Here is a 72,089-nt window from a genome sequence, read left to right as displayed (position 1 = left end):
GCATTACTTGATTGCTACTGAAATAAGTGATAGTGTGACCTTTTGTTTAGCTCCCAAATCTAAATATTATATATGCCCTATATAAATCTGACTCATTACAATGAATGCATGCATTGCTTCTGAAGGTATGTTGTTTCCTAAAACTAACTAAAATGAAATATACTTCAGAAAAAGGAATGTTTTCACTGTACAGCCATTTTCTTGGATTTGAATACCTTAGACTGCTTTGCTTGGCCTGGTGCTCCATATTCATCTAAAACTAGGGAGACTTTGGGTTTTATCCAATGGGCTGTAACCAGTCTTGAGTTCTGTCCATTAGCTGTATCCAGTGTTAGTCTTAAGTCTGATTTATATCAGCAGATCTCCCATAAGTAGGACTAGCAATGGATAAAAGCTTTTCTTGATCACATGACCCTGTCATACCATTTGGTGAAATCATAACCATCATTACCATCCTTTAGCTCTTCTCTTTTAGGGATATTCCAGGATATGGTGAACTATGACTAGATGAAACATTCAGCAGTCCAGCCTTTCATAGGGATCTAATCTTTGCAGCAAAGTTGCTTGGGATTCTTTACTACTGGGCAAACAATGGTGGCACAAGGGGCAAAATGGCCTTCTTAGTTTAGAAAAATGGCAGAGTGGGCAGTTGACATGATAAAGGCATGCATATAATCATGCAGGGTGAAGAAAATGGCTACTAGTATTTAATGTCATCTAATAGAGCTGAATTGTGGGATACCAAGGAGAGACAAAAGGAAGGCAATCTTCACATAGGGCACAATGAAATAGGTATGTTCCTGGGTGATATGGTTATTAACAGCCACTCATGATGGCTATAAATTACCTCCAGTAACAGAAGCAGCATGTTTCTGAACTGCAGTTGCTGGGAGAGCACAACTGCAGGAGGGTGTTGTTGAGTTCATGCTTTGCTTGCAGGCTTCTTGTTGGGGCATCTGATTGGCCACTGGGCAAGCAGCTGGCTGAACAAGGCAGGTTTTTAGGCAGGCTGCTACAGCGAGAAATCGATCAGGTTCTTGCCCATTGCAGTCTGCTCAGGTAGAGCCATCCAGTTCAGGAGAGGAGGTGGAGGGGCGGCGGGGGGGGGGGCAGAGCATGAAAACCGAGTGAAGATTCTCAGGCAGAGCTTCAGAACCGGCCTGCCTTGGAAAGGGAGGAACACATTTCCCAGCTGGGCAAGCAGGCAATGGAGAAAGTGCTCTTTGACTCAGTCAGGAGATGATGGGCAAAGCGAGCAGAGCAATTATGATGACTTTGGTGTTCCCACCATCTTGCTGCAAAGCCAGTTTGAGGGTGGAGTCAGAATCTTTTCAGAAAAAGTGGAAAGGAGGAGCAGCTTCAGTTTAGGTTCAGCTCTTTGCATGGGCAGAACATGGACAAGGGTAGTTTGATTAATATCATTCTGTAATCTGTTAGGTTTTCATAAAAGGATTGTGCTTCTATTGTTTCCTCTGAGGCTGCAGGAGATAAAAGAGAGAGGGAGAGACTGCTTATGACAGTTAAATTGTTTTTCTCAGTTCTTGCTTTTGACCTGTATTTCTTATTTTTTAAAATGTTGAACATTTACAGACACACCATTCACAGCTGGGAGTGGTACAGTCCACTTGTTCATCTCATTCTGCTGCATATGCAGATGTAGCAGGCCATCCACTCAGGTATTTGCCTCTGTGGCGAAAGCAGCATAATCCATGTTGATTATTGAGGATAAAATTTTCTCACAGCCTGTAGGCCTACCATTAACAGAAAGCAATGCAGCTGTCAGGGGCTCAATACTAGCAAATTTTAGTTTAGATTTCTTGCAGCCAATAATGATGGCCTGGAAGAGGTATTTCTACCTGTTCAGAATAGGGGAAAAGTTCAAGAAACGACCAAATGATTGGCAATTAAGAAAGGTAACAGAATTGGTCCCCCAGAGAGATAGATTTGTTTGGGATTTCTATAGAAAACATGGGATTAAAGGGGGGAAAGTCAAGGTTGCTTGCTTTATAAAATGCAACAGAGTAACTGCAATCCTAATTATAATTACTTAGAGGTAACTTCTCATTGAAATCAAGATGTGTTACCTGGGAAACTAGATTGCATTACACATCTGCTTTCCATCCTACATTTCTGCAGGAGGGAAAGTGAAAGGGGTGGGGTTTTTTAGCTTAATGTACTTGCTGTAACAACCAAGCTGTAGGAGAGGCATTTCAAACTTTTGGAATGGTGGGCTATAGAAAAAGCTGTGCAAAAGCCAGAAAATCAGCACATTATTCATGACTGTGGAAAGAGGGTGTGGTTGGAACAAAGGGGCATGGCCGTTTGTGGACCCCAGGACCAGCCCTGGGGCCTGAGGTTCTGCACCACCACCTTAATTTAAAATAAATTAATTTGCATAAAGAGTCAGCGTTCTTTTTAGTTCTTTAGAGTGGTCCACAAAAATATATTTACCTGTTGCTTTGGTAAATATATTTTTGTGGACCACTCTAGAGAACTGAGTCACTGCTAAGAATTCAAAAGGTAGTCATCTCTGTTCTCAGCCATTCCATGTATTTTCCAAATCCTATTGAAATCTGTCACTTATTTTTTCCACAAGCTGTGTTAGATGCAGCCTGTGGGGATGTACTTTTAAATTTTTGTATTGGCTTTATTCTTATCTCAACTGACTGGGTTCGGGGCACATTTCTGAATAACAAATTCCCCTAGAACTGTCTTTTTGTGTATGTACTCATGTCTTGGGAAAGCTGGACTCTCACTCTTTCTCTTCCTCCACACCTTTCTGGAGATGACATTGTAGGATGCTATTCCATCCCTGCCCCTAAGGATGACACTTTCTGCATACAATGCACTGAAACTCACAATATTGTGAGTCCTGCAGTCCCTCCTTGCTTGGTTAATGTGCTCAATATCCACGGGGCATCTATGCAGGGACTCTACATCTTCATGAAACAAGGACAAATGATTAACAGTGAAGAGTCAACATTCAGTCAGCTAATGCTTTTCAGAGCAGCTGGATTAGTTTCATCGTAAAACTGGTGTCATTATTAGCTACACATAGATTAGAACTTTCAGCCGTTCTACATGTTGGCATAGACTGTGTACACTGTTATTAACTATGTACTGTATACTAGGGAGAACCATTCAAGATCTCTGCTTTATAAAGGAGAGGGAGGATCTTCAAAAAGCAATCCACTCCACCTACCAGACCAGTTTTACATGTGTGCAGCTATAAGGCTTCAATCACATCTGTTGCCTAACTGATGTCAGAGAACAATGTAAGAACGCTTGAATCAACAGAGTCCAGAATGCTTCAGGATGGGGAAGAGGGTGACTTTTAGGGCTGCACAGTGATTGCTTTTCCACTCTAAGCTTTTCATCTGACTTTCTCCCAGGGATGTAGAGAAACCAGAGCTCACTTGGTTGAAGTGTCAGGATATTTCCATTAGCAGCATGATGATATCTGTCACGCCACTCAGGGCTTCCCTTGTTCCTTCTGGACTTAGCTGATATTTTCATAGTAGCTTGGAGATAAATGGATTTTCCTGTTGTAATGTGAAGTATTTGGGGGTGCTTGGTCTTGAATGGGTAATTAAGACCCTTTAGCTTTACAAAAAAACAGAGAATAGAGAAACACAGAGAAGAATCCACCTAGACTTACCTAAGTATTTTGAAAATACTGGACCTTTCTTTCCTTTTCCTTTTACCTTTCCTGTTTTTGCTACATTGCACTGATACCCTGCTTTTTTCCTCTTGTAAGGAACCCAGAGTGGCTTACATAACTCCATTTTATCCTCACAACAGTAACTCTGTGAAGTAGCTTGGGCTGAGAGTCTGACTGGCCCCAAGTTACCCAGCGAGCTTCATGACCAAGTGGGGACTAGTTCCCAGATCTCCTGGATTGCCAGTCCATCACATTAACCCCCACACCACACTGGCTCTCTTTCCCCAAGGGTCTGCAACACTCATTATGCTTCTCTGCCTCTTCCATTTCCCTTAGCATTTTGCAAAAGCTTCTCATTGTAGAGGGTAATTTGACAGTTCGTGCCAGTTGTTCTAGACACTTAAAATGATTACACTTTCCATAAGGGCAGGTGGTTCATGTTTGTGGAGGATTATTGTTGTTGGATGATTGCTCATTTTATTCTGTTTATCCCAGAGAGGATTCTGGTTAGACTTAGTCTCTGTATACATCAGACACACTGATCAGAGATAACAGTTGAAATTCCCTGTGCAGCTGCTTCAGAAAGGCCAGCTATAGCAGATATATTGATCAGCGATCAGAGCTGTGGAGCAAGCTGAAGGAGCAGAGCTTTGCCAAAGAACTGCTGAGCCAAACAGCCATGCCTGCAGGTTGCAATGGGCCTAGAGACTGGAAGCCCCTAGAATACAAGAGCAAAAATCAAGGGTGCTAAGGAAACAATACCTCTGATATTTAACTCTTTCTTGTGGGGAGGGCAATCCTCTTATGTATATCTTTCAGAAAGGTACATCAGGAGATCTTTAAAAAGAAATTCCCAACAGGTTAAACACAGTCATTGGTTGGAGGAACTTACAGGAGGTGCCACCAGAGTCAGTAGAGTGCAGGTAGGCAAGGGAGAACCTATGAGCACCAGTGCACCCCTGGGCATCTTCTGAGTGCTCACTGAGGTGTGCTACCCCTTCCACTTCTTTATAAGCTAACATGTTTTCTGACTGGCCCATCAGATTGCTTTAGAAAGAACTGAGAAGACTGGATGCGAAAGAGATGAGGAGGGATGAGTAGACTGATGGAGTGAGGGGAAGGAAAAGAATTTTCCTTCTGCGGGTTGGTGCTCAAATCCTAACTCTGCCTTGTACTAATGGCTTTTGGGTAGATTACTACTGTGTTACGACTAGCCACACTTCCCATGACGACCATTTTGTGGTGGAGCCCAGGACCTTTTCTCATATTGCCAGATCTGCCCATGGGCCCCAACAGTTGTCTGTCCTTGTGGAAGAGCAGACCTTACTGCATCCCCATCTCTTCCTGAACCTCTCCATGCAGAATTTGCAGAGGAGGGATGGAGAACAACTTTGGTTATTCACACCTCTGTACAAAAGCAACAGAGGAAGAGAGAGACAGAGGTGGCCAATTCAATCCTGAGTTAAGGTCAGTCTACCATCTTTAACAGCCAGAAACTCAATACCTCCCTACCTAAGACCACGAGCAATCAATGGAAACGTCTTTCTGACCAGGTGACATTGGTAAGCCATGTGGGCTGATGCACACAGGTAGATCAGATTAGTGTGTTGTCTAAACCTGGAAATGCTTCCTGAACCTGGGAACTAGGCTTTAAGCCTAACTGCTGGCCTTGTAGGCCACCCCGGCTCTTAATGTGTCCTCTGAACTCAAACTACTACACAGTGGGGGACACCAAAACCACACACAGATGCGAGCTGCCCCGTGCACCCAAGCAGGACATGGTGGCAGCTGTCCCATGGGCGGGGCCTGGCTGCCTCACTGCTGACGGACAACCGTGGCAAAACAGGCTTGCTTGCGAATTCTTCCCCACTGGCTCCACCTGCCTTTTCTGGCTGGCAGTGCCAGACAGGGGTCATTCTGCTCAGCATCCTCCAAAAGAGGCCCAGCACAGCAGGGCTCATCCCCTGGCTTGGTGCTTCTCCCCAGTGAGGGCTGTTAGCAATTCCTGGTCCCCTCTCCTGTGATGGCCCCTGGGATCACGCTGGGATGACAAGCAGGGAAGAGGGAGGAGGAGGTGTCTCAGGAGCCCCACTGTCCTCCATCATTTGTCAGCAATATCAACTGCCTAGGATGACTTCAAAGGCATGGTAGGCTTAAACCCATCCTCCTCATCCAACCCATCCTCTGTGAATCGGTGTAGATGAGGCATCTAGGCAGTTGTTATGAAAGCTGTCTTGTGCTCTTTAATTCAGCAAAGCTGAGTGTGGTCCTGTTAGTTTATAGGAGAGCAAACTCACGAACATCTTTGAAAGGCTCGGTTTCCAAACTGTTTATACCAAGTGCATGTTATTCCTTTAGCTGCTTCTTGAGATTTCAAAACAGGTTTGACTTTCAAGTATACATGGTATTAATCTGCCTGGAAGTTCTGTGTTGTTGTTATTTCCTTTTTTAAGTGATGCGTGATTTTACCATTTTAGCCTTTTGTGCAATCCCTGCATATTTACTTTATCATTATTTGTTATTCCTTTGGATCTTGGTAAATAAACTTATGATGGAAAGATCTATCCTATTCTATACGCTCTGAATTCCTTAATAATAAATCTGGGTTAACCCCAGCACCACCACCTAGGAATAGACGGTGGGTGAGATTTCTCCTGCTGACCTGCACAAGCCTCCCTGTAATGAGTGGAATATGCAAGAACACCACTGATCACTGATTTTCCAGCATTCACTGTAACAAGATTTGTGTGCATGTTTGTAGAGTAGTGGAGCGCAGGATTGTGTCTACTATGTGCATATTATTTGTTAGGAAAGAGTTGTAACGATCATTGAAGCAAACAGGGAGTTTGAAAGCCTTTCTTACTTCCCACTCCAGATTCCGATCCTTAATAGTATATTTACTTCGACGGTAGGAGTGGGGAAAGTAAAAGGGGAAGTCCAAGTGTTATCCTGTTAGCAATGCACCCTGTCCAATTTGCTGGAAATGTTATGAAATACTGGAGGGGTTGTTTCCCATCAGAGCTATTATTAGTAATGAGATCCCTCTGATCCAATACTGTTTTATTGGGTTACCTGAAGAGATTACAAAGAGGAAATATACAATATTATTGGCCAGCGTATTAATTACAGGAAGGATCCTCTTGGTAAGAGCATAGATGTAGGTTGAATTGCCACCAACAGAAGTATGGACCTGCAGAATCTGGAATATAATGCCAACAAACAACTGACAGACCTTTTCGGGGAGGCAAATCCGACTCAAATTTGGAAGTGTTTTCATCAGCATTGGAACTAGACTACACCCAAAGAAAATGTAAAGCAGGCCTTTTCCCCTGATTTCTGTTTCACTGATATGAACTTTGAATTTTGATGCTTTTAACATAATGACTGTGCAATGTTCTTTTTGTTTTCTTCTGATCTGAATTATGTGTTTATTCATGTTTAAAATGAAATACATTAGAAAACAAGTCAGAACTGTGTACTGGGCAAATGAGGAGGGAGTATCATCCAAAGAAACAGTAGCCAGAAGGAAGATTTCTAGATGTTGTGGACTTCAGCTTATAGCATCCCTGACCAATGGCCATGCCATTGGCAGGGATGTGTATGTGAGCTGAAAAACATATGGAGATCTATCTTCTGCCCAATGCTGTTCTAAAGCAGTTATTTTTAAGGACTTTTACTGCTGGGAAACTTTTTTCCCTCTGTGTATTGTAGAAATATCTCAAGCATTTGCTAAGACAAATTGGACAGAAGATAAATACATATCTACTTCTAGATTTCTGTGTGATTTGCAACAAAGCAACAAGCATTTCTGACTTCAAAATGTAAACGGTAGCAGCAAGAATATGACTCTCCTTGCTCCTAAATTCTGCTGTGACATGAGGAAAGCTTGAGGTAACTGAGGGCTTCTATACATGAGACTTTTAACCTGCCACATATTTGATTCCTTTACATATTTTTTCTGCCTGGCGTTTTTTTTCCTTTTTCCTTTTTTCTTTTTCCCTCTGTCTTTCCATTATGCAACCATTACAAGGTGCTGCAATATAGTGGAGTTTCATGCTGCCATTCATGGATTTCCACATCAGAAAAAATAAAATGGCCACAAAGCACAGGAGGAGCCTGGAGGAATGGCAGCATTGTGTAATGAACTCAGAAACTACCCTGAGTGGGGAATTGCAAGTACACAATAAATAACTCTTCTAGAAAGGCCAAGAGTGGGCTTCTGTGTGCATGGACTGTGAACTCCATGGATTTCTAGAACTCAAAACAAATTCATGGGCCCCACACCCTTTCATTCTAAGTGAATGTACTGGACCCTGGTTGATGAATGAGGGGTTCAGGTTGAAAGCTACATAGAGTCTCCATGTCCTACACAGAGACAGCCACTGCTATCCTATGGCATTTACTCAGTTCTTCACGTGGAGTCCTCCTTACGGCTCCAACTTTGCTCTAGGCTGTGGTAGCTGGGCATGAGGGGGGTTGCTGCCCAATACATCTGTCATGTGCTGGTGAGCATGTTGTGAGCGGAGCTGGCTGGTGCCGGAGGTCAGACTAGATGGCCCAGGAGGCCCCCTTCTGACTCGCTCTGTTTCTCTGTTTCTATCTGGAACACAGCTGACTGGAGATGGCCAACATGCATTAAAGAACATTCAGCTTTCTCCTGTGACTGGGTGCTGCCAGGAAGACCAGCACAGAGGGGCAAGCTGCCTTTCAGGAAAGTTTATCTGCCACTACTGATCTTATCACAGGAAAATCCCCCATAAGCTCTGGCAGAATTCCAGGGTTGTCCAGACAATTGTTTGAACACTTCTGAATGAGTTATCCCAGCCCCACCCTAAGTAAAGGATGGACATATTCTGTTTTTTTTAATAACTCTTCATTTTATTTTCCCTCCCTATTTTAATCATATTGAGCAATGTGGAAAGATTTTAATAATAATAGGTTTTACTGTACTTTAACTCCAGCTAAAACATTTCTTAAATTTGACTTGGTGCTTGATACAGAATACCCAGACCAGCCTTCCTCAAGCTGATAGCCATGCTAAGTGCAGATGTTGGGAATTGTTGTTCAGGACATTTGGAGAGCACCAGGTTGGGCAGCTGTTTATTTCTAGACAGAAAAATAAGAATGGGGCAACAACCAACTGATTAAAATGAGCTACTTGTCCATCAGTTCTGTTCCATTCTTGGCCACTAGATGTCTCTGTCAGCTTGAGCAATGAATTGAGAAACATCATATTTGGTTTCTCATCTCCCAAACACGTTAAACAGTATTCATTTTGCATAGAATTACACATTGATCACAAGCTGTGGGACCATTCATACCTTTTCCCCCTAAATTTATTTTTATTGTGGATTTCACCAAAATAAGACAAAAGCTAAATAAAACACGGAAAAGAGGGGGGAAATAATTATATGTACATAGGTATCCCATAAAACTGCATAAATTTAAATCTGTCAACTATATGAAAGCTTCAAGGACGTTCAAGGACAATTCTCCCATGATGATATGCTCCCCCATGCAGTTTGGGAGTGTGCAGGCTGGAATCATGGCTGGACATGTTCTACTTCTCTCCTCAGCTCCCACGTGCTCAAAGAACTCAGAATCTCCATAGCCATTGAGTGGAAACCATGCAATGGTGTCCTACATGCTTTCTCTTTCTAACCCTCTGTGTGCGTGATGGATCACTGGCACCAGGTTTATTTTAGAGACACTGCTGCCAAAAACAACCTTCCCATATCTAGCTTTCTCCTCCAACCACCCTAATACATAGGAGAAATGATCTCCTGACGTTGCAGCCAACAAGTGGCACAGTGGCTGTTTTCCTCCACCTGTCTTGCATTTGCCATCACATCCAGTCATGTGAGTGGCACATGTGTTGGCACCTCAACTTACAAGTTATAGCAGGGTTATAGCAAGGGTGTTGAACCTCTTTCTGCCTGAGAGCTAAATTCAACTTGGGGAAAGCTCTTGGGGACTGCTTTCTAGAGGTCAGGGCCTGAAGGAAAAGTGGGAGGGCCAAAGGCAAATAGTGTGGGGAGAAAATACAAGAAAATAGATGAAGCTATTAAGCACCAGATTGGTTTTTTGATGATGCTCTTAAATGCCAGGTTGGGGCACAGCAAGACTTCCCTCATTCGTGAGTAATAGAGGACGAGGCAGCCAATCTGCTATGTAAAGCCGAGTCCTGTGTGGGTGAACAGGGGGCACATAAGCTCCCCCAGCTCCAGGGTACTTGGTATAGCACCAGAGAAGACTGGAGGGCAGGGGAGTGGGGATTTCCACGGTCTATAGGAACTCTCTCTCTCAGCTCCCTCTCATGATGACTCCTGCATTAGAGTGTTTGCACCTTGTGCTGGGCCAGTGAGACAGACGGTGGGTTCTGTGCTGCAGTGCCCACCCCGCAACCCACCAGTCCCCCTATCTGAGCTGGCAGAGGTTGTTTTCTCTGTGATGCTGAGGTCCCTCAGGTCCTGGGGAACGTCAACATCCATGCTGAGGGCTCAGGGTTTCATGGACTCCATGACAAGCATGGGGTAATACCAACATGTCCAGCCCATGTTGCAGGGCACACTCTAGATTTGGTTTTCAAACTGGGCCTGGGGATAGTGATCTGAAGGTGGGAGGCTTGAATTGGGGGTCCCTTTGTCATGGTGAGATCACTGCTGGCTGAGATTCAGACTAACCATTATTTTTCTTCTCTGCTGGGGTGGAAGACCCATTAATATGATACTCCCCCAGAGGCTGACGGATCCAGATGGTTTCCAGAGGGCTCTGGGGGACCCCCCATCTGATATGGCTGAGGGTTCTGTTGAATTGCTGGTTGATCTCTGGAATGCAGAGATGACCCAGGCAGTGAACACGATTGTTCTTGAGTGCCCTTTCTGTAGCAGAGCTTGCATGGCTCCATGGTATACTCCATGGTGGATCTGAGTGTGATGAAATGAGGAGAGCACAAATAGAGGAACACTCCTAATGGATACAATCAAGGCCTCTTAGATGCTGTAGCTGAACATGTTTGGAGGCAGCAAGAGTGGCAGAGAAACAATAAATTAGTTTTATTTATTAAATAATAATAACAATAAATTAGCTAAGCAGCTTTGTTGGCTGCTTAGTCGGGTCTTAAGAGTTACTTTGTTTAAGTCATTGTAATTTTTAATATGTGTTTTCAATTCAGTTTTTCATTTTTGTATGGAGCTTTAACTCATTATTAACACAAGGGACTCCAAACAATGGAGTGTTGGAAAGGCATTAACTCTTGGCATTACTGCCTGACATCTGAATCCTGCTCCAGAGAACAGAGAAAGTTCCCCATGCCTTGGCAGTTCCACACAATATAAGCCTGTAATGTATAAGTGTGTTAATATAAAGCAAGCAAGGGCACAATGTGTAATATGATTATCGTTCTAATTTCTGATGTGTGAAGGGCACCATAAGATGATTTTTCCCTATTTGGCACCTGTTTTTTGTTGTTTGCCATCTTGAAGGATCAAGAGTTTGGGAGAACTTGAAAGGGTGCACACTGTTTGTGACCTTCAATTGGCAGTTAATAAAGGTATAAATGCCTCAATAAGCATTTTGGATTCCCCCCCCCCCTTCAGACTATTCTTTTCAAGGTCTTTTTCCAGTGCTATCGATGTAAAAATGTACTATCGAGTCATCCCTTCTGAAGCAGCAAATGCCAAACCAGGTTATGTGAAGGCGCATGCAATTTATTCAATTTGTCTCTCACCTTTCTGCCAGAAATGGCACTCAAGCCAGGACAGAGAAGATGAAACAGCAAATCAGATCTGGAATGTGAAGGACTCTTAACCGGGGACTGGAATGTAAAACTTTAGGATAGGATATCCACTGTGCACACCCCCGGGGTGACTCACAGTGGCAGGCCATTTTCCCAAGCTCCTCTGCTACACACGTCTTTCAACACCTGGTGGAACACACAAGTGGTGCAGCTGATGATGTGCTTTGTGAGACTAGCTGTTAGCAGGACAGGCTGAAGAGGTTTTGTGGCATCATTTTTAAAGAAGAGATACTGCGTTCCAACTTGCTACCAAGAACTATTCAAAATACCTCTACTAAAGCTTAAGTTCTGTAGACATTAGAACTGTGGGTTCTAAAGACCACTTTATCCAATGGGAACAACCCTTACAACCTGCAATAGGGGCCTTTCTCTGGCTTGCCCCAGCTTTAGAGGTGAGCTGTGTGGTGCCTGAGAAGAGGCCTTTATAGTGGTGGCAACCCACCTGTGGAATGCCCTTTCCAACAAGTGAGAGAGATGCCTACATTAGCACCCTATGCAGATCAGTTTTATGAAGGCTGACTTAGGTCACGGGTTGGTCTTACTCCTTTGTCAGTGTGTTTAGGACATCAGGTGGGCTTGGACATGTCAAAACCAGAAAAAGCAGGCACACTGGGGGTGTACAACAAAAGAAATTACACTTTATTCAGACATACAGGATACATGCATGTAGGCAGTCTTCAAAAGGCGACAAAGAATTTAACTGTACAAGATGGATTTATAAGCCTTCAGTCATGTAAACAGTTGCGTGAGTCATGTAACATTCAAATGTTTATTAAATAAAAAAGAGCAGAGCAGAGCAGAGAAGCGGATTCACAACAGAACAGCATCTGCATATGAAAATGTACCTAGAACAAGGAAACCTGATTTGCAACATTGTTGCCTCTTTAACAAGGTGTCATTCAGGGAACTGGTCTGTCAAGGTTGTTGTCATCTTAGCAAGATGTCATCAGGAAGTCAAACAGGCAACATTGTTGTTTCCATAAGAAGAGTGGAATGTTAGGGCATGCTAGTTTCAGGCTGTGCTTGTCAGTTTCAGGTTTGCCACAGCAATCAGGTGGCACTTTAGTTGAGTTAGCTGCGACAGACACCAGGTTAAATCTTTTTTGTTCTTCCTGGTGTTTAGTGCCCAAGCTTGTTTACTCAGAATTAAATCCAACTATGTTTAGTAGGCATCCACTTACTTATAACATGTTTAGACCCCCTGAAACCAAAGTTCTTTAATGGTGTACAGATAAACAATTTATTTAACTTAATTTTAATTAATTAATTTAAACTTTGTTTAACTAGAAATAAACATTTCTAGTTTATTTTCTATGCTTTGGCTATTAATCCCAGGTTTATATACCAGTTGATGGATGGTGGTGCTTCTTATTGCTGCTGTTTCTAATGTTTTCAATTTTCTTTCTTTGAAAATTTTAAGACTGCATTAATAGCTTTCCATTTTTTTAAAAAATGTTCTATTTTGCATAGTTGTAGCCTCTGCAGATTATAAAGTACAAATTCTTGAAGTAAAATAATTGATGAAAGGCTAGTAAATTATTACCTATTTATTACTACCCAGATAATTGTCACCTTGGGGGTATTTTTCTGAAAATTCCTCAGAAACTGTTGACAACCATGACTTTATACTCCCTTCCACTTAAGAGTATCTATTCATCCTGTAGTTTACTGTACCCTTCTCCAAACCGTTCTCCTCAGGTATTCTGAACATCAAACCCCATCAGCCTCAGCTAGAATACCAATGATCAGAAATGTTGTGTTTTGTAATCCAAAGCATATGGATGATGCTAGGTTGGAGAAGGCTGGTTTAGTGTTTCAGGGAGAATGACTTGTGGACGGGAGATTGTATAACTGGAAGGTCAATCTAAATGACTCTCAAGTAATGCAGGCAGATCTAGAAGGTGGAAAATATGGTGAGGTAGAAATTTCCCAGTTCAGAATCAGACAGAAGGAGAGGAAGTTTGCTTGACATTTGTTGCTTGGATAAACAATATGGGAGGAAGGGCATAGTCATTCTTTGACAGCTGTTGGAGAACAATCACACAGAGATCAGTGGTACCCAATGTGGTTTTGGACTGTAGGTATCTTCCTGCAAGATGCTATCGCTTCACTGTAAACATTCATTCTGTAAAGTATGCCTTTGTTGATCCGAATATATGCTTTAACATATGACCTTTTCTGCCCTGTACCCATGGCAATCTCAGCCCTTTGAGTTATAAGGGGAGCATGAATTTGATGCTACAGATCTCCATAGACAGGGATATTTGGGTAAAAGGTATTACTATTCCTAAAGAAGTGCTTACACTAACCTTCAGCAATTAATGCACAAGTCATGCAATGTATGATTTGGCTCAAAGTACTGCATGAGATTAAAAAGGAATCTAGCCTGCTGCATCGATCAGAGTGACCTGTTTAATATTCATATTTACCTGATTATGTGTTTGCTCACATAGGGTGTTATTACTTATGTGAGGCTATCAGTGTGTACATGGTAAATTCACTAGATGGAAGTTTTAGATATCCTAGGTTTAATTATGGTGGCTCCACTGATGCAGCAATGACAAGCTGTTAATATATCATGAATCAGAATGCAGGCTTCACTGATTCACATTGTGAGAACTGAAGAAACAAAGCTAAATGCCATTTGGTTGCTATGCAACTTTGCAATAACTTCTGGGCAGCACTGATGAAATTGCCAGGGAAAGGATAGTGGGTGTATTATTTACATTTGCCTTTCAGAATGAATTCAACTAAAAAAAAAGTCTACTTCTGTCAGTCTAGCATAAGATGTATGACATGTTCTTTCAGATATGTTGGGACATGTTCTTTTTGAACTAAGCCATGGTTGAAGAACTCATTGGCTGATTTGTTTTGCTAGGAGTTGAGGTTCCCAGATTACTGGAAGAAAAAGAAGAGGCGGGTGTATTTCTTAAACGTTTTTATTTGTTGCTTGTGTGGTCTTTGTGGATGTTTGGTGAATGCATTGGAAGGGTTGAACCAGGGTCACACTACCTGCCACCTCTGCTAATTACTATGCATTTGTCCAAAATGCTCCTTTCACAGAGTTCCTGAATGCATAAAGAGAAACTCTTAGCTCACAACTTGCAAAATGGTGCAAACACATAGCTTGAAGGTGACACCATTCAACATTCTTTCATTGATGGATGCTCAACAGTCCAGAACACAGTCCCTCTTACATACACATGTCCACATGCACACACTTTTTTTCAAAACATCTGAAAAGAACCAAAGAATGAATTGAACCACAATAGATGGATGACTTCTTGATGTCCAGATTTGCATCCAGCCACTGTCTCCACACATCTATTAACTTCTGGGTGTTGTTAAGAAAAACAAATGACAAGGATGTTTTTTTCCCAACTAGTTAACCTCCAAGGGTAGTTTCATTTGTTAGAATTGCATATAACATTCTCTGTCTTTCCTCTATAAGTCATTGAGCAGGTCCCAATGCAATGGCAATCCATTGTGATAAATCACTGCAATGGGTTGCCATTTAGTGACAAGCAGCCACAATGAGATGGACAGAGAAGCAGCTCATTGTGCTTATTGTGCTTCCTCCCCCACCTCTCATTCCTCCAGGGACATCTCAGAGATGCCATGAGGGAATGTGGCTCCTCTCTTTGATAGCCATGACCATGAGCCTGCACTGACTTGCAGCACCTATCAAAGAATCTCTTTGAATTACATCCTGGGCCTACATCCTGAAATGCAGTGGAAAGTACAGAGCAGCTGATCAGGCACCCTAACCTTCCACTCCAGGACTGGGGGCATAACTGATTACTGTGTTCTAACTCAGGCTAGATGAGGCTGCTGACCTCTCAGCATGACCCCACCTATGGGATGTCTGGATTAGGCTGTCATGTGCCAAGAATGGAACATAGCTGCTTAGTCCAGTTCCTCCCTTTCGTGCTGTTGTGTGAGAAGCTTTCTCACCCGCAGAAGCAGAGAAGGGGCAAGGAGGGATTGCTCCCTTCTCAGAGAGAAGCCCTCTCCGGCAAGAGCACGAGGCGGGGAACAATCAGCTGGATGGTGCTGTTGAAATCTGGGCAGCTGTCAGCCACTTTTTCTGGAAAGCTGCTTGGCAAGAGCAGCAACTGTTGCCCTTGCCAAGTGGCTCTCTTGTTCTGGTGATTTGCCCTCCATTGGTTGTGTTGTCTGAGTTTGGGTGACAACACACAGAAGTGGAGAAACCCTTTTGTTGTTGTTGTTGTTAGTCGCAAAGTCGTGTCCGACCCATCGTGACCCCATGGACAACATTCCTCCAGGCCTTCCTGTCCTCCACCATCTCCCGGAGTCCACCCAAGCTCACACCAACTGCTTGAATGACTCCATCTAGCCACCTCATCCTCTGCCGTCCCCTCCTTCTTTTGCCATCTATTGTTCCCAGCATTAGGCTCTTCTCCAGGGAGTTCTTCCTTCTCATTAGATGACCAAAGTATTTGAGTTTCATCTTCAGGATCTGACCTTCTAAAGAGCAGTCAGCGTTGATCTCCTCTAGGACTGACCAGTTTGATCGCCTTGTGGTCCAAGGAACTCGCAGGAGTCTCCTCCAGACCACAATTCAAAGGCCTCAATCCTTTGGTGCTCAGCCTTCCTTATGATCCAGCTTTCACAGCCATACATTGCAACTGGGAAAACCAAAGCCTTGACTATACGCACTTTTGATGGCAGGGTGATGTCTCTGCTTTTTAGTATGCTGTCTAGATTTGCCATAGCTTTCCTCTCCAGGAGCAAGTGTCTTTTAATTTCTTGGCTGCAGTCCCCGTCTGTGGTGATCTTGGAGCCCAGGAAAATAAAATCTGCCACTACCTCCATTTCTTCCCCATCTATTTGCCAGGTGAGAGGACCAGAGGCCATTATCTTAGTTTTCTTACTGTTGAGTTTCAGGCCAACTTTTGCGCTCTCCTCCTTCACCCACATCAAGAGGCTCTTTAGTTCCTCTTAACTTTCTGCGATGAGAGTGGTATCATCGCATATCTGAGGTTGTTGATATTTCTCCCAGCAATCTTAATTCCAACTGGTGATTCATCTAGCCCTGCCTTTCTCATGATGTGCTCTGCATATAAGTTAAATAGACAGGGCGACAGTATACAGCCTTGCCGAACTCCTTTCTCCATTTTGAACCAATCAGTGGTTCCGGGTCCAGTTCTCACTGTTGCTTCTTGACCTGCATGTAGGTTTCTCAAGAGACAAATAAGATGGTCTGGTACTCCCATCTCTTTAAGAACTTGCCACAATTTGTTATGATCCACACAATCAAAGGCTTTAGCATAGTTAATGAAGCAGAAGTAGATGTTTTTCTTGAACTCCCTAGCTTTCTCCATGATCCAGTGTATGTTGGCAATTTGATCTCTAGTTCCCCTCCCTCTACGAAATCCTGCCTGTACTTCTGGTAGTTCTTGGTCCACATACTGCTGGAGCCTAGCTAGTAGGATTTTGAGCATAACTTTGCTAGCATGTGAAATGAGTGCAATGGTGCGGTAGTTTGAACATTCCTTGGCATTGCCCTTCTTTGGGATCGGAATGTAAACTGACCTTTTCCAATCCTGTGGCCACTGTTGAGTTTTCCAAATTTGCTGGCATATTGAGTGTAGCACTTTTACTGCATTTTCTTTTAGGATTTTGAATAGTTCAACTGGAATACTGTCGCCTCCACTAGCTTTGTTGTTGCTCAGACTTTCTAAGGCCCATTTGACTTCACATTCCAGGGTGTCTGGCTTGAGGTCAGTGACCACCCCATTGTGGTTATCAGGGACGTTAAGCTCTTACTTGTATAGTTCTTCTGTGTAATCTTGCCACCTCTTCTTAATCTCTTCTGCCTCTGTTAGGTCCCTGCCATTTTGGTCCTTTATCATGCCCATCTTTGCCTGAAATGTTCCCTTCATAGCTCCAATTTTCTTGGAAAGATTTCTGGTCCTCCCTATTCTGTTGTTTTCTTCTATTTCTTTGCACTGTTCATTTAAGAAGGCATTCTTATCTCTTCTAACTGTTCTCTGGAATTCTGCATCCAATTGTTTATATCTTTCTCTTTCTCCCTTGCCTTTCGCTTCCCTTCTTTTCTCAGCTATTTGTAAGGTTCCTCAGACAGCCATTTTGCTTTCTTGCATTTCTTTTTCTTTGGGATGGCTTTAGTTGCTGCCTCTTGTACAATGTTGCAAACCTCTGTCCATAGTTCTTCAGGTACTCTGTCTATCAGATGTAATTCCTTAAGTCTATTTGTCACCTCTACTGTATATTCATCAGGGATGTGATTTAGGTCATACCTGAGTGGCCTAGTGCTTTTCCCTACTTTCTTCAACTTAAGCCTAAATTTTGCAACAAGAAGCTCATGATCTGAGCCACAGCCAGCTCCTGGTCTAGTTTTTACTGACTGTATAGAGCTTCTCCATCTTTGGCTGCAGAGCAGATCGTCAATCTGATTTCTGTGTTGATCGTCTGGTGATGTCCATGTGTAGAGTCGTCTCTTGGGTTGTTGGAAAAGAGTGTTTGCTATGACCATCGTATTCTCTTGACAAAATTCTACCAGCCTGTGCCCTGCTTCATTTTGTAGTTCAAGGCCAAACTTGCCTGTTATTCCAGTTATCTTTTGCCTTCCTACATTAGCATTCCAATCCCCCATGATGATATCATTTTTTGGAGTTAATTCTAGAAGGTGTTGTAGGCCTTCATAGAACTGGTCAACTTCAGCCTCTTCAGCACCAGTGGTTGGGGCATAGACTTGGACTATTGTGATGTTGAATGGATTTCCTTGTATTCGAACTGAAATCATTCTGTCATTTTGGAGGTTGCATCCCAGTACTGCTTTTCCTATTCTTTTATTGACTATGAAGGCTACTCCATTTCTTCTGAGGGATTCTTGCCCGCAGTAGTATATCTGATGGTCATCTGAAGTAAATTCACCCATTCCTGTCCATTTTAGTTCACTGATTCCGAAGGTGTCGATGTTCAGTCTTGTCATCTCTTGTTTGACCACATCCAGCTTGTCTTGATTCATGGATCTTACATTCCAGGTTCCCATGGAGTATAGATCTTTGCAGCATCGGACTCTCCTTTCACCACCAGATACATTGGCAACTGAGTGTCCTTTTGACTTTGACCCAGTCGCTTCATTCTTTCTGGCACTACTAGTACTAGCCCTCTGCTCTTCCTCAGTAGCATATTGGACACCTTGCGACCTGAGGGGCTCATCTTCCAGTGTCATATCTTTTTGCCTTTTGGTACTGTCCATGGGGTTTTCATGGCAAAGTTACTGGAGTGGGTTGCCATTTCCTTCTCCAGTGGCTCACATTTGTCTTATTGTGGTTCTCACCCATAAGGTTATAATGTAGTCATGAGCAGGCTTGAACAGCATGACAAGCATTGATAGCATCATGTGTCATCCTAAGTCCTTCCCCCTCCCCATTTTAAGTGTTTTGTGCAAATTCTTGGGTTATCGTTGGTTATCTTTTTAACCAAAGAATCAGGATTGTATCCTCTGGAGTGATTTATGTTATGCACATAAGACAGCAATCCTATGGACTCTAGACAGGTTCCAGGAGGCAAGGAAAAACTGGTCAGAGGCTCTGGATCAGAGTTACAAAAACAGTTTGGGTTTCAGGAGACTTGATTCCCTCCCCCCACCCCGAGCCCTCCAGGTGCCATATGATAGCAAGTGGGTCCATGGCCACAGGCCTTATATGAGTGGGCAGGGCCAGGCTCACCTGATGGAGTTACCCTTTCACCAAGCACAATTTGGATCTTCCACCCGGTGCTTGGAGCAGGAACCAGTTTTTGCTGTGTGCTCTTTCCTAGTAGTTGAACCATTGTGTACATTGCAGCTGAGTTAGGATAGACCTTCTCACTCCTTACAACTGGCTGCTCTAGCTATATATGGCTCTTTTTCCCTTCTCCAATGGGAAAAAAATGTCCAAGGTTATTGTATATTGATAAGTATTAGAAGACAATTTGCTGCTATTACATACATGTGTAAAAATCACATAATTTGAGACCTCTTTGAAAATTGATTTCTGTACACCATAAATGTTGCCTGCATGGAATCCTTGAATGTTATGCAAATTTAGTTGCTATGATAATGTCAGACCTTGTGTAGGGGAGCTGAGCTAATAAGTCATCTTTCTTGTCCAGTGTGTCTCAGCTTGCTGCCTAAACTTTCTTGTCTAGGCTTGCTGCCTAAACTCGGTCCAAGCTTTTCTGAAAGGCTTCATGAAGGACCTATTCCCACCCTTAGCAGTTTGTTATGTAGTAAGAAGAAGAACACATAATTATCTGATTTAAAAAAATGTCTCCAGATCTTCAGAGAAATACTGATGGTAGGTAGGGGTGGGGTTAGCACAGAGTATGTCTAGGACAATTACATATATGCTGGAGCAATGCTTTTTCTCCAACACATCTTCAAAGTTGTGTTGTACGATGAGCTTGTCTAGTTTTCCTAATGTTGTTGTGTAGCCACATCAATTACCTTACTCCTTGCAACAAGGAGATTGCTATTTCTGCCACTTTATACCATATCAAACTAAGATCTGGATCACTGCCTCAGTTGAGACTGACAAATGTTAACTGTGATGGATGAATGCAAATGATGCCTCGCTTTTAAACTCGGCAGAAGAGGGTACGTCCTGTTGTGTTTTCCGGACACATTTTTCTCTGTACGCCAGTGAACTGAAAGTGACTAAGAAGAAGGAGTAACAAGCATTTCCAAACTGAAAAATAGAAGCTTTGGCTCTAAATTGATAAAATAACTGGGGGGAAGGGGCACATGCAGATCAGCCTGCCAGTATCCATGTCAGCTGCTTAATGACAGTGTTAAGCATTGCACTGAAGCAATGCACTGAGGTTTAAAACTCTCCAAGATATCTGCATTGGGTCATGGCTTTGAGGCAAAGGAGCCCAATGACAGACTATGCATGTCTACCTATAGGAGTTCATTGAAACTTACTCATAGATAAGTGTGTATAAGGTTGCAGTCATCCTACACAGAATGGGAGAAGCAGCAGTAGAGATCATCATTTCCTGTTCCTCCAGTCCTGAATATTTTGCTAAATGGTTTCCTCACCCCCACATCTAGATGGAGCATTTTGGCGGGTGGGGGGGGGGGGAGCCAGATTCAGGATACTTGGTATTCTGGCTGCCCTTGTCTCTTTCCCTGTTTCCTTTTACTCTTCTCCAAGATTTTCTGATGTTAGAGTAGCCAACTTGGTTCTTTCCGCACTTGCTGTGAAAAGGATGGTGGTGTGTGTGTGTGTGTGTGTGTGTGTGTGTGTGTGGTGGGGTGGGGAGTGGAACTCTGATTCCCATCTTAAGGGTCTGAGTCTCCAGCTTAGATCTAGGAATCCAAAACTGCCTGTGGCCCCTCAGATAGTGTGTAGGGGCCATAGGATCACTCCTTTATTCTGATTCTTCTACTGACGTTCTGTTACATGCCATTTTTCATGAGTTGCTCCTGATCCTTTTTATTTAGAAAAACATTTCAGGTTAGTATTTTTATATTCAGATACATAAAGTTACTATTTAAGCTAGTTTTTGTTCATTTTCCCATATAGGTTTTTACAAAAGAAATAGTTATTTTCATAAATTGCTGCTTACAGATGTTCAATATGAACAAAATCAATCCATGCAGGAGTGAGATGGTTCTAGCTGGCCATCTACCCAACAATCATGTGTGTATTTTAAGATATAAAATATCTTATATAAGTATACATGAATAGGATTGCTTCATACCTAAAAATGTTGTTAGTACTTTCACCTTCTAACCAAGGGTGCTTGTAGGTGTTGCTCTTCCTGCCCTATGAATCAGAAGATGTTGTACAACCATTCCGTCTTTTCATCCTGGAATAGAAAGCCTAGGAGCCCTGGGTGAGCATCCAGTGTCCATAAATAGTGTTCTAAACTTGGAAAGTATATTCAGAGATCTCCTACTTCTTGCAGCTGGTGCTGAAAGAACTTCACAGGCTACCCTCCAACAATGATAAGGCAACTTCAGAGGGAGAAGAAAGGAGGTGTTCCAGTGGGTAGAGAGGGAAGGAGAGCAGAGATGTCAGAACACCATTCCATCTGAGCTTCTTACAGCATCCTTCCCTCTCTCTTTGAAAAACCTTCATTTGATGGACTAAAACACCCCTGTAACAAAAGACACCCAAGATGGAGGATGGGGAGGCAAAGACCACCTCTTCTGCTTTTCATGCTCTGCCAGCTTCAGCATGGCAGAGCATAGGAAAATCAAGTCTCTGAGTCTGGGGATGTCCAAGCAGTGAGGCTGTAGTCAATAGGACTACTCTCTTAATGGATTTTCTGCAGTAAGAAAAAAATATGTAAACATGTGGTGAGAAGGGTTACAAGTGCAAGATAACAATTCGGCTTCCTGTAAGGAAAGCTACAGAAAGGAGACAAGGTGATGGCACAATAAAAGCCTCATCTGGAAGCCACTGAAGTACACATTATATAAAGGCATAGATAACGCTGGCACCTATTTTTTGCCTCTAATGTAAACATAAGGCTCCCAATCTGGATTGGGACCCTGGTGCCTGATCCAGACTGGAGGGGTGGGGGCCCAAAGGGGACAAAGGATTAAAATACCCTATTTGTTTGTTGCAGGCAAGTGGCAAATGCTGCAGCAGAGCGGCTTGTGCGGCTCTCTGGAGTGCCAGCCAGCTGATACAGTGCTTTACTCCAAGACCTCCTCAGCAAGACAGTGGCCACACAGCTTTCCAGAGCAGTGGCCCTTTCTAATGCCTCAGCCTGAGTAGTCCTCAAAGCGAGGCCTCGCTCTGGACATGGTGACAGCAACAGGACAGCAAGAGGTGACCACACAGCCAGGGTAGGTAAAATTCCATGATTTAATTTGTTTCAAATCAGATTTTTAAAATTTAAATTGGATTTTTATTTGAATCTGATTTTTTTAAAAATAAAATGTTTTTTGAGGGAAAAATCTATCTAAAGAGAGTTTCACATTTAAGAAACATAGTTCAAACATTATTCAACATGAGATAAGGATTAGTTTTAAATTATGTAGCATGAGGCTGTATAGTCATGCAAAGTTTAAACTTGTTGGTAAATGAATTCCATTAAACCATTCACAATGTCATGCTCTTCCAGAGGTTTCTGTAGGGTTATTGGGCATTTTTTCCATGTAGAAGATATTATCACAGATGATTGGTTTTACAGTTCTCAGAACTGTGAATCTGTGTCTGCAGAGATCACATGCCACTTCTTCACAGCAAAATATTATTAAATAAACATACAGAGTTGATAAAAAAGACCTTCATCCCATTGTTCCTTTGCAAATATATGTACACAGAATCAACCCCTTGCTCTTTAGTGTTAAGTTTCAAAAAATTCAGTGATAGAAGATTGTTGGGAGTTGGGAGTGGAATAGATGATGATGATAAAAAACATTTTTATCCCATCTTTTCACAAATGTCTCAAGATGGCTTACAGAATATAAAATCACAGCAATAAAAATACAATCTGTGATATAATAAATAGCAATAAATAGATCATGATAAATACAAGCATTATTAACTGAATAACATTAAACCAATAATAAACAAAAGAGAATAAATCACAATCCTGAAAAAATAAATAAAAATGGATAAAATAATAAAGTAAATAAAATAAAATAAAATAAAATATGACTGTTAAGTTTAAAAATCCAAAAAAGTCTAATTCTTAAAATTACATTTGAATAAAAGTATATAGGCTCGGCACCAGGCGAAACTGTCTGGGGAGCGCATTCCACAGATCTGCACAAGAAATGAAGAAGGATGGCAAGCAGTAAAAATGAAAGTGAAACCTTTTGAGCAGAATACTCCACAAGCCTTTGACTCTTTCTGTGTAAAGCTTTATCTTTTATTCTTTCACTGGAGAAGAAAACCTATAATGGCAGCAGGCTGTAAAAGAGACCCAGTTTGAGAACATTTTAATGAAGTTCCTCTACCTACAGGTAAGGCATGCATGCATACAAATTATGTAAAAAACCACGATTTAAATCTAGTCTTACTGACTAGTGAATGGAATTATGATTTGAACTGTGATTTCAATCATGATTTCAATCAATTTGATTTAAATAAAATCTACCCTGCTCAGAGCTGAGGTGGGGTCCATTGGATGAGACATGGGAGATGAATTTCATATGATTGTGCTTTTCTGTGATAATTTGTACTTTTACTAGTTCTCCTAAACTGCCAAAATCTTCATTGACCTCCTCTGTTTCAGTCCCAAACACAAATAAATAGAATATGTGAGACCATGTATGGAAAGCACAAGCATGCATTTTGCACCATTTTCCACTTTAAAATACATGGGGATGGCCGTCTGGCTGAGATCAATCAACAATGGCGGAAAAAGGCTGCTTAGCCTACTGAACAGTAAATTATTTTTGGACTCTGGTAGAGATTGTTCCAGCCTTACAAAAATTTTGCAGTTGTTAGAAAATGTGCTCACGTTCACAGTAGTATGGTCTCCTGGCATCATCTGGGACAACTTGGGATTTTTGGATGTCCGAGTGGCAGGTGTGAAGGGATGATTTGAAACAAGGGAGTAACAAGTAAAAGGTAACAACGAAAATTACTTAGCCTAAAAGGGGTGCGGGGTGGGGGGGGGGTAAGATCAGACAGCACAAAGTGCGAGAACAGGCATGTAGGCAGAATGGCTGAATCCTAGCTCAACGACTTTCTGATTGTTAATTGACAAGTTTGGCAGGATAAAATGAACCTATTGTAGCTCACCAGCAGCAGGGCTGGATTGGGAAGAAGGGCTAGTATTGGAGCAGTGAGGAGTAGGCGGGTGGAAAGACTGTAAACTCCTGGTCCCCTAGTCAATGAGGGGAAAGGAGGAGGAGGAAGCGGCTGGGGGCAGGGCATAAAATGGGATATGAACATGTGCTCAGTTGAGCTGGAAGATGGGAAGGAAACCATCATGGCTACCTTTATTGCAATAAAGTTTTAAAAAGAACTCTCTGCATGCTCGGAATATTTGTCCCTTCCAAAGGAAAGGAACGAGTGTTCATAACACAAGCACTAAGGTCTTCCAACAATAATTCAATTGTTTTCCCTCATTGTTAGGGGACTCTAGTTGAATTAGATTTCCATTTTGAAGCCCTCTATGTTTTCTTCTTTCTTCTTTTAACAAATTATCTGCCAAGAAGGACAAGATGGAAGAGCTGCATAATATCTTTTGGATGAGTGGCACTAAGAACTTTTTAGAAAAAGGGAAGGGAAGGACAGGCAAGGAAGAGGCAGCCAAACAGACAGGTTTCCCATGCAGGCTTAGGAAAGGAAGTAAGAGAATCAACAATAAACGGCATAGAGAAACACACAAGTACAGAGCAGGCACTCTCAGAGGTATGAAATCAGAGCAAGGTGCAACCAGAAATTTCATACACTTCCTGCTTCCACAGGAACTGCTAGGGTGATGAGACAAGAGCAAATAAACTCTAATAGAAAGCTCGCAGAGAAGATGAGAGAGGAGCTCCTGTGCTTTTTTTTTTTTTTTACAAATTTCCAGTTTGTCCAACAATAGCTTCTGTTGCACTATGTATTTATTTATTGATTGAAAGCTTTTGTATGCCTCCCTATTCTACAAGAACTCAGGATGGCTTACAATATTTAAAAACAATTAAAACAACAATTAAATAAAGCTCTCCTGGACAGTATCAGTTCATTTTAATTTTTATACAAGGTTTGCTTTCCCTTTATTGTTAATTCAGCCTGAGAGGGTCCCATAAATCATTTATTAACTGATGGTAATATAACATTCCCTTCAGGAAACTGACGTTCACACTTATGCTGACTGTCCACAAGATGCCGCTGTTGTTGCAGGAAAATAGACCTGACTCCCTTGTAAGGAATTTCTTTCACACAGCAGAGTTTGCAACAGGAGTTTATTCCAGATGAATACATCTCATCTCCCTAAAAAATGGCTACCGTTTAAAGGTGGCTATGAAGCCGAAAGCTAATGGCACAATTGCACATCTCAATGATGACCGATGTAGATACAGATAGTTTTGCTGCTGGGGAGAATAGGTTTGGCGTGAGGTCAGTTTGGGGAAGATTTGCATTAGAGCCTGTTTTGTTTATCAAAGAGCACTGTCCCGGGACATATGCAACACACACTAACACTGTGGGGGGCACATAAAAATCAATGCAGCACAATTTTCACCATGCTGAAAATGTGGATTTGTGTCAAACAGAAAAGCAAGTGCAGGAGAAGTAGGAAGAATTGGAAAGAGGATGTGTGAAGGAAAATGGATCTTTAGACATATTTTTCATCCATTAAGCTATGTGCAAGTGTGAAGGAGTGAATGAGCAAGTTTGTTTGCTTGTTTTAAGGAAAAAGTTGCCAGCTCCTCCTACCCCTTCCCAAAGCATCAGGAAGAAAGGAATGGGGAAGGAGAGAACAGACGGGAAGGCTGTGATTCTGCTTCTTGCTATCTTCTCCCCTCCCACGAAGTGATGCAAGTGAGATCAAAACCCCATTCCCCCATAGCCCCACCTAAAGCAATTTAAAGCTAATGCAGCCCTTTCCCTATGCTGACAAAACCCCATTCCCCCAAGAGTGAATGCATTTAAGTTGGCTGCTTCTAAGCAAGCACCACTGAAGATAAGTCATTTGCTTCTGCATAGAAGTGTGTACAGCACCACTCAAGACAATATTATTTACTTCTGAGAAAGTGTATTGGAGAGATTGTGAATTCTTTTGAGACCACCTTGGAATCCATGGCTACTCATATTATTCTGGGGTGGTTTCAACGCCAACCCCGTCAGGTTCAGACAACATGCAAAGCCCTGGACAACTCAGGCAACTTGCCAAATTGCTCAATACGCAACAGGAATGAACCTGAGCAGCTGAAATAGAATTCAGTTTATTAGATGAGTCCAGTCATTAGTGTTTGCTTCCTTGGGGAGAGTAATTTTGTGACAGTGCTGCAACGTTCAATTAGAAAATAGGGATTGTTATGAGAAGCCAAAGCAATGAAGGACTGAGTATTCCTTTTCAAGGGTGGTGATGGGGACATTACTGCACAATGTGTTATTTTCAGGAAGTTCATTATTGACTAACTGTTTTGCCAAATGATTATTTACACCCCACAGGGCGTATTGTGAATTTTCTTTGGTAGCTTATTTGGTCTCCTCCTCAGAAGTGGATGAGTCTATCTGAACAGACTGTAACATGTGTGAGCTGAGGCCCCTTCTTCAAAAACAAAACCAAACCCCTCCCTTTCACAATATTATAATTTTTATTTTAGTTTGGGGGCTCTGATCTGATGCCTCTGGTATAATTTGTTATTTTTGTGGGACATACCCAGCCAGCCAGCCAGCCAGCCAGCATTAAGCCTGGGCAGGCGGGTCATGTCCTCAAGTGTTACCAGTGTAACTGGAGTCTCCACTCAGGGAGGGATTAAGAGGAATTCCTCTCCAGAGCTCCTAGCCCAAACCTTAGGCTCCCCAGCCTCCCAGGTAAGCACAGAAACCAACTGAATTCAAATGTGCCAATCAGCACTCATAGCAGGAATTTCCACCCAGTATTCAGCTGTCACCCATGCCTAGTCAGCCAGGGTATAAAAATGGAATCCGCCATGCCTTTGAGGTCCATTGCCACTTTGCTGTGATCAAACTTTATTCTCAAGATTAAAAATACAGTTTTTTTCTCTCACTCCTGTTACACTTCATTGGGCAAAGCATGCTAGGGTCAGACCCATTGTGTCCTCCATTTTCATTAAGGATATGTTTTGAGATCTGAAGGGCTTTGTCAATTAATGTCCCAGGACTGTGATTCATTCCTACTGAGTCCCACAAGGCACTCATTCCTACTGAGTCTGCACTGTATGGAGGAAGGGTAGGGACTAAAAAATGGAGCACAGGCTGGGGACAAATGTGGAAAACTTTGCCTGACCCATGTTGCCTGCATGGTAGTGTCTCTCCTCCTTACCACTATATTGTAAATATGCTATTCACACCAGGCAAAGCCAAGATGGAGGAACTGGAATGTGTGGCATTAGTCGAATGGGCAGAGGTGGGGCTAGCAGACACCAAGACATCAAAGACAAGAATCAGCAGATTCAGTCCTGCCTCCCTGTCCATGTTCATGGAAAATATAATTAAGCAATGTGCAGTTTCAGTCCCCTTCTCTTCTTTAAAACACATGCATTTAACAAACTTCTCCAAACTCTTATGAAATTATCACTAATATATCTCATTTTCTATCAGAAGTGTGTATGGGAAAACCCATACCGTTTTATTGGAAAGGTGTTAAACTGCAAATGCTGTTTGGGAGAATTTGCATAGCATTTCCTCCACAGGAATAATTAAACCCAGTTCAGATTTTTAAAAAATTGCTATGGCTGACTGAAAAGAAAAATGAAAAAGGCATTTTAATTTGCTCTTTACATTACAAGTTGATGTAATGTGACATTACCAGAGATGCTAGGATTTTCCTTGACAAGTTTGCACAGTTCATTTTGATCTAATCCATCAATTATTCTCACAATGATGATGAGGGTAATGAACTCAGGCATCATTCTAAAGAACTGTACACATGTGGGTTAGGATTACAGGTATCGTGAACTGTACAAATGTCTAATTTGTGACCCCAGTGAGACATTTCAGAATCCTCTGGAATTTATCTTCTAGCAATTTGCTGAACTTTTCAAAGTCTTTCCAAATGAATCAATCACAAACACAGATCAATGGCTAATGATTATCATATAGAGCAGGGATGGTGAACCTTTTAGTGACAGAGTGCCCAAACTGCAACCCAAAACCCACTTATTTATCGCAAAGTGCCAACACTACAATAAAACCTGAAAACTGAGGTTTTAGTTTAGAAGAAACAACTCACAGCCAATCCAAGCATATATATGTGCACTGACCAGCCATGCAAAAGCTTGGACGAGTCACGGCTTGTGATGTCATCGCTTGGTGCTGCTACTCCTTTCTGAGCATGCACATTATTATTATTATTATTATTATTATTATTATTATTATTATTATTATTATTAACATTTCTATGCCGCCCCTTGCCGAAACCTCTGTGTGCGCTGTTATCCGAAGGTCAGCTGCTGGGGCGATGCTGGGGTGACTTGGCTCGCGAGCCGATAGAGAGGGCTCTGCTTGCCCGCTGTGGCACGCGAGCCATAGGTTCACCACCACTGCCCTAACCCTACCCTGGTGCACATCCCTAACCCTAATATAGGGCTGAAGTTCCATTGAAAAGAGGGCACTTTTGAAAAAGCCTTCGAGTAACTTTTTCTGCACAGCTCACCATTTCTGCCCATTCTAAGCACATTCCAACCATCAAAACCATGCCAGAACACCTCGTTTTTGAAACCTTAACCCTACCCTGGTGCACACCCCTAACCCTAATACAGGGCTTAAATTCCATTGAAAAGAGGGGGGTTTTGGAAAAGCCTTCCTTGAGTAGATTTTCTGCACAGCTCACCATTTCTGCCCATTCTAAACACATTCCAACCATCAAAATCATGCGAGGACCCCTCATTTTTCTAAGCCTAACCCAGTGATGGTGAACCTTTTGGTGACAGATTGCCCAAACAGCAACCCAAAACCCACTTATTTATTGCAAAATCCCAACACTAAAATAAAACCTGAAAATTGAGGTTTTAGTTTAGAATAACTACTCACAGCCAGTCCAAGCAAATACATATATATACATGGCAGTGCACTGACTAGCCATGCAAAAGCTTGGGCGAGTCATGGCTCATGACCTCATCGCCTGGTGCCACTACTCCTTTCCGAGCATGCACACGGCCCGTGTGCACTGTTATCCAATGTTTGGCTGCTGGGGCGACGCTGGAGTAACTTGGCTTGCGTGCCAATATGTTCAAGTTTTTTTTATGAGTTTCAGTTAGTACAGCTTGAGGATGCTGGCAAGATGCTTTGGTAAATTTGTGCAACCATGTCTGGGAGACAACTACCAGCTGGGTGAGGGAGGTGATTATATGCCTTTTTTATGAGGAGTGGTCCCATGTCACCTGTAACAGGACTGGTGACACCACTCATGAACTTAGAAGATCACTTAGAAGATCACAAAATTTTTAGGCCAGGAACAAACATTCTCTTCCTGGGCAAGGGTCTTGAGTGGGTGGTGGCCAGCCAAGCTCTAGGTGCTCTTGGATGAAACTGATATCTGGTGTCATTTCAGTCAGAGTTCAGGCCTGATTTTGGCACAGAAAGAGTTTTGCTTGCTCTGTATAGTGACCTGTGCCAGGAAATGGACAGGGAGAGTGTGACCCTATTGGAACTTCTGGTCCCCTGGTGATTTTGATCCTGTCAACCACAGTATCCTTATGAGGCAACTCTCTGAGCTGGGGTGGGGGGCACTGCACTGAAGTGGTTCCTCTCCTACTTGGATGCCAGTTCCAGAAGGGCTGTTCTGGCCCTTGAACTCTCCAGTATGGGGTTCCTCAAAACTGATCTTGTTCCTCATGCTATTTAACATCTACAGGAAACTGCTGGGTGGGGGTCATCCAGAATTTTGGAGGCTCTATTTCACCTTTTCATCTTCAGCAGGTGAGGTTGTGGATATGCTAAGCCAGTGCCTGGCTGCAACAGTGGACTATATGTGGACTAACAAACTGAAGCTCAATCCAGATGAGACTGAGTTTCTGTTAGTGGGAGGTTCTTCTGACCAGATGGAGGAAATTCATCCTGTCTTAGATGGGGTTGCACTCCCCTTGAATGAGAAAATTCACAGCTTGCGGTGCTGCTTGAGCCACCTTTGTCACTTGAGGCCCAGGTGGTTTTAGTGGTTTGGAGTGGTTGTACCAGCTTTGGCTGGTGCGTTACCTACTCCTCTATCTGGACAGAGATAGTCTGTTATCAGCAATTTACTCTAAGCCTAATTTACTCTTGCCATGATGTCAGGATATGGGCAGCTCCAGGGCTCCACCTGCTTGCCTAGTACCAGAATAATAACCCTGCCAGGCCTTCATGAGCACCACCTGGGAGCCTTGGGAAAGGGCTATTTAAGAGTTGACTCTTTCCTCTAGAAGCTGCCTCAGCATTGCTAGTTTCCAGTGTGCTGTAGCCTGTTCCTAGGCTCACCCCTTGTTGCCTTGCTCCACTGTCTACCCCTAGTTCTGACCTTTGTCTGTTTTGGATTATAAATTGAATTCGTTACTGCTTATTGAACTCTGGACTGGGTTCATCTTGGTTTCAGTTGCCTGGGTCCCAGTACATCTGTCTAATACCATGCTGTCCACATCTAGGACCCTTACACATGGAACTGGAACATGAAGCAGGGTTCCAGATGACAACCTGTTTACTTAGAATCAGCTGATATGCTGTATCCTTGGGCCACTGAGGGCTTTATAAATCAAACTGAGCAATTTAAGTGGCACCTGAAAACCCATACAAAGGTAGCATAAATACTTGGAAAGAAGTGTTACATAGGTAAGTGACCAGTGTTCAGGTACCATTGAACATTCTTGCTGTGGCTACATTCTGGGTGATTTGCTGTTTCCCGATCATCCTTACAAACAGCCTTGTGTTGAATGCATTATTACAGTCAAATATGGAAGTTTAAGGGCAGTTGCTTCCTAGCAGAGGTCAGAGACTGGCACACTAAGCGAAGATGGTGAAAAGTATACTTAGCTCTTACAGTCATGTGAACAACCAGAAACAACATATACATCCAGAAGCATGCCCAGATTGTGGAGATGCTCCTTCAGGGGGATATAGTCTCATCTAGAATAAAGCACCCTTGTCCAAGTGTACAAAATCTCACAGCCACACTTTCTGAATAGTTTCACTTTTTCTCAGGATTCAGGTTGTCAGATGAAAAAGAAGTTGAACTATATGTCATTAGCTCACTGATAAAAACTTATTCCAAATTTCTGAGGACCTCACTCTGGTTTCATGTAAACATTCGATAGCATAGGATACAAGATGGGAGCTTGTAACACAAAGCTGTCACACAATTCTGCTGTTTCTATTGGGATGGGCTTCCATGGGAAGTGGTGGAGGCCCCACCAGTAAGTGCGTTCAAAGGAAGATGGAACACCTACATGTTAGATATTACATGAGTGAAGCCAGCCTGTGCCGAGAGTCAGACTAGATGGCCCAGAAGACTCCTACTGACATGCTGTGTTTCTAAGTCAGGAAATCTTAGTCAGCTGAATGTTTGTACACGTAAACAGAAAAGTGCAGTGGGGGAAGGTTATGAGCTTTTTAGAATAAGTCATTATGACCTTAAAGATAAGAAATACAGTATTGCAACATGCAATTGTCATTTTGCAGCCAGATTTCAGATAAACTAGCTGTGTCAAATTCCAGAGTACAAGGACTATGGAGAGGGGGGCAGGCAGGTGCAGGCACATCTGCCTGCCTTCCATTGCCTTCTCTTGCACTCTCTTCTGGTGCAATTGTTAGCATGCCCTGGCCTTCTCCACTTGCTGTACATGGGTTAGCCATGGTGTGAAGGCCTCATAGTGGGAGAATAGCAAGATAAGTACTTTCACTTACTTAAAAAACAATTAAAATCTGTTCCACCAATTAATCAAGGGATAACTTTATAATCAATTAAGGCCAGAAGCCTAAGGACACTAACCTGGCAGTACGGTATATTGAATTCAGCAGGATATACTTCTGCAAAAAAAAAGGATGTAAAAGGTTTTAAAGTAATTAGTTGAACAGATGAACGAAATATTATGCCAAAATGGAATGCACCACCTTTATCTGCCACTGTGTAAGCAGACATGTCCATAGCTCACAGGGCCCACCTACTTAATAGATACAAAAACACAGCCCACACCATACCATGGATCTGGACCTGGGCACTTGACACAATTGTACCTAAGCGCCCTCTTTACATATTCAGAGCCCAGACAACTTAATGGTATACAGCAGAACTGCAGGCGATGAAGCAATTGGGAAGATGACTAGAGAGCAGGTGGAGGAAAACCAAAGCTGAATCTGACCAAGCACGGGTAAGAGCTCATTTTCAAGCCTATTCCATGGTGGTGACGGCAGCAAGGAAAGCTTCCTTCTCTGCCAGCATTGCATCCTCTCAGTGCAGTCCAGTGGAGCTATTCCGAGTGGTTCATGGCCTTTCACATGTGGGCCCTGAGGAGGATCTGGTAGAACCCTTCATAGCCCACTGTGACAGGTTTGCACAGCACTTGGAGGATACAGCTGGCACAAATTGAATTCCAGATTCAATGTAGTCCCTCTAATGGAGGCATCCAGAGCACTCTCTGGTCCTATTTTATTGGTTAAGTTTCAGTTAGTAAGGCCTCATGATGTGGAAAAGGTGCTTGGACAAGTTTGGCATGCCTGTATTTTCAACCATTGTCTCTTGAGGCTGCTCATCAAAGCCAAGGAGGGAATGTGGTCCTGGGTCCAGACAATCATGAATGGCTCGCTGAAGGAAGGACTGGTCCCAGCCCTATTAAAGGAGGCAGTGATCAGACCTCTCCTGAAGAAGGCAAGCCTGGAGCCAGAAGACATTAACAACTGTAGGCCTGCAGCCAACATGATTTTTTTGGGCAAGGTGCTTGAGGGGGTAGTGGCTGGGCAGCTCCATGCATTCTTGGAGGAAATGGACCATCTGGAAATGGTCCCTCTCAGTCCAGCTTCAGACCTGGTTTCAGGCCTGAAACTGCCCTGGTCGCCCTGTGTGATGACCTTTACTAAGAGAGGGCAGGGGGGAGTACATCCCTGTTGGTTCTTCTGAACCAATAGGCAGCTTTTGATACCATTGGCAATGGTCTCCTTCTAGATAGGCTGGTCAGATTGTGAGTTGGAGGAACTGCTTTGTAGTGGTTCTACTCCTACCAGCTGTTTCCAGAAGGGGGCACTGGGGGATAGTGTCGCAGTCCCATGGCATTTATTTATTTATTTATTATTTATTTATTAAAACATTTTTATGCCGCCCCATTCGCCGAAGCCTCGGGGCGGCTTACAACAAAAAATTAAAATAACATTTTAAAATATATACAATAAAATACAAATATACACTATAAAACAAGCCGCCCTGGCCAAATAAAATTCAATAATATTAACATTTAAAATACTGCTTAAATAAAAAGGTCTTCGCCTGGCGCCGAAAAACAAATAACGACGGCGCCAGGCGGACCTCTCTGGGGAGCGCATTCCATAACTTAGGCGCCACCGCTGAGAAAGCCCTCCTCCGAGTAACCACCCTCCTAACTTCTTCCATGGGGGGCTCCCGGAGAAGGGCCTCTCCCGCCGATCTCAGGGGGCGGCTGGGCATATAAGGATGTAAGCGCTCCTTCAGGTAACCAGGACCCAAGCCGTTTAGGGCTTTATAGGTCATAACCAACACCTTGAATTGGGCCCGGACTTCAATGGGAAGCCAGTGAAGCTGACGGAGAACTGGAGTCATGTGAACATAACGTCCAGTCCCCGTCAGCAGCCTGGCAGCTCTATTTTGGACCAATTGAAGTATCCGGACCGTCTTCAAGGGTAGCCCCACGTAGAGCGCGTTGCAGAAGTCCAAACGGGAAGTCACCAACGCATGTGTCACTGTCGCAAGGCAGTCATTCTCCAGATAGGGGCGCAGCTGATGAATTAGCCGAAGCTGGAGGAAAGCGCTCCTCGCCACTGCTGTTACCTGAGCTTCCAGTGAAAGCTCTGGGTCGAGGAGCACTCCCAAGCTGCAGACCTTGTCCCTAAGAGGGAGTGCAACCCCATTCAGGACAAGGTTCAATTCACCCTCTCCGAAGCCCGATCCACCAACCAACAGGACCTCCGTCTTGTCTGGATTGAGCTTCAGTTTATTGGCCCTCATCCAGCCCATTACCTCGGCCAGGCACCGGTTCAGCACAGCCACTGCCTCACCTGGATTGGTGGAAAACGAGAGGTAGAGCTGGGTATCATCAGCGTACTGATGGTTCCGCAGCCCACACCTCCTGATGACCTCTCCCAGCGGTTTCATGTATATGTTGAACAGCAAAGGGGACAAAATGGACCCCTGCGGTACTCCATGGCATAGCTGCCATGGCGCAGAGCCATAGTCCCCCAGCACCACCTTCTGGAACCGGCCATTGAGATAGGAGCGGAACCACTGCAAAGCAGTGCCTCCAACCCCCAATCCCGCAAGCCTATCCAGAAGGATACCATGGTCGATGGTATCGAAAGCCGCTGAGAGGTCCAGCAGAACCAACAGGGACGCACTCCCCCTGTCCTTCTCCCTGCACAGGTCATCATACAGGGCGACCAAGGCAGATTCAGTACCGTACCCGGGTCTGAAGCCGGACTGCAATGGGTCCGTAGCAAATGCTCCATAGCATTTATGGAGATGCTATTGGCAGGTGAAGCCTTAGCCCAGGGGAAAGATATCTTGGGGATGCATTCTCCCTGAAGGAAAGAGTGCAGTGCTTGGGGGTGCTTCTGGACCCAGAACTGTCTCTGGAGTCTGAGATGGCATCTGTGGCCAGCAGTGCCTTCCATCAACTTTGGTTTATATACCAACTACATCCCTATCTAGACAGGCAGAACCTAGCAATCATGATTCATGCTCTAATAACCTCACATTTAGATTATTGCATTGCACTCCACAAAGAGCTACCTTTGAAAACAGTCTGGAGACTTCAGTTGGTACAAAATAGGGCAGCCCACCTGTTTATTTATTTATTTAATTTAGCAAACTTATATGCCGCCCCATTCGCCTAAGCCTCGGGGCGGCTTACAAATAAATAAATATAATTAATACAATAAAATACAGATGGAGACATCCTGGCCAAAGTTGTTAAAATCAATAAATAGAATCAACAATTAAAATAACGTTTGAATAAAAAGGTCTTGGCCTGGTGCCGAAAAGCAAATAACAACGGCGCCAGGCAGACCTCTCTGGGGAGCGCATTCCATAGTTTGGGCGCCACCGCAGAGAAGGCCCTCCTCCGGGTACTCACCCTCCTAATGTCCTTCGCGGAGGGCTCCCGTGTTGACAGGGACAGGCAGATATGAACATATAAGCCCTGTCCTTTATTGTTTGAACTGGTTACCAGTTGAAATCTGGGGCCACTTTAAGGCTCTTATGTTAGTCTATAAAGCCCCACACAGCTTAGGGTTTGGATATCTAAAGGTTTCCTCCCATATACATCTACCTGGACCCTGAGGTCATCTGTGGAGGTCCTTCTCTGCGAACAACCTTTAAAAGAAGTAAGAAAGGTAGTGTTGGTGTCCCCGCTAACCAGGTGACTTACAGACCCCTAAACCAAATGCCAATAAGGTTCAGCAAGGCAGAGATTCGTTTGGTTCCTTTATTCAGCTGAGAAAAGCAACCAGGTGTCAGCTTCCCAATACACAGGCAGGAAGCAACACACCCACATTCCACCAACTCATCCTTCTTGTAGCTTTTTTCTTACTTTTTCTCACACAATCGCACCCCCATTGTTCCCTCATCCAATCTCCTCCCAGGGTCTGCCTGACCCTTTGCCCAATCCCCTTGCAGGGTCTGCATGGCCACTGCATGCCTGCCCTCGTGGAAGAGGCTCTCTGCATCCGATCCCTTCACAGGGGGAGCGTGATCACAGCGTGTCAGGCCTTGTGTAGGGGGTCGTCTTCTTCACACTACCCCTTTTGTCTTACCTTATCAACATTTCTTTGCCCCCCCTTTTTCTTCTCCAAAGCAAGCAGTTATACAGAAAGCAAATGGCGTTTATTGAGCTAACCAAGCTTTCATGCAAGCAGCTTTTCACAAAAGCAAATAGCGTTAGTTAAGCTAGAACCAAATAACATTAGTTAAGCTAATCAGGCCCCTTCAGTAGCCACTAGAGGAAGGGCCTTCTTGGCTGTGGAGCCTCAATTATGGAACCAGCTCACCAGGGTGGTGTGTCTGGGACCTGCACTTTATATATTTCAGCACCAGGTCAAAAGCTTTTTATTTTCCTGCCACTGTAAATGTTAAATATTAATACTCAGTGTTATATTGGTTTTTATTTATATGGTCATTGGTATACTGTGGATTTGGTATTATCTTTGTGTAATGCATTATAAGTAATACTACTTTTTGCATTATTGTTTATGATATTATACTTTGATGAATGTTTTTGACATCAGTGTATATACACTATGTTTTTATATGGTTTTTAATTTTTCTGTACACTGTTCTGAGAGCTTTTGCCAACTAAATGGTTTACAAAAACTTTAAACAAACAAATAAATAAAACTCAACATACATTTACATGTTTCTCCACAGATGATGTTAGATATTTCTTTGAATACTTTTTATTTTGGCAGACTACAACTTAAGAATAAAAATGCATATCTCTGGGCTACCCTTCTACATAATATAATGGATAGCTCAACCATAGGGTTGTTATAAAAAAATAACAGCTTGGCCTGTTTAACAGAGGTTTGATCTTCAGAAATTATACTTCTACATTGTATGGAGGGAAATAGCATCATGTGCTAATTGCTGCAGATAAAATATTCAGATCTTGACATCCCTATCAGATATTAGGCTTCAATCTTATGCAAGCATGTTGCTTAATATTATTTAGAGTTACATGCATCCTTGAGCTCACAGTTGGTTTTAGGTAAGAATTTACCTAAATCTACATAGGATTTCAGCTATGCATGACACTGATTCCCCATGAACTGCAATTTGCTAACTGCAATGTGTAGTGCAGTTCAAGTTCTCAAGCATCTAGAGTTTAGTGAAAATAGGCTCCCCAGATTCCCCCCACTTCATGGATAGTGAAATGAGGGGAAGCAGCTTTACCAAAGTTTCTCTTGAATGAGGATGAATTAGCAACGGTGGAGAGCTGCCTTTGCCCCCTATTTGTTTCTGGTCTTTGGAACAGCAGCAAGTGACAGCAGTGGCAATTGGTCTGGTAATTTGGCCAACATTTTGTATTCTTTATAACACTCAGGAACTTGCTTTGTTTCAAAGCAGCACAAGAAAAAATGTCAGATGCCACCTATGAAAAATGGTGAAGAATATTCAGCAAAAGTCCTTTCTTTTTCTTGGAGTGTTTAAAATCTCTTTAGGATCCCTCTGAGAAAGTTGCCCTATTTCCTGCTCAAGCCATGCACTTTCCAACCCCATGAAACTTTGTTCACTATAGCAAAGCTGTCCTCATATGATTTGCCTTCAGAACACTTCTGTCTCTAGGAATCTGAGAGAATAGCAGAGCTGTAGCTTGGAGGGAACCTGAGGTTCAAGTGGCACAGAATACCTTCTACCACTTTTGATTGGAGTTCTAGCTATGGCACTTTCTGGATAGGGATGGCCTGCTTTCAATAATCTATGTTCTGGTAAACCACACATTAGATTACTGCAAAGCAATCCATGTAGAGCTTTCTTTGAAGACTGCTCAGAGGCTGCATCTTGTGCAAAATGCAGCAGCTGTGGGACCAGAAGCTAGTTTTAACCTATAAATACAATAACATCATAAAATTTCACTGCAAGAATTTAAAAGCCAAATTTAAAAAACTGAACAATAAACAGTAAATCAATAAAGATCTCCTTGGAAATCTGGAGCACAGGAAATATTTGAATGCTGGGCTGAAAACAATTAAATGAAATTCAGTAGGGACAAATGCCAAGTCCTCAACCTAGGGGAAATGAACCCCAAATGCCATTGATACAAGATAGCCAATATGTGGCTCAACAGAAATGAAAAAGACCTTGGAGTTTTGTGAACAGCAGGCTAAATATGAGTGCACAGTGCAACACAGCTGCAAAATGGGCAAATGCTATCTTGGGATGCATTAATAAAAGTATTACTTCCAAATCATGGGATGTAGTAGTTCCCCTACACTCCTCACTAGTCAGACCCCATCTGATATACTGTGAAACGTTGCCCTTTGAGGAAAGACTGAGAGAATTGGGTATGTTTGCCTTAAGAAGAGAAGACTGGCGGGGGGGGGGGGACATGGTATCACTTCAGAAGTACCTGAAAATCTTACAAATAGGAGAAAAGATCCCTTCTCACACATATCAGTGTCGACACAGAGTTATCAACTAGTACTCGACAACCCAGATTCAGGCTAGATATCCAAAAAAGTTTCCTCACTGTCAGAGCAGTGGAACCAGTTGCATAGAAAGGTCATGATCTCTACCACACTACAGATAGTCAAGGTGAAACTGGGCAGTCATCTGAGTGGGATGGTGTAACTTGGTGTCCTGTAGCAGCAGGAGTTGGCGCTGATGGCCTTCCTGCCCCCTTCCAACACTCCTAATCTACGAATCTTTGATTCTGTGATCCAGGGGCCTGAGGGGATTATTCTGGTACTTTATCTTTTTGCCAGGCCTTTACATTTTTCTATAGTATTTTAAAGCTATTTTAATTAATTTTTAACTCTTAACATTGCTGCTTTATATTGTTTGTACTGTTTTGTTTATACTTTGGTGTAAACTGCCCAGGGAGCTTTGGCCATGTGGCATTATAGAAATAAAATAATAATAATATACAATTAGAAATGTTAAACAGCTGACATAGCCCTCCTCCGTGCGCCATTTAAAACCTCAATATGGAGAGAAGTCTTAACCTGGTGCTGAACGGGTTGGCACCAGGCAGCACTCTGGAAGGGGATCATTCCATAATGACTGGGACCACCACTGAGAAGGCCTTCTATTTTGCTGCTGCCAGCCTTGAAGGTAACACTTAGAGGAAGCCCTCTGCTATTGAATGCCAGATCTGAGTAGATCTAAGGCAGAAGTGACTTAACAGTGACTCATCATTCGTTAAATTGAGCACCTTGGATTGCTTGAATTGCCCACATATTTTTGGATACTGGGCAATATAAAGAACATAGCAACAGGAATAAATAAGATAAAACCAGTAATGCTTAATAGCATCCCTCAAAACAAATTCCAAAGGGGGAGTCATCTCCTGCAGCAAAAGCAGAGAGAGACTTGTGGCACTCTCGAAACTAAAACATTCCACCGGGTGAAATGGGCAGGAGCCACGAACACTTTTGCCATAAGAGGCTGTGCGTTCTTTGCTTTTTGTTGAGTCTTTCAAGACGCTGCAGCTGAAGTTTCATCCCGAACACCCGTCCCCCCCCGCCCCGCACGACCTGCCTTTCTTACAGCGCAACGCGCACCTCGAAGGTGCTGAGAGAGACACGACAGCTCCCCACCCCTGACGCAGAGCGGCGGGCGGGCGGGCAAAGGATGCCGAGCGTGTGAAGGCGGGGGCCGCAACAGGTGAGGAGGAGCAGGGCGCCTGTCCGGGGGCAGCAGCTGCCGCGTCTCCAGGCCTCTTGTTGAAGGGTCGCCTAGCAACCGCGCGGCCAATAGGGCGCTGCGTGGGGAAAGGAAGGCGGAGTGTGCGATTAACCCCGCGAGGCGCGCGTGGGAGGGGCCAGGTCGGCCAGTGGGTGGCGGGGCAGCGGCGGAGGCGGCGGAAGCGACTGAGGTTGGGGACCCGAAGCCGGCCTCCAGGCTGGCCGGGAAGACGTGGCTCCGCCATTCTCCGCAGCAGGTGGGCAGTGCCCGATGTCCGGCCAGTCAGGGGACGCGCAGCTGCCACCCAACCCAGGCAGAGGGCGGAGTGTGCGCGCTCCCCTCAGCCCCGGTTTCCCCGGAGCAGGTCTGGGCTGAGCTCTGCTCTGCGGGGGGCGGGGGCATCGGTAGGCACGTGGGAAACTGCGAGCGGGTGCTTGAGGCATGAAGAGGAAGACGCATGTGTGCACCTTGGCACACCTGGAGGTGCAGAGTGTGCTAAGTATGCAAGCATAGCAAGGGCGGGGGGAAGGGACTAAGTCCATGTGTTGGGCGAGAAAAATCCAGGGGGTGACGCCATAGACACCCATGTGTGCTTGCACGTATCTTCTCTCTAGGTGGGGGTCGCAGCCAACGTAGTCCTTAAATCTAAATATGATCCTAAATTTATGGGCCTGCAGTTGTTGGGAGGGGGGTTGTGGTAGGATATGAGAGGCAGCAAGGCGGAAATAAGGTTGCACATGCCCGGGAAGATTGCTGTCGTTCCTGGTGAAGGAAGAATTGTAGGCAGACGGTTGGAAGGAGACCCATGCGGCGGGTGGAGGGGGCGTTCCTTGAACATGTCTGTTGGCGGAGTATGATAACCACGGGGCGAGTAGCACTCTATGGGCGATGTATGCATAGAAGCGGTAACCTCGTGTTGCTTTCTGTCTGGGGTGCGTGTGTGAGAGATAACTTTAAAATGTCACCTTGTGCGATGACGTAACACTGTTTCCTTCTATACAGCTGCAGTTTCTCCAATATTCTGTGCTCATCACAAAATAGCAGTGCCAGATTTTTTGCCTCTCCCCTGGCATGGATAATTAGACCAATCCCCTTGAAATTTTGCAGGTTGTTTGTAGATTTGGCTAGCCATTGCGCCTGACTGACAAGCAGGGCCGTCTTAACAGCATTATGGGCCCTGGGCAAAGCAGTGTACTGGGGCCCCTACGACAACTACAACTACTGTTAATTTTGAAAGTTTTCCAATTTTCCAAGGGTTAACATACCCAGATTAGTATGGGGCCCACGGGCAGGTGCCCCTCAGGCCCATGTGTTAAGATGGCCCTGCTGACAAGGATATATGCCAGTTTGTTACATGCAATATGGGTTACATCTCATTTTCTAGCTTCTATGAAGTCATCAGAAAAAGGATTGGCACGGGATTGTCTAGCCATTGGGTAGGAGACTTTGTGCACTCCAAGTGATTTGGATTATAAATCCCATGAGCCCCAGCCAGCATGACAAATGTTGTGGGATTATGGTTTGGAAAGTAAAGGGTACCAGTTGCCTATCCTTGAGCTAGTCTGCGTATAGTTTTGGAATGCAAAACTGTGCTTAGTGCTTATCTTTATTAGGTAAGTATTTTAGCTCCCCAGACCTCTTAGGACAGGGGTCGGCAACCTTCAACACTCAAAGAGCCATTTGGACCCATTTCCCACACAAAAGAAAACACTGGGAGCCGCAAAAACCTTTTGACATTTAAAATGAAGATAACACTGCATATATCGTTATTTACCTTAATGCTATGTATGACTTCATTACAATTTAGCTGCAGCTCTTGTTCAGTCACTAAAAACTGTTATTTTTAATCTTACATTATAAACTAGTAGGACTCCTTTCATATATTTTGAATAGGAGAACAGCTTCCTGAAGAGTCAAAGGCAGTGCTAAAGGGCTGCATGCATTAAACAGCAAACCCCATAAGTTCGTCAGCAGTAAAAGCAAATGAATCTACCCATGTATCATTAAATGTTTGGTTTTCTTCAGAAACTTTTCTTCGATTTATCCATGGTTGGCCTATGGGGGGGGGGCTCAGTAAATCGGCGTGGGTCCACAGATGGGGGGCTGTGTCGGAGATATAGGTGTGTTTAGTGACTGATTAGCAGGTAAACAGTCAAGTGCTGTGAATTGTGACGGTCCCAAGCACAGCTTTTAAAGTTCAGATGAAGGAGATTACACTGGGACAAAGAGAATCTTCTCAGCAGTGTTTCATGTAACATGAGAGCCCGCAAGAAGCTTGTTTAACAGAGGAATATAGCGATTTACTTAACTAGCTAGCGCTTTGCTTCCAGCAGATCTGCGGCTGTGCCATGTTTTGAGCGACAGAGCCTCAGCAGAGGGGTTCAAGAGCCACGTGCGGCTCCGGAGCCGCGGGTTGCCTATCCCATCTTAGGAAGATGTTACAAAAAGCCAGAGTAGCATGGGAATGAGGGAACTGGGGAGAGAAAAAGACTTGATACAGTCGAAGTGTGTGCATGTTCAGAACCCAAGATGAAGGGAAGAAAGAAGGGTCTGCAGTCGTGTGATGGTTTAACAGTTAGACCTAGAGCTTCCCCTAGAGTAGGAGGGAACAAGATGAGGAAAAGTGTTGCATCTGCATCTTAGAAATACAGGATTCATGTGTTATATAGGTATGTATCTATCATGGGTGAAGCACACTTGCCCCTTTTGCCTGTGGATCAGTGGGAGAAATTTTGATATTAGCCAAGCTGAATATATCCCACCTTTTAAAGAGAACTTAAAGTGGATTACATCATTCTGTTCCTGCTGCTCTCAGTCCTATTTGCACAACAATAACCCTGTGAAGTAGATTGGGCTGAGGGTCTGACTGGCCCAAAGCCACCCAGTTGTCTCCATGGCTGAGTAGGAACCCAGATTGCCTGAGTGCCAGATCCACACTGTTTACGACTACACCATGCTGGCTGTCACATAATTATAGATGATGAACTAGGTAACAACAAAATTAACTGAAGTCAAATCAGGTAGCTTTACATACTAGTTGGAGGTGATGAACCTTCACAGATAAAGTCTCAGCTTCAGGTGAAATAAAAGTGCTTCTGTACGACAACTTAGTTCAGAATTTTTCAGGTGAACAAAATGAAATAAAAATAGAACTTTAGACTGACACTTTTGAGAGGGCTGGTTTTTTTAAAAAAAATCAGGTAACCTCCCTTGTGGACTGTAGAATGCTGTGGACATACTGTATCTTGATTTCAGTAAAATTTGACAAAATGCTTCATGACATTCTGATCACAAGCTAGCTAAAAGTGGGTTATTGGGTGGATCCATAGTTGGCTACAGAATCAGACTCAAAGAGTATTAATCAATGGCACCTTCTGTGACTGGGATGAGGTATCTCAGATATGCACTGACACACACATGCACTTATATTGATACCTCAGGGCCCAGTTCTGGGCCCAATAATAATTTGTATTAATAATTTGGATGAAGCAGTATAGGGAATGCTGATCAGATTTGCAGATGATACAAAATGGGTGGAGCAGCTAATACCATGAAAGACAGAAACAACTCTAAGTGCTTTTGTTAGGTCGGAGTGCTGGGCTGAAAGCCACCAAATGAAATTCAGTAGGGACAATGCCAAGTTCTACACGTGGGAAAAGGGAAACAAATGCACAGGTACAAGATGGGAGATACTTGACTGAAAAATACTACAGGTGAGAAGGATCTTGGAATTACTGTAGAGCACAGGTTGAATATGTGTCAACAATGTGATGTCACTACAAAAAAAGCTATGCTATATTGGGCTGCATTAATAGGACTATAGATTGCAAATCATGCGAGGTACTGGTTCCCCTCTATTCAGCATCAGTTAGACTCTATTGTGAGTACTGTGTCCAGTTCTGGGTACCACACTTCAAGAAGGATGCAGACAAACTGGAAAAACAAAGGTAACAAAAATGATCAGGGAACAGGGAACAAAGTCCTATGAGAAAAGACTAAAAGAGTTGCGTTTGTTTAGCCTTGAGAAAATTGAAGGGAGATATGATAGTACTTTTCAAATACTTGAAAGCTTGTTACACAAAGGAGTAGTAGGATCTCTTCTCAGTCATCCCAGAGTGCAGGCTGTAGAATAATGAAATTAAGTTACAGGAAGCCAGATTATGGCTAGATATCTGGAAAAAATCCTGACTGGTAGGGCAGTACAGCAGTCGAACCAACTACCTAGGGAATTTGTGGGCTCTGACACTGGAGACATTCAAGAGGCAGTTGGACAGCCATCTGCAGGAACACTTTAACTTGGAATCCTGCATTTAGCAGGGGGTTGGACTTGATGGCCTTACAGATACCTTCCAGTTCTATGGTTCTATCTCATCATGATGAGTTTAATCTAAAGCAACTTGTCCCTGGTGTCCCAGATCATTAAAACTGGCTGGCACATTTCTGTTATGCACAATCAAGTTGCAACTCCATTCAATTTTTTTCTGTTTTGTTTGCTCATAAGGAGAAATAATCTACCAACATTTTCTAATTTAGAAAGAAAAATGTAAAATAATACTGTTGCATAGATTTTACTAACAGTATAAATTATTTATTTCATTTCTATACTGTCCTGTAGTCAAAGCACTCTGAATGGCTTACAATGCTAAATTAAAAAAAAAAAAACCTCAACTCTAAGTCAGGCTAGAATATAAAGATAATGCCTATAAGACATTAAAAATAGTTTGTGCAGCAGCAGCATCATGCCCCTTCCAACTTCCTGCAGCAGACATCTTGCCTTTAGAAACATTAAAAATACAAGAAAGAAATCAAGAATTTATTAACTGATTTTATTGTTACACTGACTAATAGTTGAAGCTCTATATGTGATTAATAACAATAATGATACCTAACAAATAATAAAATACATTGTCGATAAAAGCAATAAAACACAATAAAATTCCATTAAAAATTAAAACCAGTCCATACTGCTAAGCCTGCAGAAAAGCAGCTGATAATATGTTCCCCACATCCCATGTGTGATTGAAGTTGGTAAATGCCTCAGCAAAAGAGAGGTCTTAACCTGGCTATGAAAAGATAATAAAGTCGGTGCTGGGAAGGCCTCGGTTGAGCAATCATTTCATGATTTGGGGGTACTTGTTGCCACCAGCTGAACCTCACTTGGAGGTGGCATTTGGACTAAGGCTTCAGATATTGAGCATAGTATCTGGGTACATTATGATTAGAAGAGGCATTCCATCAATTATTGTGGCCCCAAGTTGTGGTGGGCTGGCCAGAGGACTGCCTGGTCCCATTTATTACTTTGTTGCATTTTGCACAAGCTGCAGTTTATGAAATAGCTTAAAGGGCAACTCCATGTAGAGCACGTTACAGTAATCTAATTTAGAGAAAACCAGGGCATAAATTACTGAAGCCAGGCTATCCCTGCCCAGATATGGGCATAGTTGGGCCTCCAGGATATGTGATAGAAGGCCACCGCTACTCTGCTGAGACCACCAGAAGCTCAAGGGACAAAGATGGATTGAGGAACACCCCAGGCAACAAACCCGCTCTTTTGGGGGAAGTGTAATACCATCCAGAACAGGTTGAGCACCCTCTATCATGTCAGAATTACCACCCATTAACAACATTTTAGGCTTGTTTGGATTAAGCTTTAGTTAGATAGCCCTCATTTCAATGTATTAGAATTTTTAAAAGTTAGGTGTAGACTTACGTAATGGAATTACTTCTGTGGCCAGTTAAACCATCCTTTGCAAAAGTGGTTGTGCTTCATCCGGATAATGGAACTGTCTATGGAGAGGATTACTTGTCAAATGAAATGCTTAAGCTTTCATCAGCAGTCTGTGCAATCTAATCTTAGAACACGACTTTCTGTGTGCTGTTCCTTCTCATGGCGTAGCACCTTCTGTTGGTCTAATATGCATGCCTACATGAGGTCACTATTTGAAGTAAGTGGATCACTAAAGATTAATACTATGTGGATGCCTTGTTTCAACATTTGCAAAATAATTTGGATTTTTGGGGGGTGCTACTTAGAAATGGGCTGACTGGTGTGTATAAATTTTGACAAGAGCTTTTTTTTCCCTTATTGGTGATGCAGCATGTGATACATTGAAAGGCCATATGGTTGTACCATCATGCTCTTGAAACCAATTTATCTCTCAGCAGTTAATTCTGAACAAGTCTGTGTTAGATTTAAAGTGAGGCAGCAGTTCTACCATTTTAACCTTGTATTGAATTATTCAGTTCATCACTCTCTTAAAAATTTGTATTTTTTTATTTATTTGGGTATTTTTATCCCACCCAGTTACAACACATACAATATTATATGTATATACATATAAATAGTACATTTAAATTTTCCAACTAGTTTAGTATGGATTCAAGCCAAAATGTTCATTCTCTGTTGTCTGAATTATTTTTATTCGTAAACGACGGGGAGATTTAGGGCATAAATTGGGAAAATTGACCATGGAGCTGTTTTTTGCATGCAGTTTTTCAAGTTGTTTAAACAAAGAGTTCCAAACAGAAATAGCTAATTACCATATAATGCAGGTGCTTCTAAATTTTGGATGAATGTTTTACTACTTAAAAGTATGCTTCCATTCAAAGACTACTGAGAATCAAGTTGACTTAGAGCAAGAATCTGTAGTTTGGCACCACATGTACCATATCACCCATAGGCACCTGCAGTAATGCCCTCAAATAGGTCACCAACTTGGTGTTCATGGACACTCCAAAACTAGTTCTTTTTTTTAAGTTTTGTTTTTAATGTTTTTAAAAAAATCTGCATGGATTTGTATTAAATGAATTCAACTTTCCAGCAATTGGGCATGGAATTTGGATCCAAGGATCCAAATAAGTATCCATCTGAAGGTGGTCCATTTGAAATTTTTCGTATTTAAATATTGAAAACATTGTGCTAATCAGAATGTTTTTGTACAATACAATGATGATCCTGTATTTCTTTTTTGAAAGTTACAGTAAAGCTTCGGATACTGATGAAGCAAAGTTAGTCTGGACTAGTCCATATAGGAGCTCTTTGGACTTCCTTTTATTATGCTAAAATAGTGGTGCTTTTAGGATTTACATTATTGTACTCTCCAATAGGAAATATGAGTTTTTTTGCAGTATACATACATGTACAACATTGATGGATGAACAATGTCTCTTGTCAGTAATACTGGATATAGGCTCTGGTATTACCAGTTACATAAACTTAATTTTTAAGTAAAAAACTCTTGTGACACTGAAAAGTGATTAGAATGTGCAAACTGATGTAGTAGCTGTCATCCATTTCATAAGGGTACCACCACAGGAAAGTCCATTTAAGATGTTGGTAGGTTTAATAAAGTTGGAATGCTGGCACTGTTGTAGTTGGGAACAGTTCTTCAGACTTAGCTCAGTGCTACAGTATACATCTTTATCAAAGTAGCTGATATGATGACTTTTTGTGTACTTTTCCAGGCACAGGAGTTTTTCTGTTAATTTCTCACACAAAGCCATAAAAGATCTCATTAACATTTATCTTTGCTTTTTCAGAAGACTCTAAGAATGCACAGTTATTCCATTGCCTTGCTAAATTCTGCCCTTGTTCCTTTCCCACAACTTTTTCATCTTCCAAATCGTACTTGTTGCCAACCAGAATCATTGGTACATCAATGCCTTTGACTTGAAGAATCTGTTCTCTTAGATCATGCAAATCATTAAATGTAGACTGTCCTGTAATGGAATATACTAAAGCAAATCCTTGATCATTTTTCATGCAGAGTTCTCTCATGGCTATAAACTGTAAAGTCCTCAGATCAATGGATTACTGGAAGTGAATACTATCCTTCCAATATTGTACTGTCCAAACTTTTAACTGGCAAGAGGCTGCAAAGAATCTATTTATATTATATATAATATTATGAAGCAGGTAAATCATTTAAACACATGTGTACATCACTGTGCAGTAATGTCCCCACAAAATGAAGCATCTACTGGTCATTACTGGACATATCACATTAGCTGTACTGTACTACCAGTCATTAGCTGAATTTGACATTCCCTTTTTATAAAAATGTCGCCATGTCATGTGTATTATTTCCTGTTGATCAACATGCAGCCAAAGAACCATAGACATGACAAGAGACCAAAGTGGCAATCTACTGATTAGACATTTTGTGGTCGTGCCCACAGCTGTTTCTCAAATTCCTAAATGTTCTTACAGGTCTAAAAGGTTAGGAGGAGACCCTGACTTAGGTTGTGAGCACTGGAATTCAAACCACTGTATATGGCCAGAAATCTTCCTGGGCCAGGGAGCATTTCTTAGCTTGTCCTACCATATAAGATCATTGTGATAATGAGAGCTGTGCCATCTGTGCTAATTTGAGGTTTTTGGAAGAACATGGGGGTTGGAATACAAATGTCATAAATATTGATACATTGCTTTTGAGTGTTTTTTCAGATATAACTAGCCTCTATGCATTCCTTTCTTGGGTGCGGGGAAGAGGGTTATGCCACAGCCAGGGAGCCCATAATTATTATGGTTTTTTATAAACATGGCAGAAGCTGCTTATCCACTTTAAGCAACTATTTCTGAAGGTTCTGTTCTCCTATCGTCAAGATGGCTGACTGTTTGCAATTACAAAACAACAGTATTTTTGATACTGCCTGGAATTGACAGTATCAAAAATAAATTATGGCAGTGGAAGTAAGCTTACCATTACACAGCCTTGCCTACTTGGGTCTGACCTTAGTGAAGGAGTATTGTTTTTCAATTCTGAAAATTACGATTTTTTTAAAAAAAATACGAAGACTGCCTACCATGCCCCCCTCTTTCAAAATTACATTGGGTCATTTGGAAGTTTGCCCTCTTAGTAATACAGTTTCTTTTTCTTTTGTATAATCCCTTATTTAGGAGGCTGGGATGCATATTGTCTAAATGCTGGCAAGTTTCCCCCTCAGTGTGATGAACACAGGGAGATGATGGGAACTAAAATTGCATGTTGCATATCTGTTTCCAATTTACAATGCCTGATGGCACCTTCTGGCAGTGTGTTTATGATAAAGATTAATAGCATGTTGATGTTTTAATCTGAAATCCCAGGCCAAATTGTCCTTCCATTTGATACCCTTATAAATACTGATTTGGTTTAATGAATCTGAAAATGTAGAATGTGTTTTTAACCAAGCAGAACTCTTGTGCGCCTGCTTTAGCCCCTTGTTTGAATTTAAATACTCATGTTGATCTAAAACATTCTTGCTATTTTAGGAGATGCTTATGTAGGAGATTAAAGCTGCAGTGGCCATAATGCCCCTTCTCTGTCAACGCTGTTGATCAGATAGTCCAGATGTATTAGTTGCTATGGGAGATTGGAACACTGTTACAGTGTCAGCACCGTCACCAGGTAAAGTCGTAAGTTGAAATTTGGCTATGTTTAATATAGAATATTTAATTATACAGATAGTTAGCATTTGCTTAGCATTTGCTGAGATAGGAGGTTGAGCATATGCACAAAAAAGCTAGCTACATCATTTAAATGAAAATGTAAAGTGATGTGGTGGCATTTAGTACATAATGCTTAAAAGCTAGGTTTTGCAGAAGTGTCATAAATTCTGTATGTGTAGCTAAGTACTCCCACTTAATAGTGAGAAAAGTTGAAGCATACAGTGTTGTTATCTGAAAGAAATCAGTAGCACTAATATTAACTTATCTGTGAAAAGTAATGCAAGTAGATCCCTTACTCAAGTTTCCTAGCAAAGATTTTGGAACTGTTGTGATAAATAGTCTGCCAGATACTGGAGGTTTGTGTTTGTAATACAGCTTTTCTCCCAGATCTAAATAATGTAGAGTGGCATTCCTGAGCCTCATATTATTTGCCGTTATTGTGCTGGACTTAAGCTTGGCTTGGAGCTGCCTTAAGTGGTCTTTGATGCAGAAGCCGGGAAATATGTTGTAAGCCGCCCCGAGGCTCCGGCAAGGGGCGGCATAGAAATGTTTTAATAAATAAATAAAATAAAATAAAATATATATTTGATTAAAATAATAAGTGACTGCTGCAGTTGCCTTCTCCTGTAATATTTTGTTGTTGTTTTTTCCTCTCTAGAGACTAGTATTACTTGGTATACCTCAGCCAAAAATATGTCCCCCTCAAGCTTGAGTATGCAGCAAGTGCTATGCTCACCACTGCCTTCCTCCAAAAGTGTGCACAGCCTTTGCAGTGCCTTCTGCACAGAAGAGAATGTTGAGCAGAGCCTCTCCTATCTTAACAGGGTAAAGCAACATGTTCTGTAACTATATTTCTGTTGCAAACAAATTCCCCCACAGAGCCTCCCTTACCCCACCTCTGCCATCTTCACCTGCAGAAATAGCAGGTAATCATGATAGAGATGTGAATGTTGTTGGAGATGGATTTAAAAATTACTTCTCTACTTTGCTAGGAGCTGACCACACTTGGCTTCCCTTCGCTTTATTCTGACTCCAAAGGTAAAGAGTTAAGTGTAGTATCAGCGTTAAACTGTATGAACGAGCTGCTCTTGCTTCAGCATAAGACTCTGCGAGCTCAGGAAGAAGCAGAAACTCAGCACTTGAAACTGGGCAGTGATATGGACCATCTGCAGAATTGCTACACTAAAGTGAAGGTAAACTTCCTGCGCTCTTTAATCTGTGAAAATTCTCTATTTTCTGGGATTTATTTAATTGCACTTCTATACTGAAAGCCCAGAGGCTCTTTGGGTGGTTTACAGTGTTAAAAAGCATTTAAACAAGCAACTAAATAACCATATTTCAGTTAAACAATAAAACCAATACAGCTACATCAACAACAACACACAGTGACTGTAATCAAGTTGACGTGTGGCATGGCAGCAATAATGATAAAAACAATAATAAAAATTACAATGATCTATTAAAATATCTGGAAAATAAAAGGGTTTTCACCTGGCACTGAAAAGAAAAAAGATACGGTACCAGGAGTACCTCTTTGGGGAACGTGTATCAAAGACTGGGTGCCTCCACTGAAAAGGCCCTTACTTCTTGGAGGGGGGAGCTCCCTGAGAAGGACCTCAAAGGATGAACTTGAGGCTCAGGTAGGAGAATATGGAACCGAGTAATTCTTCAGGTAATCTGTCCCCAAAACATTTAGGGCTAGCACTTTGAATTGGGCAAGACTTCAACTGGCAAGCAGTGTAACTGAGAGAGGACTGACATCCTCCAACATCACTTCCGTCTTCTCTGGATTGAATTTAAACTTATTGGCTGTCATCCAGCCCATTATCGAGTCCAGACACTGGTTCAGAACAGCCATTGCCTCACCTGGGTTGATGAAAAACAGGTAGAGCAGAGTGTCATCTGCATGCTGATGGTACTTCACTCCAAACCTCCAGATAACCTCTCCCAGCAGTTTCATGTAGATGTTAAACAGCATGGGGGGTAGGATGGAAATCCTGTGGTGCCCCACGACATAACTGCCATGGGGCCAAGACACTATGTCCCAGCACCACCTCCTGGAATCAGCTGGTCAGATAGGAATGGAAACACCACAAAGCAGTGCCTCCAACTCCCAACCCAGCCAGCCTATCCAGAAGGATACTATTGTTGATGGTATGAAAAGCTGCTGAGTGGTCCAGAAGAGCCAACAGGGATGAACTTCCCCTGTCTCTCTCCTGGCAAAGGTCATCCCACAAGGTGACCAAGGCAGTTTCCATTGCAAAACCAGGAATGAAACCAGACTGAAATGGATCTAGGTACAGGCAGTCCCTGGGTTACAAATGAGTTCCATTTCTGAGAAAACAGAAATTTCTTTTTAAGTCAAATTTGTATGCAGGTCAGATCATGAGTAGTCAGCCCTCCGCATTTGCAGCAGTTAGGGTTAGTTTTGAGATGCTGAGCTAATGAAATCCAAATTTCTTGTATCTTTCATCTTCTAAGTAGATTTAGGAGTTTCTCTTGCAAGTAAATCAAATGTTTTAAATAAGTATTTGTGGACCACATAACTCACTTAGAATGCTCCCTTTATGGTAAGAACTCTGTACTGAGTTATGAACCAGCTTCAACTTTGACACCAACTCAAGTTTTAGCTTCTTTGCATGCTGCAATGTAGGTATGAATTCTAGTGTATACCAAGCAAAAGCTAAGAGAAATGAATGTAAAGTTAAGATAGCACTTTAAATAACTACCAGTGTGGTAATTATTTGAAAAGCTATCTTAACTTTATGTTAATTCACTGCACTTAGTGATCATTCACTGCTGTATCTTTTCTGTTGGACCTTCATAGTAGCATCTCACTTTCTCATCCATGGTAGTGCTGTGTCGGATAACATGTGTGTCTCCATCCAATACAGCACCATTATACAAAGCCTGTATATGCAGCACATTTTGGCTGTGTTAATGATAGTCATCTTTCCCCTTCTAACCTCAATGTTCTATTAGAGATTAAGTCTAGAAGAGAAGGATTGCTGCATGTAAAGCTACCAATGCACTGCACTAATGCATTGTTCTCATCGAAGAGACAGTATGATATGTAAGATGAATACAAACAGGGAAACCTATCAAGCCAGAAAATTGTATTGGTGTTATTCATAAGTAAGTAGCTTCCACTGTGGTGTCAATGGTGCAAGAGGAGCAAGAGTATTGAATACTGCCCCAAGTATGGTCCTCCCACAGTCTAAACTCAGAATCACAGAGTTGGAAGGACCCATTTAAGCCATCAAGTCCAGTTACTTTCTAAGTGCAGGAGTTCAGTTCAAAGGATCCCTGACAGGTGGCTGCCTAGTCCCTTGCTTGAATACTCCAGTGATCCAACACCTCCTTAAGCATTTGGATTTATTGTCTGAGAAAGTTTTCCTGATAAATGTATTGCTGTTACTTTATTGCTCTAAGCATGTATGTTTAAATTAATATTATTCTCTTGCTGTATATATTGTAAGCTACCCAGAGAGCCTTCTGGGCTAATGGTAGAAATTTAATAGATAAATAAATCATCAAAATCTGCCTTCCTGTAACTTAAGCCTCCTATTTCATGTACTGCAGTCATGGATAACAGCAAACATAATGTGACCCTCCTCAGTGTGAGAAGTTGAAAAGCCCTGTCATGGCCCTAACCCTCAGACTTCTCATTTCACCATATCCATTTCCTTCCTTCTTTCTTGTAGGACATAGTTTCTGGTCCCTGATCAACTTTGTTGCCCTTCTGTAAATTAGTTTCAATTTACCTGAATCCTTCTAGACATAAGTATCCAAGGAGAAGTCTGACCACGGCAGAGTAGAACGGAACTATCACATCTTCTGATTTTGAAACTGTACTGCTGTGAATATAATCTAAAATGGAATTTGCCTTTTTGCAGCCATATCACACTTCTGACTCATATTCAGTTTGTGTTCAACTCTAGCTCCAGGATCCTTTTCACTTGTATTGATAGTTGTATTCACCAGTATCCATCATCTTACACCTGTGCATTTTGTTTCTGTTTCCTAACTTTGCATTTGTGTCTGTTAAATCTCATTCTGCTATTTTCCTCACAGTCGTCTGACCTATCAAGAGCATTTTGAAATTTGTTTCTGACCGACCTCTAAGGCTACCCTACTCAGTGTGTCATCTGCAAATGGGATAAACATCCCCCTGCCCCACAACTTCTTCCTCTGAGTTATTAATACAAATGCTAACAAGTGCAGAGCCCTGGACTGAGCTCCACAGCTCCCCATTTGATACTTCCCTCCAGTCTGATGAGATACCATTGACACACACGCAAGCTATGGATCCACCCAGTTAGCAGCAGTGCAGTCCAGCTCTTACTTAACTAGCTTGCTGATTGGAATATCATGGGTCACTTTGTCATATGCCTTGCTGAAGTCGAGAGATACTGTGCCTAGATATGTGATTAAGAAGCAGATTGAATATGATCTTATAATAGCAGACATAAATTAAGTTCCTACTTTATTCACTTAAATCCATGAAGGTAATGTGCTAGTACTCTAGAGAGTAATAGTGTTATGACATCTAGAACTCAGTCACTTAATGTGAAATGTATATAATTTACATTACTGAAAATTGCAATTCCAGTAGTTCAGCAATAGCCAATGAAGATTGGCCCTTTCTGGTACATTCAAAGTGAATTGTAGGCCATTTTTCTTTCCTTTTTAAAAGGAACAGCTGGAAGCATCTAGAAGAGAAATTGTTGGACTTCAGGAAAGGGATAGACAACTGCAGTGCAAGAACAAGAATCTGCACCAGTTACTCAAAAATGAAAAAGATGAGGTTAGTCAGCCTTTGCTTCTGTGGCAATTGCACGGATCACTTTGAGAGATGTATACATACATTACATGCGTGCGCGTGCACACACATGGATGCATATTTAGTAAATATGCATACCTTTAATCCTATAGAAATTCCACTAAGGGGGGGTTATTGAAACCTGTCTTTGCGGTGTTCCTGTGTGATCATATAGCAAATAAATTTGTCATGCTTGTTGACAGGCAGTTTGTGATCAAAAATTCTGTAAACCTATGTTCTGTGCAAATAGGAGACTATATTGGGGCATATGTGGCCTAGATATCCTGTGGGGGATAAATTGCTTGCATGGTTTAAAACTCAAATTGAGGGAAGAAGTAATTGAGGGAGAATTGACACTTCAGACTGCTAGGGTAACCTGACAAATTTTGAAGCCTGATAGCTGGTAGAATGAAGTGGAAGAACACCAAGTGTTCAAAACAAGTCCAGTGTAGCTTCTGGGATTGTCAAGGCTGCACTGTTAAAACAGATCTCCTGACACTTGGCTTGCTATCTTGGCTTACTTGGTTGTTGAATGTATCTAGTGGACACAGTACTTTATTCACCTCTTCCTACCTGATACCGTGGGGCTTACAGAAGCCCCATAAGGAAAGGTTCTGCAGCTTTTGGAGACCAAGCTTCTTCAGTTCATCTTAGTATACTGCTATAAATATCGTGGGGTAAATGAGATGTAATTTCAGATTGAGTTCTCTAGCCATATGTTGAGCTTTTCCAAGTTTCCTTCTCTGATCAGATATTTCCTTGGGTAATCTTAGGAAAACAATTTTATCTTAAACTGGACTCCTCTGAAACTTCTCCTTTTGCCTAGGGGTACAGAGGAGGTATTCTTTAGTTGATACATGCAAGAGCTTTACAATTACAGGTCTCACTGTCACTCCACAAGTAGGACCAGAAATAGGGCAAGGATGTTAAATACCAAGATGAAAACTTCCATTGCAGGACTAAATCCACATGATCCATCAGTCTTGCCTCCAGAGGAGGCAAGCCAAGCAATCTCAGGCAAGCCAAGAAATCTCAAATTGGCCCTCTGAGAGGAGGCTTCCGAAAATGAAACATGAGCAGAAGTTGCATTTTGGGAAACTTGCACATTGGAGACTCATGCAATAACTCTGTCCATGCTGTTCTATCTTGTTAGACTACTTAGTTATCTTCAACAACATATTCCTCAGCAGAGCAACAATTTCATTTTTCTCCCCCTCTCTTTGCTCCTGTCTTAGAGATCTTGGCGGGATGAGGCTGAGGAATTGGTGGAAGTCCAACACCTTTCTTAGACTGAGAAGCTGCCATAGTCGAATACTTCCCAAAGCTCACTAACATACAGCTTCTCTTGGGCTTGAAGCAATTACAAAAATAAAACAACATGCAACACTACATACAGTCTTGGGTAAAATAAGAACAATAAACAAAAATACAGATGAATTGGAGATAAAACGTTTAATATTTTCAAAGCTGAAAATTAAGAGATGGTAAGGAGCGGTAGACAACATGTGTCACCATCTCAGCTGGTAGTCTGTGCACTGCACATTTAATGGCAACATCAGAGCCACAGACAATCTTGTGTATGTATCATTTGGGACCTGGGATGGGGCCAGCACATGTTAGAACGGAGCCCCATACAGACCGCTGTTGCTTTTCTCTTGGACTGGTATAGTGCTTGAAATAGCCCATTCCACCATTGTACTGAGGATATTACAACCCTTGGAGGTCCTCATAGCATCAAGATCCTTGCTACCAATGAGAGCTCGATTCTAAGTCTTACCTCAGAGGGTGGGAACTCTTCTATGAAGACACTGCATTTTGGATGACTCCACTGCTGCCACCCCAAGCTCTATTGCTAACTCCTTGACTTGCAGCACTTCCGGATCTTTCACTGACCATGTCATTGCCTCTGCCATGCCACCAAATCAGTCATTGTCTACTTCCCCAGTACTTTCTGGACCAAGAGCTGAGTCTCCACTTCCTGCCCAGAAGATTAATTGCTGGATATGGTCTACTCATCCTTGGTGGTCCTGTCTCTCATTGCCTGAGGCAGCTACAGGAACCCAGGATCCAGTCTCTCCATCAGAAAACTTGGACTGTTTCTCGGATCAGGTCTCCTGAATGATTCAGTCTGTGGGCCTGGACACACAGCAACTGATAGAATGAGGTTCCTGGTATTTGATATGGTTGGTCTGTGTGGAAGCATTGACCCTGGTTGCTATACTGTTTCTACCAATGCTTCTGTAGATGCTAGAGGATGCCATCCTCTATGGCTGCAATTTCAATATAGCTCAAGAATATGCATAGGATGCAGGAGAAAGACATAGACTTCCTTTCCAACATTCATAACTGAACTCAAGCAATGTTGAGTCTGCCCAGGAAAGGTCACGTTTAGAACACCCCACACCAGCTGACAGGGAACATTGCTACCTGGACCTGATGGGGAGCTACATATACTTATCTTTCACTTTGGGACTGAGGGTAGCAAACTACCAGGATGCCACGGCTTGGTTTTACTCTTTCTTTGGGACAAAATTGGCTGCTCCTCTGACCACCTGCCAGAGGACTAAAGAGAGCTGGCCAGGGTCTTCAAAGCCAAAGCATGGCGCCTCTTCTGCCAGCCAACTACTTCAGCTCACTTTTCCAGTGAGATACGAGCTTTCTGAATGGATCTGCCATTCCTAGCCTTCCTTAGAGACAAGGTGGTGCTGCATCCAGACCTCTCTTTCAGGGCATTGTTTTGCCTGGGTTTTTTGCATCCCCCACAGATCTGATAGAATCAACTTTACATGCACTGGACATTCATTCCTTCATTCCTACTATTCCAAGACAAGAGTCGTTTTGACATTCTCAAAAAATTTTTATTTCCTACAGCAGCAAGAACTTGTTTATATCTGTGCAAAGACTAGTGGTTTGGGTGGGGGAGACAATCTCCCTAGTTTGAATTTGACTCCTGTACTCTGGCAATGGCAACTTCCATTGTTCTACATGCTGGAATTCCTGTGTAGAGCAGCCACCTGGTCTGCCCCATCGATTGTTCTGAAACACTACAGACCCAATGCTAGTGCAGTAGAGTTGTACCTTTAGGAGAACAGTCCTCACCTTGGTTCCCTGGTAATGGCACCAACCCACTTCTGGAAAGGTAAGTTTGCTAATGACCCATACGTGTGATGCACAGAAGCCTTGAAGAAGAAAGGCAGGGTTGCTTTCTTGTAACTGTCATTCTTCAAGTGGTTATCTGTGCATTCACATGACTTCTCCATTGTCCCTCTTCAGTGTCATACTACCAAGATGTTTATTGGCTAGAAATTGGTTGCAGCAAAGGTCAAGGGCGGTCTATCAGATCTTACCTCTATCCTAAGGGCACAATGTCAATCTCAAGTTAACTGAATGGGCAGGAACTCTTCTTAATATGCAAACACCAAGGGTGGGTGAAGTGCTCCAGCCAAAACTCTCTCAGCTTTGAAAACTTCTCACCACAGGCTCCATGCAGACTGTTGACGGGGACTGGGCATTATGCTGACATGACTCCAGTCCTCCGTCAGCTTCACTGGCTTCCCATTCAAGTCTGGGCCCAATTCAAGGTGTTGGTGATGACCTATAAAGCCCTAAACGGCTTGGGTCCTGGCTACCTGAAGGAGCGCTTACGTCCATATATGCCCGCCCGCCCCCTGAGATCAGCGGGAGAGGCCCTTCTCCAGGAACCCTCCGTGAAGGAAATTAGGAGGATAGGTACTCGGAGGAGGGCTTTCTCTGCGGTGGCGCCCCATCTATGGAATGCGCTCCCCAAAGAGGTCCACCTGGCGCTGTCGTTATTAGTTTTTCGGCGCCAGGAGAAGACCTTTTTATTCAAGCGTCATTTTAATTGTTAATGTTATTTTTATTTTAAAGTTTTTTGGCCAGGGCGACTTATTTTATACTGGTATGTGTATTTTATATTGTTATTTATGTATTTTAATTTATTTATTTGTAAGCCGCCCCGAGGCTTCGGTGATGGGGCGGCCTAGAAATTTTCCAAACAAACAAACAAACAAACAAACAAACAAATAAATAGAGTCTATATATGTTGATGTGCAGATGACCATTGGAAGAACATTACAAGTAAGCATCTGATCAATGTGTTTACATGATTACTTTTTGAAGATTATATGAAGGTAAATAAAGAGCCCCTGATTTTTATTAGTAGATTTTTTTCTCCTCTGTTTAGCACAACTGTTCCATCCTTACGAAGTGTAAAAACAAAGCAAAAGTGAAGTTGAGCTGGGTCAAGTGGTAATTATCTGGAAGGGACTGTTCATTTAAATAGCCATTAATCATATACTTTTAAAAATAATAGGCATCTTCATTTTTCATTGTGGGTAAACCTCTGAAATTCTGGAATTAATTTGAATTCTTTGATACATGAATAGCAGAATTTCTGGTAGAACTAGTTTCTTATTAGACAGCAATTTTTAATTTGAAAATAAATGTATGTATTGCAGGTACAAAAACTACAGAATATTGTGGCAAGTCGAGCAACACAGTATAATCATGATATGAAGAGGAAAGAAAGAGAATACAACAAACTGAGAGAGCGCTTTCACCAACTCCTTATGAATAAAAAGGATAAAAAAATGGGTATAACTTTAAAACATTTTGCTGGGGTAGAAATTGTGATGTGGAATTTACTCCTTTTTGTTCAAGTTTCAAATGTCCTTTGTTGTTTCCTCACTATCTTTTGTGCTGTTTATTCACATTCAAGTATGTAGCAGAAATGTAAAGAGCAACAAAAGAACAATGAAAACTTTGCCTTTGGGAGTTTAGATCAAATAAAATTATTTATTGGTGGAGTGTAAAATGACTGTCCCATTCACTTAAGGCACCAGTTGCAAAATTTAAGGTCAGTTTATCTCTTGGTGTGTGTGAGATGCATTTTCTCTCCTTGATGGAATGTCTCTCCTTGTAGCCATGGACGTTCTAAACTACATAGGTAGAGCTGATGGCAAGAGAGGTGCATGGAGAACAGGGAAAACAGAAGCTAGGTGAGCTGGTCACTGTATAGCTATTTTTTTGTCACTGCAGCATAGTCTATGTTTACTTATTCTAAATGCTCTGCTTTCAGGAATGAAGAAGAAATGTACAAAGCTCTTTTAAATGAATATGAACAGCGCCAGAAACAGCTTCTGGTGGAAAATGCTGAACTCAAAAAGCTACTTCAACAAATGAAGAAGGAGATAATTTCTCTTCTTCCACCACAGAAGCAGAAACCTAAAGAGCAGGCTGAAGATTGCAAAGAAACTGTAAGTGTATGTAGAGAACCTTTATGTAAACATTTTAAAAAATTCATCGTGTGTTAGTCATATACCATAGAATCATAGAATAGTAGAGTTCGAAGGGGCCATGAAGACCATTGGGTCCAATCCCCTGCTGTTGCTGGACACCAATTTACACCATTCCACTCAAGTTTACCTTGTAAATTTTTAAATTCTCCCAAATGCAGTTTATCTCAGCTTAGTTTTAAAGGGCTAGAATTCATTCTAGTGGCTGTTTCTTGGGTAACTCTGAATCTGGTTTATTTTGTTTATCTGTCAGTTGCTTTTCAGGTCCAAGTCAGCACCAAAGCAGCAAACAAAGTATAAGACTAAAAAATACAATAATACCAACACTTTGAAATTCAGATATACAAAATGAATACATTAAAAATCAAATCATATGCATGCATAGAATTATACCCTAAATAGAAAGGAGCCAGTATTAGAAAAATTGCAGGACCAGAGAGTAAAGAAAATAAAAATCCAGTGCCACAGCAGTTTGACCAATGAGACACACTAGTTAAAAATGATCGGAGAGGTATGGAGGCAAGCTTCACCTTTGTGATGCTCCTGCCATGCATAGAAGGCCTGCACCCGTTCCAAGTTCAGCGGGTTACAGAGAGCCTCCTTGGATTACATCTTCAGTTAGAGGACCTATATATATTTGTGTCCTCTTTTTTTACATTGTTTTGTAATACATTCTGATCATTTCCACCATATTGATAGTAAAGCATTAATTGGTACTCTTGAGTACAAAAGAGAGCAGGAGCAAGTTTTTGGAGAAATGTTTGCAAATTCCTAATTTTTTAAAGAATGCACTTTGAAATCAATATTTTTCAAAAACAAACCACATTTCCAGGCTTCAGTTGGTGCAGAGGAAATTTGAAAAAGATGCACAGAAATGTGCATTCTTCCCATTGGAAATGCACCCTTTTCTCATTTGATCAAGCCTAAAACAAGGTAGAAAACAAAATTTAGAGTTAACTGAAATGAGCTTTAAAATTATTTTTGAGAATCTCAAGTTGCTTAAAAAGAAAGGAGGTACTGGTTGAGGCAAGATTTTTCTTTTAAGTGCTGCTTCTGGAGGAGACATATACATGACCCATGTAAATATAAGTAGATTCATAGGTGCATGCATTGCAATTGTAAATTGGATGCTCCCAGATTAATTTAGGGTTAGGGCTAATTAAGGGTAATTGTTGCAATTAAGGCTGGCTTGCTTGCTTGTTTGCTTTCTTTACTAAACTACCTGATAGCCTTGGTGCTTTACAAGATGTTATATACATTAAATAAAATAGAAACAGCAGTTAAAAATCACTATAAAAATATTATCATACAAAACTTAAAACCAAATTTAAAACAAATATAAAAAACTGTAATAGCTGAAATTGGCCTGTTTAGCAGCTAGAAAAAGCCCCAATATTATAATAACTAACTACGTGCTGTGTGGTAGAGGACAGTCTTAACCTGACACTGAGAAGATATTCAAGTTGGCACCAGGAAGGCCTCCAGTGGATCATATTTAGGATTTCTAAACCATTTTTTAACTCAGATAAATTTTCAAGGTGGAGAATGATATTAAAAAATACATGTACCATAAGTTGCATATTAAAATGCAAATTAAATCAGTAGCACTATCTTACCATCAGAAAGAACATATATAAACTAACCTATGCTTAGTTCTGAATTTTACTGTTGTTGTTTCACAATTATATAAGTTATAACCTTTTCATCTTTTAGATCCTGTCAGACATGGAAGAGGATTCTGGAGAAGCAAATAAAGAGAATATGTGGGAACTTTCTTGTGAGACAGTGCGTGAACAGCTTGCTAACAGCATTCGCAAACAATGGAGAATGCTGAAAAATCATGTGGAAAACCTTGATAACCAAGGTAAAGCTGAGAACAGAATTGCCTTCGTGACATCTTTTGCTTTGCTGCAGTAAGCCAATTGAGTACTAGTTATGGAAAGGTCCAATTGTGATATAGCTGCCTGATGGTGATATGGTCACTGCAAAATGTTTCAAGCAATGGATTTGGGTTCAGTCATAGTTCCAGTATTAGTCATAACTGACTGGAGTTCCATTCCTTTTAATGGGGTTCGTCTAGGAATGACTAATCCAACCCTAATAGAAATAGAGAATTTTCCTAAGCACAGTTGAACAGCTGGATGAAAGTTATATTTAACCATAATTATATTCAGGATAAAACACTATACTGTTAAGAAACAGGGAGAATAAATATATGAAAGTCATAGTCTGGTACACAGTGTAATAACCAAAATAAAAATGTTTACTCGCATGTTTGCTTTTAATTTGCATTATTGCTTGGCCTCCTTTCACCTGCAGTTAATTGATAAACAGTTAACTTTATTCTGAATTTGTTCAGGTGTAATAGTTTTAAGAATACTACTCCTGTTGTGTTTTCCTCCCAACTCCCCTCTCTGCTCACAGTTGATAATACTGGTCATATGTTACTGGGAATGCAGATAGTCATAGTCAAAAGGTATACTTTGAATATATTCATTGCATTATAATGAATGCAATGAATATTTGCATTCATACAATGAATATTATATTATTATTATAAAAAGTAGTGATTTATTGCTTTAACTAGAGTTTGTATATGATTTTATTCCTATATGTTTTTAATCTTTATGGATGGCTTTCATGGTAACTTTGCTTTACAACTCTCAGAAAAGGTATTGTTTTATATGACAATTCTTAACAAATCCACCAATGTTTGATGTACATTTTCTTTTATTCCTTTATATACTAGACAGACAAGCACATCTATCTCCAGTAAAATCAGTTGGAGTCTTGCCAATGGCTTCCTTTGATTTTTGACACAATTGCTCTGAAAGCACATGGCTTGTTTATCTGATGGGGACTAAATGAGCCCATGTAGCCTCTGAGAATAAAGCAGTTAAATACAATTTAGTAGCCATACTCTCAATGTATAAAGAATGCCTCCGTATATAGTGTACAAAAGCAGGTAAGTATGATCTATACTAGATTGCTTAAAGAAATTTGTACTGTGAATCTAAGAAACATGTTCTTGTGAGGCTCTGAAGCTCTCCAAATAGTGGTCTGTAAAACGAATTCAGTAACTACTTCAGTCAATCCAAATTTCATAGCCAACCAGTCATATTATATACTAAATAGAAGGCCTCTGAGGAGGGGCTACGGCTCATTGGTATGGCACCTGCCTTGGAGAAGGCCTTAGGTTCAGTCCCCAGCATCTCTAGGTAATACTGAAATAATGAAAAAAGTTATTTGTGAAAGCCAGTTTGACTCCATATAATGCAGCTTCCAGTTTTCCTGTGTTCCTATCACAAGTCAAAGGAAAGTATATAGTTTGTATAATAGCAGCTATAATACCACAAAACATAAATAAACCAAAATTATGTTTGAAATGCAGTATCGCATGTATATTCTGGATCACTCCATGAAAAAGATACAATCTCAAGAGAGGACCATGAACTGGAAGTTGAAAGGCTGCAATTGGAAATTCAGCAGTGCAGAGAGATGGTAAAAACTCAACAACAGCTCCTACAGGTAAGAAGTATTAAAACAGGTGGTAGAATAATATGATAAAAAGGTCAAAATGTAGATGAAGGATGCAAGAAGTGAAAATGAGAAACAAGTGCAGACTTGCACAAATCCAACTAATTTTTTATTTTAAAAATTACAAAAGTATTAGTGTACATTTGGGGTGCAAAAAACCCCAAAAAACTAGTGGTAAACCAGCGATGGATACCCCAACATGCCGCTTGGTCACCTCAGAGAGACAGTCAGTGGCTATCAAATTGGAAATTACAATAAATGATTCTGTTTTTGTTTTTAAATGTGCATAGGGGCAAGGAAAAATGCCACAGGACTGAAAAAAGGCTTCTATGCATTGATGGGGAGAGGAGAAAATGCATCTTTAGCTTCCAGGTTCCCCGGCATACTGACTGGAGGATCAGGCAGGGGAGGTGGGACTGGGGGACAACCCATGGGGAGCCTGATCATCTGTCAGGCACACTGTGGATTGTTTCATGAACATCCCACACTGTGTAGCTCATGCATGAGATGCCATGCAGGATTATGCAGAGTTACCTGCTTCAAACTTTCCATTAAAGCAGAAGTGGGCAACATGCCCTAAAAGGTGAAATTCTAACTTGCAAGCAAACTAAATGTGAACTTTTTGGTGTTCTGCATTGCTATGGGATCTCATGTTTCCCTCCTTTTTATAAAGATAATTTTGGGGGCACCCCAAAGTGTGCCAACATGCAGATGTTGTCCACCCTTGCTTTAAAGCATAATTTTGAATGCAGTGAGAAAAATCTAAGGTATACTCCACTGTAGCTGTTCTGCCTCTCTTGGAACTGATTAGTCTTAAAACTTCTCGAGTGTGGCAGGTGGAATAGTGTTCAAGTACAAACCAGCTGAATAGAAATGGAATCTTTTTTCCTTTTTTGGTGGCTCAGCTTTTCACTTCCTTCCTCTCACTATCACAACCCTCATGTTACTGTTCTTCTGACACCTTGTCGTAGTGCTGCTATTCCCTGATCCCCACCTACCCTATTTTTCAGTGCTTGGGGAAACTAAGGAGATGTTACTGTGGCAGAAGTAGATTCAAAATAAACACTTCCAATTTTTCTGTTCTTCACATTTTACCTGCAGCAGCAGCTAATTTCTCCTTGTAGCGATGATGACACCAGTATGTTGCTTCAGGATTGTTACTTGCTAGAAGAAAAAGAGCGACTAAAGGAGGAATGGAAACTGTTTAGAGAACAAAAAAAGAACTTTGAGAGAGAACGCAAAAGTTTTACTGAAGCTGCCATTAGACTAGGACTTGAGGTACTCAAAAAGTTCAGTATTTTTTAATGGTGGAGAGGCACCTTTTTGCACTTCTCAGTGATCAAGATTACCAAGACCTCAGGCCATCCAACCCAGCATGCTTTGTTTTTATTGTGCTAACTGTAAAAACACTGGAATGCTCAGAAGGAGAGATTTCTGTTAATGTGCACTGGACATGTGCCAGGAAGCTCTCCCTGGCAGTAATTATTCTGCATGCGTTTGTTTTGTGTCTACAGAGGTGTGTCCCATGTTGGTCTGAAAACATGTCTGATGTGCAACTTGTGAATGATCTGTTTACAGCCTGTAAACAGTATCCCCCTGATGCATACCAAGCTACAAATGGGCTGAAATGCAAAGACATATTTGACATGCAAAGACTTGAAGTGATTCACTGTGATAATCTTGCATTTTCTCTTGGTGCAGAGAAAGGCATTTGAGGAAGACCGTGGAGCTTGGCTAAAACAACAGTTCTTAAGTATGACTTCTGATCACATGAAACCTCAGTGTGCCTTCCAGGGAAGTAAGTATTAGCTATAAAAGCAAAAATAATATATGTGGGTACATCCATACAATCCAAACATGTTGTGATATGAAATATAATTTAATTTATTCTACTTATACTTTGCATATTTATAAGAAGTGGAAGATATGGTCCATAGGCATGTGCACTATACCACAACAGTGTTCTGTGGCCCAGTGAGCTGCTGCAGTAGTATGCCTTTCCAGCTGCTCTTTAAATTCCGGTGATCCGCCACCAAGATGGTAAAAGTTCCTTGCTCTCCCCCATACATCCTCACCTTCATATGTATTTCACCTTCTGAACTCAGCTATTGACTGGAGATTCCCATACAGTTTGCTGAATTCTCACAACATGGGAAAGTGAGCAGATGTCATAGTCTTTAAATCATGCAAATGTGATAACACCGATCTAAGGGTTATCATTCCCAGTTGTATATCTGGCTCATAGGTTTGGTGGATTTTGGCAATGTATATACCTTATGCAGATTTACAGAAATGGTGCCTGATTGCCTATGGCACATAAAGATTACATCCAGGCAATCTTTGGCTGTATTTTCTTTCTTTTTTCTCCTAGCTAAGGACAAAAGGAAAGGACTGGACAGCCTTTTCCCATTTTTCCCAGCTAAGAAATGCAAAGTTACTTACTATTGCTTTTTCTGAATTTCTTCTCTCTCTCTCTTTCCACTCATAGCTGTAGAGGCTGACTGTGAGAGGTTGCATCTCCTCCCCCTGCACCCACTGATTGGGACTTACCATTTTTATTGTAACTGCTCTCATTTGCTTCCTGCCATTAGTTCAGAATTGTGCAAAGTCATCTTAAAACTAAAGGCAAATCCTTTCCTGATTTCCTCCCTGCTTTTTGAACATTTGCTGTGTTTGTTTCCTAAGATTCTGACTTGGACAATCTATTAGCCAATGCCAGATCTCGACAAAAGAAACAGAACAACTTGTCCAATGTTTCTAAGTACTCGGATGTTTGCCAGATAGCTCAGCATATTCCTGAGAACAGGTACGTACATTCCCCCACCCCATCACTTTATTCTTTTCGCTTTCCAACAACCCAAAAAATACTTGACTATGATAGACACATTCACAGCCCTGAGAAAGCATTCCACTAGACACTTGTAAGAAGCTTCTAGACTTTCAGGATTCATTATCATTGTCACATTGATATTCTTTTCCTCTGGTGAGGAATCCAAAGCTGCTTACCTAGTTCTCCTCCATTCCATATTTGGCCTCACAATAACAACCTAGTCAGCCGGTCAACTTCATGACCCAATGGGGACTAGAACCCAGATCTCTTGAGCCCCTGTCCATCACTCAACCCACCTTCCCACACTGACTCCAACCTTCCTGTCTAGCTGACAGGGTAGCTTCTGCAATGAAAAGGAGTGTATATTCACCTGTATTCCCTTAGGATCTTTATTACACCGAGAGATCAATCGTGTGACCCCTGCACAGCTTCTAAGTGGATTCTGAGGTGTGAGACCAAGCCCTGACTTTGGAGCTGGGCATCCATACTCGGATTTCCCTTGAAGCTTGTGCAGAATGAGTCATGCTGGGTTCTTCTCTGAAGGTGGGAAAGCAATCATGGAGAAGGGCCTAAGGGGTCCTGGAGGAAGGGTGACTGGGGCTGTCATGAAATGAACTATCGTGGCTGTCTGGCTGAAATGTAGGGCAGGATGTGTAGATAGGTAGAGATCACCCCTGCTGCTGTGCATGGGATGTATGTAAGCCTCTGAGTCTGGGGGTTTATGAATGTTCTTAGGTTTGGAAAACTACAGTTAAAAGTGTCTTGCATATGGCAGGCCTTAACAGATCACATAGGTGGCATTAGCCCACTGGCTGTGCATTTCTGCTTCTCACTGCCTCTTGTTTTTTAGCGCAGAAGAGAAGAAAACCAGAACCCAAACTGCATTGTGACATGTAATCAGTAAATGGTATTCCGTTTGTGTATATATTGTGTCAGCAGTTGTGTAGGGTCAGGCTTCTTATCTGTCTCACAGCCTTGTCTTTGTATATGTAAACACATTTCAGAATAGGCATGTTAATTTTTTTCTTGTTTTATGTGGTTTCTTTCCCCCAGTTCAAGCATTCTGGATAAAGCACCTAAGGACCGAACGCTAAGCCAGCTCAGAAGGGAACAGTTGAGAAAGATGCAGGCCAGTGATGCCAGCCCTGTTGCACAGGATGATATGGCTAGTTTATGCATACGACTACCAGAAAACTTGGTGCAGAGCACATAGAGTACTTGCCTTAGAATCTTTCTTGCTGTCTTTTGTTAAGCAGATGTGTCCATAAACTTTTTGCCTTCATTTAGCGAAACAGGTTGTAAGCAGTGGAATTGATCAGTGGTGGTGCTAGCAGTTGTGCTGTATGTGCGGGTTTTTAAAGATTCCCCCTCCCCCACCCTAGCTTTCCTAATTGCCCCTTTTGAGAGGCTGTTTAAAAAGCAACAATTCATTCAGATTTCTTAAAATCTTACAGTGGAAGACTAGGTTCTTTAACTGATGGAATGTGTGAAATTCCAATGACAAAATGCTTCAGTGCTGGTATTCTTTCTTTTTTTCCACTTCAGGCAAACGTAGCACTTTTACCACTAGTTTATGATGAAAAGTTCACTTGTGTTTCAACTGTAACTGGCATTGAAATGTCTTTTTCTTAACTTGAATGTACAGTACAGTATATTATAGATGATTAACATGATAGGTTCTATATTTATTGTGATCTTAGATTACCTCTTTTAATATCTCGTAAATTAAAAAAGCAAGGCCTTAGTTTTCAGATAGATGAGATTAAAGAATTATGTGATAATGCCAGACAATTAAATTCATGGATCCAAAAATTATAATATTTTATATGCCAATCATAACTGAGGTTCTTTGTGATACAATGTTTACAGATGAGTTTTTTAAGCCTATCGTTTCAATGAAAAATAAATTATTATAAAATGCATTTGCAAAATAAATGTAGTATGTGTACACAAGCGATTCTGTTTTGTGTTTTCTTTATTGAGTTAAAAACATTGTACTCTGCAGGAGCAGTGTGCTAATCTGTGGTCAGTGTGGCTTCTTCTAGCTCGCCAAATGTTTCCATGTGACCTCAGGAATTCAAAGGTCAATTCTGCTGTGTTCCTGATTGTTTATTTACACTTGAAGAATGTAAGCTGTATTTATTAGTAGAATGCTGTATCATATTTCTGTTAGTCGATTTAGAAGGAAAAAAGAATTGCAGTATTTTTCTACTAGTAAAGGTAAAGGTTTCCCCTTGACCTTAAAGTCCAGTCATGCCTGACTCTAGGGGGCGGTGCTCATCTCCGTTTCCTAGCCGAGGGAGCCAGCGTTTTTCTGCAGACAGTCTCCGTGGTCATGTGGCCGGCATGACTAAACACCAAGGTGCACGGAACGCTGTTACCTGCCCACCGAAGTGGTACCTTTTTATCTACTTGCATTTGTATGCTTTCGAACTGCAAGGTTGGCAGGAGCTGGGACGGAGCAATGGGAACTCACCCCATTGTGCAGACTCGAACTGGCAACTTTTCGATCAACCAGCCCAGCAGCTCAGCAGTTTAACCCACTGTGCCACCTGCACCCATGTTACAAATAAGAAGTCTGGATTATTTTTGTAAGAAACTCAGGTTTTAAAAAAGAAGCAAATGTTATGCTGAGAATAGACCACGGAAATCAACGACTAACTTAAGTCTGGATCCAAACTGTAATTTGAATGGACAGATGCATGTCATGTTGTCCCTCTGAAGTCAAATCTCTTGTGCAGATCTACTGAATTTCAAGAACATTATAACCAGCTATAAAACAAAATCTGTCTTGTCCTTCTGTAAAAGACAGAAAAACTCTATCATCCAGTTTTAACTGATCTGTTTAACAGGACCTAAAGAAAACAATGGTTTACTTCAGTCATGTGAAAATGGTCTAGAATCGTAGAATAGTAGAGCTGGAAGGGACCATTGGGTCGAACCCATTGCTCAGTGCAGGTCTCCAACTTAAAACCATCCCTCTCAGAAGGTTGTCCAGAATGCCTCTAGTATGGGAGAACCCACAACCTCCTGGGGTAATTAGATCCGTTGCTGCACTGTTCTAACAGTCCAGAGGTTCTTCCTGATATCTAGCCAGATAAGGTAGTTTCTATAACTTGAACCCATTTTTCCATGCCCTACATTCTGGGACAATTGAAAAGAGATCCTGTTTTTCCTCTTCATGACACCCTTTCAAGTACTTCTGAGTCTAGTGCTGAAGCATTTCATTTTAGATATTTGCAAGACTAGTGGTGTTGAACAATGAAAATGGCTCAAGATGGCAAATGTTCATTTGGCAGATGGCAAGGCTCCACAGCTCAATGGCACAGCACACAGTAGGTCCCATGTTTAGGCTATGGCACCTCCAATTGAAAACACCAAGAGGCCGGTGAAAGAAAAGACACTTGCCCACCTCAGACCCAGGAGGGCTGATACCAAGCAGAGTAGACAGTACTGAGTGAGCTGGGCAAATCACGAGGCCTCACATAAGGCAGAGTCTTCTGGTTTTCAATTTGTCACAATTTCTAATAGATCCATGGCCACAATGCCAGGTTAAAAACCACTGGTTCCCTAAGGTATTTATAAATGGTTAGGTGCCACTGCAGTCATTCTCACTGCTGATGGTTGTTATGATTTTATTATACACAAAAAGGATTTGGCTGTGGAGTGGTATAGAAATAAAACAAAAAAGCCATCATAATATCTGTACTTATTGCATTTTGTTTTGCTTTACTGCTGTTATTTTAACATCATGGTTAACCAGTGTAGGATTTATTTCTTTTCAAAGTAATCAATGGGATATAAATACTATAACTTTAACTGTGATTATATATGAACAAGTCAGTGAACAATTCAGATCTGCGGCTTTTCTCCTAGATCACCTATTCCTGTTCATATAAAAACAGAAATAAAGCAAAGTAAAGCAAGTCCTCAGTCATTAAAAGCCTCAGATTCTGGTGGTTTCTGAATTTTGTTTTCATCAGTACTCCCCCGATCACGGTGGCCCTTCAGATGTTAGGCCTGCAACACCCATCACCAATGAAGATTGGTGAAGAGTAGTGTATCCACTCTGGCTTTCAGAAGCTTTCCCTAGTCCATAGTGGAGATGGGGTTCAGAACAAGGGATCCTTTATAGTTCAGACTAAAGCTCAGAAACGATGCAGGTCCCTACTGATATTGGAGCCACTGGCTTCCATTGCCCATCAGCCCTAAGCAGCATAGGCAATAGTGGGGGCTTATGGGATTTGTAATCAAAACATATCGAATGGAACAATGTATCATTCTCTGAACTAGGGGAACTGGCAGTGCTCACTTTGTTAATAAATATTACTCTGATGAAGCAAAAGGCCCACTGTGCCCTTGCATGCACAGTGGAGGATAATTTTGAATCCTCCAAAATTATGGAGGATAATTTTGAATCCTGGAAGGGAGGTATTTTGCTCCAATGGCTCCAGGAGAGCCTCAGAGAATCAGAGAGACTGCAGATTCAGGAATCCTAAGCTATTAGGAACCTTGCACCCTGAAACACTCCATTTTGGAGTCTTAGTTAGTTACTGCTGGTGGGAATGCTGTGGCCATGGGCTTTCTGGCTGCAGAGCTTTCTGCAGGCAGAACTAGGATGCCAGCAAGGGCAAAGGCTACTCCTGGCAGAGCTCTTCTCTGGGGACGGCAGGACAGGAAGGCCCCATATGAACTCTTCAGTTTAATCCCTTTTGTGTGCCCATTCAGTTTGACATTAAAGAACAGCAGCAATATATATCCTTTATCGCTGTGACCCATAATTCAGAGGCCTATGTGATAAGCCTATTTTTTAATAATAAATCCATCTATGATTGTATGTATATCCCTGTGTGGGAGATGGGCTTGTGTTTTTATATCCAAGTTTTTGGGGGCCCTTTGGGCAAGGTCCTTTTAGTAGAGGCCCTTTTCTGTGCGTCCCCTCAAATCCTGTGCAAGACAACCAGGCCTTCTTGCTTGCTTCCCCCTTTGGCTCCAATCCAGACAGCCACCCAGAGAGAAAATGTGGAACTGCTAGAGGGAGCCGCTTTATCTCCTTTTACAGAGGGTCTAGGCAGTATTGTCTTCTACTTTTTACCCCTCTTATCTTCTCATCTCTTTCCATCTTTTTATTAATGCAAAAAGCATCAAAGAGAAAGCAGAACAGCTGCGCAAGAGCCAATTGAGCCAGCTGTCTCGAAGCAACTCACCTCTGATTTGTGTGTGTGTGTTTGTTGTGTGTGTGTGTGTTTTACTGAAAATGTATCACATTCTAACAGACAGCTTAAATCGGGAGTGGACAGCATCAGGTGCTCTGGGGCAAGCCTGTTTCCACCCCATGGACCTGCTCAGAGGCCACATGCCTTTTGCCACCATCATGCTGCCAAAAATTCAGTCATGTGGTGGCACCAAACTAAAAACCCCACCACTTGCTACCAAAATTCCATGGCAAGCTGCTACAGAGGCTTTAAAATATGCTGTTTGGTTTGAAAACAAACTAAATTGGGCACGTGTGAATCTCCATTACAGATAACTTGCCACTGAAATTCAGCAGTCAACTTTTTTTCCTGTTGCAATGTGGCACTAGGGACAGTGAATGTTACTCTAGAGGTGATAGAGGGCTGCACATTGTCCTTTCCTGGTAATTAAAGAACATTTTTAAAAATCAAAAGATTGTATTAATTCTTTTTTCTTTAGATCTCCTATTACAGGCATCATTACCAAAGCAGTTACCTAGCACTCCCAAGAACTGTGAAGGGGCAGGAAGAGGAATGAACAGAGAAATATCCACAGGCAACAGGTTCAATCCAATACTATCTGCCCTCGAGGCATAGAAGGCTCTGAATGTGATGCAGCACACATGGTGCAGCAATGATCTTTGGCACGCCGTTCTTTGCACATTCAGACAGCCATTCTTGGCCCTCGCCATGAAGTGCTGCAAAGAGGGAAGGAAGGAAGCTAGAGCCCAGTCTGGGTATGGGCATAGTCTACCAGCCCCAGCCTCCTCCTTCCCACCTGCACCTGGCTTACCAATTTAGTTCTCCACAAGGTTGATTTCTGGCATTGGAGGTGCGGTCCGCATGGGTTTTTTTCCATGCCACACTTGAGGAGCTTGGTATGGGGGCTCTGCATTTGGAGTCCCCGCTCCAAGGCTCTCTGTCCTCATAGCTGAGGCTCCAAATAATCCTTTGGCCCTCCAAGACATTGTCAGGAAGTCACGGGATTGCACCCTAAAAGGCTTAATCTATAAATTCAGACCATGTTTCTTGGAGTTATTTTCCTCTTAGGCAACACTGCTGTATCTCCAAGTATGGCATGGTCACAGTGACCAAGGGGTAATCTGCAAATATTGTAGCTTCCAAAGTAAATGCTTGCTTAAAATGTGAATAAGTAAGTTACCTGGAACTGCAGTAACAGTGCATTCTGGGGTGTTTGCAGGGCAATGAGAACCTTCCAACTTTCTTACAAATAGGTCATCTTGGGAAAGCAAAGGGTGAGTAAAGCGAACATTGCCATCAATCCAGCC

At 42.0% G+C, this 72,089-nt stretch overlaps 1 protein-coding gene across 5 annotated transcripts; it reads left to right on the top strand.

The window, feature by feature from the left end:
• Positions 1-39,770: 39,770 nt before the first annotated feature.
• Positions 39,771-67,521, top strand: LOC123024516 (SSX family member 2 interacting protein). Of its 5 annotated transcripts, none has more exons than XM_044432295.1 (14): positions 39,771-39,888; positions 48,886-49,021; positions 49,721-49,887; positions 50,055-50,255; positions 53,759-53,869; positions 58,363-58,498; positions 58,827-58,902; positions 58,983-59,160; positions 60,913-61,063; positions 62,591-62,727; positions 63,838-64,014; positions 64,438-64,534; positions 65,422-65,542; positions 66,620-67,521. In XM_044432295.1, the coding sequence occupies exons 2-14, from the start codon at positions 48,979-48,981 to the stop codon at positions 66,777-66,779; spliced, it is 1,755 nt and encodes a 584-aa protein (XP_044288230.1). In that variant the 5' UTR covers positions 39,771-39,888; positions 48,886-48,978; the 3' UTR covers positions 66,780-67,521. The 5 variants fall into 5 exon arrangements, with proteins under 5 accessions (XP_044288230.1, XP_044288232.1, XP_044288233.1 ...); XM_044432297.1 differs by lacking the exon at positions 39,771-39,888 and adding an exon at positions 40,007-40,115; XM_044432298.1 differs by lacking the exon at positions 39,771-39,888 and adding an exon at positions 40,007-40,131 and having other exon boundaries at positions 63,841-64,014.
• Positions 67,522-72,089: the final 4,568 nt, after the last annotated feature.

The sequence above is a fragment of the Varanus komodoensis genome, unplaced genomic scaffold (genome assembly GCF_004798865.1).
Source record: "Varanus komodoensis strain SLA01 unplaced genomic scaffold, ASM479886v1 scaffold24, whole genome shotgun sequence".
Classification (NCBI taxonomy): domain Eukaryota; kingdom Metazoa; phylum Chordata; class Lepidosauria; order Squamata; family Varanidae; genus Varanus; species Varanus komodoensis.
Note: the sequence above shows the minus strand (reverse complement) of the source record. Positions and strands in the feature narration are given on the sequence as shown.

Excerpts from the sequence above, each read along its gene's own strand:
- LOC123024516 (XM_044432295.1), top strand. The coding sequence starts at position 48,979 with ATGGGAGATTGGAACACTGTTACAGTGTCAGCACCGTCACCAG. Across the intron at positions 61,064-62,590 it reads GGAAAACCTTGATAACCAAG|TATCGCATGTATATTCTGGA; the intron begins GTAAAGCTGAGA and ends TTTGAAATGCAG. Across the intron at positions 64,015-64,437 it reads CCATTAGACTAGGACTTGAG|AGAAAGGCATTTGAGGAAGA; the intron begins GTACTCAAAAAG and ends CTCTTGGTGCAG.